The 60948-nt window shown below is 38.1% G+C and overlaps 2 protein-coding genes and 4 long non-coding RNA genes across 12 annotated transcripts; 3 read left to right on the forward strand and 3 right to left on the reverse strand.

The window, feature by feature from the left end:
* The first annotated feature begins 16848 nt into the window (after window positions 1-16848).
* Window positions 16849-19308, forward strand: LOC133717959 (uncharacterized). The gene is made up of 4 exons (XR_009850045.1): window positions 16849-17071; window positions 17148-18489; window positions 18745-18776; window positions 19062-19308. It is a non-coding gene; the product is annotated as an uncharacterized LOC133717959 (long non-coding RNA).
* Window positions 19309-20827: 1519 nt separating this feature from the next.
* LOC133714379 (lysine-specific demethylase JMJ29-like) lies at window positions 20828-30142 on the reverse strand. 2 transcript variants are annotated; one of them, XM_062140480.1, is made up of 13 exons: window positions 29633-30142; window positions 29390-29505; window positions 28840-28939; window positions 28607-28751; window positions 28020-28083; window positions 27198-27927; window positions 26121-26450; window positions 24912-25343; window positions 23871-23943; window positions 23679-23764; window positions 22973-23092; window positions 22469-22557; window positions 20828-22016 (listed from the first exon to the last, which is right to left on the reverse strand). In XM_062140480.1, the coding sequence occupies exons 1-13, from the start codon at window positions 29822-29824 to the stop codon at window positions 21035-21037; spliced, it is 3459 nt and encodes a 1152-aa protein (XP_061996464.1). In that variant the 5' UTR covers window positions 29825-30142; the 3' UTR covers window positions 20828-21034. The 2 variants fall into 2 exon arrangements, with proteins under 2 accessions (XP_061996464.1, XP_061996465.1); XM_062140481.1 differs by having other exon boundaries at window positions 22469-22530; window positions 29633-30140.
* Window positions 30143-32705: 2563 nt separating this feature from the next.
* LOC133718036 (lysine-specific demethylase JMJ25-like) lies at window positions 32706-40644 on the reverse strand. Of its 5 annotated transcripts, XM_062144833.1 has the most exons (14): window positions 40276-40644; window positions 40112-40200; window positions 39315-39408; window positions 39064-39208; window positions 38451-38514; window positions 37644-38358; window positions 36732-37037; window positions 35567-35708; window positions 35274-35428; window positions 34265-34337; window positions 34062-34147; window positions 33846-33965; window positions 33387-33448; window positions 32706-33205 (listed from the first exon to the last, which is right to left on the reverse strand). In XM_062144833.1, exons 1-14 carry the CDS (start codon window positions 40528-40530, stop codon window positions 32884-32886), a joined length of 2628 nt encoding a protein of 875 aa, XP_062000817.1. In that variant the 5' UTR covers window positions 40531-40644; the 3' UTR covers window positions 32706-32883. The 5 variants fall into 5 exon arrangements, with proteins under 5 accessions (XP_062000817.1, XP_062000816.1, XP_062000815.1 ...); XM_062144832.1 differs by having other exon boundaries at window positions 35274-35708; window positions 40112-40197; XM_062144831.1 differs by having other exon boundaries at window positions 35274-35708.
* A 3139-nt stretch (window positions 40645-43783) lies between these two features.
* LOC133718039 (uncharacterized) lies at window positions 43784-45475 on the reverse strand. The gene is made up of 2 exons (XR_009850070.1): window positions 45189-45475; window positions 43784-44110 (listed from the first exon to the last, which is right to left on the reverse strand). It is a non-coding gene; the product is annotated as an uncharacterized LOC133718039 (long non-coding RNA).
* Window positions 45476-46160: 685 nt separating this feature from the next.
* Window positions 46161-48546, forward strand: LOC133718038 (uncharacterized). The gene is made up of 4 exons (XR_009850069.1): window positions 46161-46426; window positions 46514-46565; window positions 47032-47092; window positions 48193-48546. It is a non-coding gene; the product is annotated as an uncharacterized LOC133718038 (long non-coding RNA).
* A 4299-nt stretch (window positions 48547-52845) lies between these two features.
* LOC133717622 (uncharacterized) lies at window positions 52846-56503 on the forward strand. Of its 2 annotated transcripts, XR_009849837.1 has the most exons (5): window positions 52846-53049; window positions 53137-53188; window positions 53655-53715; window positions 54815-55757; window positions 56154-56503. It is a non-coding gene; the product is annotated as an uncharacterized LOC133717622 (long non-coding RNA). The 2 variants fall into 2 exon arrangements; XR_009849836.1 differs by lacking the exon at window positions 56154-56503 and having other exon boundaries at window positions 54815-56140.
* Window positions 56504-60948: the final 4445 nt, after the last annotated feature.

The following is a 60948-nucleotide window of genomic DNA, read 5'->3' on the forward strand; positions in this document are numbered from 1 at the left end:
CCACTCTTTTTTTTTTTTTTGAGAGAAAGGTGCAAATTCCATTAATAAACAAACATATTACAACGCATTGAAACCATCGTGGAACTACCGGTTACGGGACAGTCAAAACAAATGACATCCATAAGCCAAAAAGGCCCAACCCCTAACCAAATTTTACGCCCGCAGGCAACATTGGATAACATCCAAACCTGACTGGCTACACCAAGGAACAACCAAATCCAGCTGAAACGATACAACCCCGCCACCAACAAAAAGATGAACCGATTAACCCGTTCGAACACCGTGATCCAAAACTGCCAGACCCCGTGTAAAGGTGAATCACCATCAAGTTGACCTCCAGAAAGCACCGCCAACCCCAACCAAATCTGACTGGCAACCTCAAGGAACATCCAAACCCAACTATAACGATACAATCCTGCCACCAACAAAAAGATAAACCGATTCACCCGTTCGGACACCGTGATCCAAAACTGCCAGACCCCGTGTAAGGGTGAATCGCCATCATGTTGACAACCAGAAAGCACCGCCAAACCCAACCCTAAAGTTCCGACCACTCAAACCCGAGAGAGAGAGAGAGAGAAGGTCAGTAGGGTACGTACTGACAATAACGCATGAACCACAGGAATTAGTGTCCAAATTGAACTAGGAGTTTCATTCTACCCAAAGTTCCCTCAAATGATGATTCTAGTGTAAAGAGGGTAGTTTGATTCCTTTATTTACTTTTGCCTTGTTTCAGAAGTATCTTGCTCAATGGCAATGGCATTGAATTGGGGAATTGGACTTGAGCAAGTAAGCTGGAGGACAACTCTTTTTCTGGTCTTGCCTTTTGTAGCGTGTGGAATACCAAATCAGTTGTGTGTTGAGGAAGTCATGAATATAATTGCAACGTCTAGAGAATTCAACTATTTATGTTGCGACCGGTCCATCCGGATCTAATGATTTAAGCTAGAGATTTGTATATAATGAGTTTAATGTATACTCCTTGGTTGATTTTTTAGTGCGGTTATTTCTACCATATCAAATCCTCAGTTCACCCTATATATTCTTTAGACCCGTAAAGTTCTAATTTTACCCTCAAACACTAGAAAAACTGGAAAAAAATTAATCTAAAAATAAAAAGTAGAATAATTAAATAAAGAATTAGAATAAAATACCACAATTCCACCCAGAAGCACCCAAACCTCGATTTCCTTTGCGATCTCTTAACTCAAGAAAAGAAAAAGAAATAGTCAAAATCCCCTCCGAAAAGGAAGAAAAAAATGACCAAAAGGAAAATAAAAAATAAAGTACTAAGGGTCTGATGGACCCAAAACACCCCGGCCCACAACAAAGTTGCAGCCCAAAACATGTGAAACCCTAACTCATTGAGCCTAAAGCATGCCCAAAGAGCAGGATAAGAGTTTCAATCATCCTCTGCCCAGTTAGAGACCCAGGCGGCCCAACCAGACCAGCCTCCATCTCCGGCACCAGAAGCGGCATCGCCGGCACCGCTATCAAGACAGAAGCTGGTTCAAAGAACGATGCGATAAAGCCTACCCCGCCACCACCACAAAACCACGCCCAGGTCTAAACCGATCCTAGGCCAACTCAAGCCGTAGAACCCAAGTGGCGGTGAATGCCGCTCATCTCCGATCAACACCACCACACACTACGCCATCGTAGAACGGAAAGTTCCAAGACCCGTCCATGTCGCCGCCGTTAAGTGCCCCAATAGCACCAGAACTAGTTAACATAGGACCACCGTGATACCGACAAGGATATTGTCTCTTCCTCCACTAGTGGGAAAAACAGAGAGGAGATGAAAGCCCACCCGCCCCCATACACAAACGCAAGCATCAACATAAGCGCTTGGAGAGAAGAATGAACCGAATAAGACGTTTCATAGAGGTCGATCAATCCACAGGTAGTTACCGATGAAGATGACAAAGGTTTAAGGAGGCCGGCAGCTTGACTACAAACCCTAGCAGAGTTAATTAGGTCAGATGCGGAGAAGAGAAGAAAATTGTTTCAGTTTGATTTAATCATAATTGTTACAACGAACCAACGAACCATACTCGTTAAATTTTTCTTACTTCTGTTTTTGGATTCAAAAGTTTTATGTGCACATCTTTATTTATTTAATACACACTCCTTAATTTTTATTTTTACCAGTTTTCCCTATTTATTTTCTCAAAGAATGAAGGATAACTCTTCCTCCTTTTCTCTCTCCAGCTACAAGTCTGCAATCCTTTTATATTCCCACCAACAACAACAACAGTTTCCCCTTTCTTATTCTCTCTTTCTCAGGTAAATCGATGGTAGGAGGAAGACTAGCAACTTGATATAGTACTAGGAAGACTACTAAATATCATATATTCATTATATATAAAAAATTAAACAAAAATAAAGAAGATCAGGTGATTTTAATGAAATGAAATATATCATCGTGCTTTGACATCAACAAATCTATTATTGCAGTCGATGAACCCATCTAAAAAAAAAAAAAAAAATTAGGCTGAAACTTTTTGAGTGTAAATTGCAGGTTATTGCTAATTATGCCTAGTACTTAACTTAAAATTGCAGGTTGCTCGATTTATTTTCAATTTTCACTTGGAGTAGAGGTACTGTATGATTTTTTTTCTTTTTTCTTTTGGTATGTTAGAAAGAGGGAGAAAATAGGAAGGGTGCTGCTATTCGCACACCCATTTTCTCTATTCACACACTCCCTCTATTATCTATTACTTTAATTTAATTTAATTTTTTATAAAGTACCCTAACTACCCTCCCTTGCAATTTTGTTTCTTTTTCTTTTTTTTCTTTTTTCTGTTTGGCAAGTCAATCATTCCCAAATCCTAAACCCTTATTTTCCCGCAGACACAAAGAACTTCAAGACTCTTTACAATTTTCTCTTTTCTTTTCCATCAAAAACTTCTCTAGCATAGTCATTATATCTCTCTAACGTGATGCTTTGAAGTTTAATTATGGTAGAACAAGCAACTTTAGACCCATCTTTGGAGAAAATTTTACATCTGATTTGCGATAGAGACTAGAAGAAAAATATGAGTTTAGTGACCATTCGAGCTCCTATCCATCATTCCTGGTAATATTCTACTAAAATTATTTGGTGTATTTCAATCCATCGCTCTCCACTAAAAAGATCAATTTCTCAGCGATTTGGTAGAGTAGGAGCTTTAAATTTGTGTGTTATGTTTGTCTTAGTTTGATTTTGGTATGGCTTGCTTGCTAATCATGGTTTTGACTTGAATTGATTGATAATTTTGAAATTGTTGACTCTTTGATTTCATTTTGACTTTAGTCATATCATCACTCTGCAGAATGTTTTGTCACTCGGAATGGTATCTTGAATCAACGTTGCTTAATCAGATGTGAGAGGTTTTGGATCTCCTTTAGTTTAGGTGATATGCTTATACCTTTCTTCAGTTTTGTATAGCAATCATGACATATATAAATCCTCAAAATCAGTTACATCGTGATTTTTCATCTGAGGCCTGAACTTTGCCACACTAATTGTAGAATTTTTGATAGATTGCACTTTGTCCTGCCCATCATTTTTTTTTCTAAATCAGCAATGACATTCACGAGAAAAAATTAGTTTACTGTGTAATGATGTTTAATTCATGATTGACTTGCCAAATAGAAAAAAAGAAACATAATTACAAGAAAGGGTAGTTAGGGCAATTTGTAAAAAAAAATTGTATTAAAGTAATGGAAAAATAAAGGGGGTGTGTGAATAGCACCACCCAAATAGGAATTATAAATTTTACAAAGAAGTTAGGTGTACATTTAGAAAAATGAGATGTGTAGATAAAATCTCTCATCCAAAAATATTACACAATTTATTTATCTTATTTTTCCGTGTTTAACACATTATTGAACAAAAATTGATATAAATTAAAATATTAGAATTTAAAATTAATTAAAAATATTTTTCCAAAATTTTCTTCGAATTATTAGATGAACTTGTCCTAATAATACACGTTCGTATTTTTACCATACTACACACATCCCGTATAGTAAGATCCTCAGAGAATATAATCGTCGGGCTAAAGTTGTTAGATTTGGTGCATATCCCTAGACTTATAAATGGACCGGATTTGGATCGGATCGACCTAAATCCAAGTCCATTTACTTAAAAAAAATTTTGATCCAAACCTGCTCCGTTAACCCCGCGGATCATTGATAGTTCGATCCAAATCCGTATCCGCTGGATTAACGGGTACCTGATCCGCTAATCCGACCCATTTATAATTTTAAATATTTTAAAATTTTAAATAGTAATATTAAATTTATATCATGATACCTCATAAGATATTAATAAAATATTAAAACAACATGAAGAGTATCACCAAAAGTAGAGTTACATTATCAAAATTCTTAATGCTTCTTGAAATCTTGGGTGATGGACGGTCCCTTAGATTTCTGCAAAAAATTTGCATTAGAAATTCTTAACATTTTATATTATATATATTTTTTAAAATAATAATATATTAATAAAAAATAATATTTTATTATTACGAAAATGGGCCGGATCATTAATGGATCGGATCGACCTAAAATTCGTATTTGATCCGTTAAATAAACGGGTTAACGGATTCGGATCATTAACGGATCAACAGATCAAATTTTTTTATCCAAACCCGTCCAATAGCCATGGATCTGGAGCGGGTCCGGATTAAAATCCAGTTCATTTACAGGTCTACATATCCCTCCAATTGGTGGAGTTATTTTGCATGGTGTTTATGGTTTGTGCATTCAAGGTAACAACTTATGCATGGGAAATTGGTGCATAGTCAAGTGGATGCATTGGGTATAAATGCATGGTCAAATTGATGCATTGGGAATAAATGCATGGTTAAATTCATGTATTGACCTTTTAGTCTTCCTAAGGAGCTAATGTGGGACATGGGTGGTTGATTCATGAATGAGCATTGATGAAGTGACTCTAGAGGCTTCTATCAATGGTATAAATATAAGAAGCTTGTGTGGAGGCAAGCAAGAGGACGAGGTGCAACTTCAAGGGTCTTCAAGATGTAGAAGATAGGGGGAGTTGTGTTCAAGGGCGTGTATAGCTCTTGGGGTAGAGTGATATTTTAGGGTTGAGAGAGGGTGTACAAGGGGTATCATTTTGGATACAAGGGCTTGGGTTAGGCATAAACTTGAGCGGTGTAATCTTATACTTATGTAATTATTCTTGTACTTATGTAATTCTCTCATAGTGAAGGTGAAACTCTCTGAGGACGTAGGCATGGATTTTGGCCGAACCTCAATAAAACTTGTTGTATTCTTGGCTTGGTTGTTTATTCTTTCCATCTCTACTACTAGTACTTGCATGGCAGGGGATTAATTCTCTAACAAAAGTGACATCACTAAAAACCTTCCCAAGAGTACCACGCTGAAACAACATTAAACGTAGAAATAAAGCCTTGTTACGTTCTCTATGAACATGCAGAGGTAGTGCTTCCTTCAAAATTTTATGTGCAGCTTGTCACATTTTCTATGAACATGTTTCCATTAAATAGACTCAAAGGGAACTATGCAGCAAATTGATCTTGTCAGCCGTTGCTCCATCTTCACTTACATAAGCTTCCTTTTTTAGACTCCAACAAAGCCAGCTTGCCCAAGACATGTTAAATATCTGCTAACTGAGCTCTGGCTCTGTCATTAGATTTAAACAAAAGTTCCAATGATGATTTGAAGCTTTGAAAACACTCATCTTCCATGACTTCATCAATAGAAATTGTGGAAATCCTTCGGATTTTAGTGCTAGCTCATGCTTCCTCATGCGAATTGGAGATTGAAGCTTCATTGGTGCTGACCAAGGTACAAAGCAATGGAGATGTTGCAGGAGATAACTTTCCAGAAAGCCTAAAGCCTGGATAGAGCGCCTAAACTTTAATAACGAAGTACAAGAACCAACTGTTAGCAGTACAACATGTAAAATGATAAAGAAATACACAAGTTAGAACAAATACTAATGCCTACAGCCACTGAGGATTCTGATTGCTTCACCTTAATGATTTGGAACTCATCCTCACTATCTGATCCTTTGTTGAGTGTTCCAGCTTCTTCCTCACTCCATGCATGACCAATGCTACATCAAAAGGTAGTGTTGAAGCCTGCTCTTCGATAGATTGTACATCCTCTTTGATAGCTTGCACCTTATCTTATTATCTAATTATTTCTTGCTATCCTTCCGTTTCTTTCACTCTCGATACTTGCCTAATGCTACATTCTTCAATAGGGTGCTGTGCTATCGACTGGTCAACTATTTGGACCTCCATTTCTTCTCCCTTTCCTTCTTTCTGTCTTTCTCCAACGTTCACTCTCTCGACATGCTCAATTATTTCATGTTCACAACTTCTCAATTCAAAGTTCTTCAATCAAAAGCTACAATAATAAAACATAAAATTCTGTCAACCTTCATTTAAATGAATTACATATCAAGTGAACAAGAAAAAGTCCAGGAAATGTGCACAGAGTGATAACCTGACAATATGATCTATAGGTAAGCATGCTTTTCAAGGAGCTCATCAGCATTATCAATTCTTTCAACATATTCACCAAGGAAAATATCATCATGCTCACTAACAGGTTTGATTGCTTACTTTGAATCAAGGTCTTTAGAACCCACAGAAGGCTTGCAACCTAATTTTTTTAGTCATTTTGCCACTACTTTTCTTGTATAGCAATGGAAAGAAAGCTTCTACACTGACATTAGTAGCATCAAAAATTTTACAACAAGTAGCAAGTCCCCTACCTTTGTCACGAAAGCACATAAGAGCAGCAATGCTCCTTTCTACATTGCACAACCCATCTGACTTAGGCATTTTATCAAAGAGGTGGAGAAGATGGTATTCTAACCTCTCATCATTCACCTTGACCTCATGAGTAGACCATGCATGGTTTAGCTTGGTGAATGGAGGTTCCCTGTGTAGGAGAGAAACCCAACTCTTGTTTCAAGTTAACACTGACAAACTCAGGTCCTTCACTCGCAAAATTAAGGTTGACATCAATGTTAACATTGACAACAAGGTTAACAAAATCCTCAGTGGCATTTTCATAAATAAGCTTCTCACTCTGAGTTTTAAACACAAGGAATGAATTGAATCTAAGTTTTCTTGACCTTTCATAGCTTTAGAAACTATAGGATGTACTAGACATACATCACTATCGTTCTCTTGGGAGCCCAATCTACTATTGTAGTCAATGCCTGCGTTTCTACCATTGTGTAACTTGAATTCAAGTGTTCGTCCTGCTTCATCAACTAAGACAGTTGGACCGCTGATTCTGAATGAACACCATGAATTTGAGACTTTGCCTCTTGTTCATCCCCCACACCCACTTGTGTAGTAAAAATTTTGGTCTCTAACCTGTGACCCATATCAAGTTCAAGAGAAATTGAAGAAGGTTCTTCATTAGTCACCACTGGATTTGATAATTAGGGACATTTTCCCCAATGTTCGTTAGTAGGAACCAATACAGGTGGGAAAACAGATTGCTTTATCGGAATGAAATGAGGTTGGATAGGTGGGTAGTTGTGATAGATTTCACTTTGATTACGGTGAATTGGAATTAGAAAGGTGATTGGGCTATGGTGGTGAGAAGCCCAGTACTTGAGTAATTATGAAGTGAATGTGGAGCGGCACTCCATTGAGCGTGATTTGCAGGAAGATGTGGAAATTGGTGAGAAAAAAAGTACCAATTGATGATTGTTTAGGAAGGTTTGTTAGAATATGATCATGTGATTAAGTGGCTTCACAATGAGTATGCTATGTGTGAGGAGATATACCATAACACTGGTACATCAAGACACACTTGAACAAGGAAATTCACGTATCCTGAAAGGGTACATGAATACTGACAATTATGATGAAAGGGTATAACGATTGATCAGTTACCCCTCTTCACTCAAGAGGTACAATGGCTGAGGTCTATAAATAGAACCTCAGCCCTTTGCATTGTTACTTCAATTCAGTCATTTGATTTCCCTTGTTGTGTCTAGATTAAAGACACCATACAATTGTGATCAACAATCTGACGACGCAAATCACAACGATCATTTCCTATATTTTCCTACAGTGGCATCAGAGCAGTTCTGGTGATGCAAGGGAAATCCAATCGCAATTCTTACACATACAGTCCACAAAGACAACATTCAAACAATAACGGTTAGTTCAAAAGAGAATCACACCTGAGAGGAAGCGTAAGTTTCAGACCTTGCAAGATTCATTCTTGTCGTCTGAATACTGAGTACAAAAATAGTTTGGGATCGCGCTACAACGGCAACAACGGACCCAAATGTTTCAAACTTCCAGGCCCGCCGTCGTGTAATCGCCCGTACCAGGAACCCTGTTTCAACAAGAACCATCACAAACAGGCGTCCTTTCAACAGAAAGAGGCGTCGTTCAAAAGAAAAGAAAAAGCATTCAATCTGGGTCCGAAAGACAACCATTCGAAGCATTTGGGTTCGGATTCAACTTACTTCAAATCGTTTCGTCTGGACTCGACGCCGGTTTTTGACGAGAATCTTCGTATTCACCAGACCCAAAGGCCGACGGATCTATCATTGAATCAATACATCTCGCCTCATCAATTCTATAGAACTCCAATCTACAAGAATGACGAGTCGAATTGGTCTCCCATTCGCCCATCAGAACCAGATTCATTGGCACCAAGAGACATACCAGAAGTGAAAATTCAAGGCAATTTCACTTCTTTCTTCTATTATCAACCTGACTGGAATTTGGGTGAAAATTTGGTTGAGGATCAAAACTTTGGTGAATATTCGGTTTGGGGTGATACGCCAGGCAGAACGTGGATTGAAGAGCAGAAGTTCAATTATACTGGGTGTGATTGACCTGGTGTTCAATCAGTAAGTAATATATAATTAAACATATATATTATATATTAAATATATAGATTGTACGACGCACAGTAACTAGTAGTAAGTAATATATAATAGATATATTTTATCATAAAACGTAAAGTGAAGTACAGTTGTAATCCAATTGTACTACTTTATTATTATTGTTTGTTGCATATTATTGTGGTTTGCTCTCTGCACTTGTTATTATTATTGTGAGTCATGGCCAGTAAATGCAAAGCAGAAAATATAAAGATAGAGAGGCTCAATAATATCAATCATCGCATATGGAAAAGAAGAATCACCTATCTACTTACCCATGAGAAAACGTTATATACGTTAAAAACTAAGAGGTCTCCTGTTGCATCTCGGAATTATATTAAATGGGAAGAAGATAATGCATTAGCTATTGCTACGCTTCTCAATCATATGGAAGATGATTTGATTCCTCTCTATGAAGGATATGAGACCGCCAAAGAACATAAATGTGTTGGATGAAAAATACGGGCCTAAATCTCAAACATACATTCAATTGTTGCTTGAGAAATATAACAACACTCGTATGAACGAAAATGATGATATGGTGGATCATATTACCAAAATGGAGGTATTAGCAAAGGACTTGTCTAATGCTGGTCATCCTATTCCTGATCAAATGCAAGTTTCTACACTTCTCAACAGTCTTCCAAAATCATGGGATCATGTGGTGACTTCTTTGACCTATGGTCAAAAAGAGTTGTCCATGAATAATTTGCCTGCTATGTTAGCAGTTGAAGAAGTGAGAATGAACAAGAGGAAAAAGGAAAATAATAGAGGCAACCTCCTAATAGCCGTGGACTCACAAAAGCATAAACCGCAATATAACAATAATAATAAAAGAAAAAACCATAGTCTCCACAAGACCAGCAACAAGAAGAATTTCAAGTTCAAAAGAAAAAAATATGGGTGTTACTTCTGTGGGGAAATTGGTCACATTAGATCAAAATGCCCCAGACGTCAAAGGACCAATGACAAGCCTAAGGAATTAATTTTGACAGTCTCTGAAGCACTCATAGCAGAATGTGAAGAACAATGGTGTGTCGACTCCGGAGCTACAAGACATGTTTGCAAGGACAAATCCTTTTTCATCAACATCAACGAAAAGGCACAAGGAGATCATCGTCTATACATGGGAAACAATACATACATAGATGTTCTTGGAGAAGGAGATTGCAAGCTTCCGTGTAATGGCACAAATGTGATTCTCAAAAATGTCTTGTATGCACCCACCATTAGAAGAAATCTTATTTCTGTTGCTATGCTTGAAAAGAAGGGTTTTGAAGTGAGATTCAAAAATGGTGTAGTCACTATTGGTAAGGAAGGTCGAATAGTACTCAAGGGTACTAGAATCGATGATATGTACACAATTATTATTATTAGTAATAAAAATATTTCTTCCGAGTATATTTTTGTCTCTACTTCAAATACAACTTTATTATGGCATTTGAGATTAGGACACATAAATAAAAATAAATTGCTCAGAATGAGCAAAATTGGAATGTTACCTCAAGTAAATTTGAATGATTTTGAAATATGTGAATCATGTATCAAAGGAAAAATGTCTAGAAAATCATTTTCTAAACATTGGCAATCCTCTGATTTACTTGATGTTATACATTCGGATTTATGTGGACCTATGAGAACTAAAACTCATAGAGGAATGGAATACTTTGTTACATTCATCGATGATTATTCTCGTTATGGGTATGTCTACTTCTTGAAACAAAAATCGGATGCCTTGGAAAAATTCAAGGAATTTAAGAAAGAAGTAGAAACTCAATTAGGAAGACCCATAAAGTCTCTTAATAGTGATAGAGGTGGTGAATATGAAGCCTTTGATGAATTCTGCAAAGAACATGGCATAAGACACAATTATACCATGCCGTATACACTGCAACAAAATGGCATTGTAGAAAGAAGAAATAGAACCCTAATGGAGATGACAAGATCAATGATGTCCCATGCAGACTTGCCTCTTCATTTTTGGGGAGAAGCGCTATCCACTGCTTCATACATACTGAATAGAGTACATACAAAGGCTAAACCATTAACACCATACGAATTATGGCATGGAAGAAAACCAGACTTGTCAAACTTAAAAGTTTGGGGTTGCAAGGCACATGTTTTGATTCCAAAACCACTTCGAGATAAGTTAAATTCTAAGACTTTGGAATGTAAATTCATTGGATATCCGGAAAATAGTATAGGTTATCGTTTTTATCACCAGGATAAAGGGTTGATAGAAAGCAGAGATGCTGCTTTTATAGAAACTACTGATGTGATTACACCAATTCAAGCATCTGACCTAGCAATAAATCCGGATGACTTTGATCATGACCAACTTGGTGATCATGCCATTGTTCATGATCAAGTGGGAGATATAGATATTGGTGATCATGACAATGGCATGGATATAGATATGATAGATATAAATAATGATGATCAAAATAATATTGATGTTATGTCATTTGATCTTGATAGCAATGCACAAAACAGTGGGAGACGAAAAAGAAAAAGGGAACCATCTAAAAGATTGAAGGATCATTATGTTTTCAATCTTGAAGAGTTAGATGAATTAGTGGGAGACCCAAGAACATTTAAAGAAGCAATGGATGGATCTGATTCACAACAATGGCAAGAAGCCATGAATGAGGAAATAGATTCCATCAAGAAAAATGAAGTTTGAGAACTAGTTGATCTACCTATTGGAAGGAAGCCCATTGGTTGTAAATGGGTACTTCGGAAAAAGTTTAAAGCTGATGGTACTCTAGATAGATACAAAGCCCGTTTAGTGGCCAAAGGTTATACGCAAAAACCTGGCATAGACTTTGTCGATACATATTCTCCGGTTGCAAAGTTTCAATCTATTAGAATACTCATGGCAATTATTGCAAGAATGGATTTAGAACTCCACCAACTAGATGTCAAAACAGCTTTTCTTAATGGAGATTTAAAGGAAGACATCTATATGGTTCAACCGGAAGGATTTCATGTAAATGGACATGAAAACAAAATCTATAAATTAAAGAAATCATTGTATGGACTTAAATAGTCATCTAGACAATGGTATTTAAAGTTCCACCAAGCTATCCTTGAGATAGGTTATCAAATGAACAGACTAGATCACTGTGTATATACTTGGAAGTGCCAAGACAAGTTTTGTCTCTTGTCCCTGTATGTAGATGATATCTTGCTTGCTGGAAATTGCATGGATATGATTACTAAAACAAAATCATATTTAGGTTCCAAGTTTGAGATGAAAGATATGGGAGAAGCTTCCTATGTCTTGGGAATAAAAATCACTAGAGATAGAAATTCCAAACTACTCTACTTGGATCAAGAGAACTATCTGGATAAGATCTTTAAAAGATTCGATATGATAGAATGCAACTCAGTTAGTACACCCATTAGTAAGGGAACGATTCTTACAAAGGAGATGTGTCCTACACAAGAAGAAGAAATAAATTATATGAAAAATGTTCCATATGCTCAAGCTGTGGGTAGCTTGATGTATGCAATGATGAGTACTAGACCAGACATTTGTCATGCTGTAGGATTAGTTAGCAGGTATCAATCTAATCCTGGAAAAGAACATTGGCAAGCCGTTAAAAGAATTATGAGATATCTGAAAGGCACTCAAGATATGAAACTTTGTTTCAGAATAAGTGATTTAAATTTGATTTGTTACAGTGATGCAGATTTTGCTGGAAACTTGAATGACAGAAAGTCTACAAGCGGTAACATCATTTTATTTGGTGGAGCGGCTGTTTCTTGGTTAAGTAAGAAACAGAAATGTGTTGCAAAATCAACTATGGAGGCAGAATATATTTCTTGTAGCACATTGGTAAGTACTGCAGTATGGGCCAAACATTTCATAGATTATATGAATATAGGTATACCTAAAAAGGCTGTTGATGTGTTTTATGATAATAAGTCCGCCATCTACCTGATTAAAAGTGGAGCAAATAGTTCCAAAGGAAAACACATTGACGTAAAATATCATTATATACAAGATATAGTTGAAAGAGGTGAAGTAAAGGTCGACTACGTACCCTCTGAATAGATGGTGGCTGATCCTATGACCAAAGGGTTAACTCTGGAAAAATTCAGAGAGCATGTTTGTAAAATGGGTTTAAAGTCATCTAGATGTGATTAAGCATGCTGGTAAGCATCATTGTAGTGTTTTAGGGACGCCTAAAATGACAATTGATACGGCTCTATCTGATTAAAATTGGTCGAAAATAAGATAGAGGGCACTAACCAAGAAACGAAATTATAACAAATCTTCTTGTCTGTAAAATCCACTTTGAGGCAACATGAATGAATTTGTATAATATTCGGGTTAGTGCGGATTTTAAAGTCACCATTGATATTAGGTGTGGATGGTTAAAATTCCTATTATATGAGAATGGTGCCAACTTATTAAATGAGATAAGTTGTGGTCAGATGGAAAATGATTCAGAAGTGTGCACACGTGGTAAATGAAATCATTATCTGACGTTTGGAAAGTCCCGGGTAATCAAATATATGATACTCAGAATGGATATCCAAAGTAAATTAGGATGGATAGTTTAAGGTGATTGCGATGAAACAAGCAACACTTAGTAAAAACATCCAGAACCTAGAAGCCTTTAGAAACTTGAATCATCATGATCAAGTGGGAGATGTTAGAATATGATCATGTGATTAAGTGGCTTCACAATGAGTATGCTATGTGTGAGGAGATATACCATAACACCTGGTACATCAAGACACACTTGAACAAGGAAATTCACGTATCCTGAAAGGGTACATGAATACTGACAATTATGATGAAAGGGTATAACGATTGATCAGTTACCCCTCTTCACTCAAGAGATACAACGGCTGAGGTCTATAAATAGAACCTCAGCCCTTTGCATTGTTACTTCAATTCAGTCATTTGATTTCCCTTGTTGTGTCTAGATTAAAGACACCATACCATTGTGATCAACAGTCTGACGACGCAAATCACAACGATCCTTTCCTATATTTTCCTACAAGGTTGTGGTGGTGGTGGGTAGCTTGGTTGAGATGAAAATTGGGTAAACTTCGGCATGGTAAGAGTTGTGTAGGTAGAGCTACCGTGATGATGATAAGAAGGAGCGCTGTAATACCCGCTAGAGATCCCACCGGCATAACTTGCCAGAGTTACCAGAAGCAGGCCCAGTTACAGGCTCTAATACCAATTGTTACGATCTCACGGATCATACTTGTAAAACGACATCGTAAAAGAAGGAAACGAGAGAAAACTAAGGAAAATAAGGAAATGATCATGATCCAATTACAAGTGCCTATTGGCTATTTAAGCTGAGAAAACACTAGAAGTCTCTCGATAATGATCTCATGTAAAGCCCAATTAGGCCCATACAACAATTATAGTCCACTAGGTATAAGAGGATAAGCCCATAAGATATAAAAAGATCCTAACATATAGCGTGAACGAAGAATTTGGTAGGGTGACAATAGTCGTACCCTATTTTAATTAGATAGAATTCATTTAGTATAAAGATACCGGTTCGGCCTCTTCCTTGCCAATTTCATCAAATGTGATGTCTAATGAAAACTATATGTACATGATAATGACCACGTGAATTTATGTTGGTTGCGAAAATGAGACTGAAAGATATTAAACATTCTGTGTATGACGATCATGATCATGTATGCTATAGTTAGAAGAAGTTTACAAGGGAGCCTATATTTTAGGCGACGTGACTATGTCGATGCTCATAATGATGATCATGAAGCTCGATTTGTCTGGGAACTAAAATGAGGGGGTACTCACAAGGTTGGTTGATCTTGAATTTTAGCGAACTGTAGTTTGCAGCTTCGTTGGTTAATACTTAACCAAACATTTTGACATCATTTGATGGAAGTTTACCGAACGTGCTTATATTATTTGGTAGATTTTGCCAAACAAGTAGAATGGCTTTGTTGTTATATACTCGTTTGGTAAGCTTTTACCGTAATTCAGTGGACTATGTTGGTAGAGGTTTACTAAATATCTTATTAACTAAGGGGAATTTGATTCTACACCCAAATTCACACACCCCTTTTAGAATAAACCCATCCATAATAGTGTTTTAATATACACCCAAACCAATTAATTAGGTTTATTCAAAATAAAAAAACCTATTAAATAGGATAAATATTAAAACCCAATGTTGTTAAGAATTACTAAAGCTGCCACTATCAAATTCCATTCACCATTAATATTAAAATCCAGTCTTGCTGCTGATGAAATTACTCAACCCTTGATTCCAACAATTGAAAACTCTCCTCTAGGTTGGAGGTTATGTAATCTCCACATTCAAAAGTGTAGAGATTCAAAAGCCTAATCTCTACATTCAAAGACGGTATCAATATCTCCACAATCATGCGATTATGTTTTTGATTCCAAATTGTGATTGTGATATAAATGGATCGCACAATCAGAGGTTGGTGGGTTGCCTTTGTTCAACTGCATATCCCTTTAATCCGATTGGCACGGTTGATGAGCATTATGTTTGCTACCTATTCAATAGGTGTGTGTCTTCCTGACGAAGAGGTATTTGTTTTGTGATTTTTCAGGGTTTATGCTATTGAATAGGTATAATAGACTTTTACAAGTTCTTGATTGCATGTTTCTTTTTCCTCTTATTGTTTCTCAATAGATTTTACAAGTTCTTGATGGCTAAAGAATACTCCCACCTAGAGTTTAGGTGCGATCTTCTCCACAATCATGCTATTATGTTTTTGATTTCAAATTGTGATTGTGATATAAATGGATCGCACAATCAGAGGTTTGGGTTGCCTTTGTTCAACTGCATATCCCTTTAATCCAATTGGCACGGTTGATGAGCATTGTGTTTGCTACCTATTCAATAGGTGTGTGTCTTCCTGACGAAGAGGTATTTGTTTTGTGATTTTTCAGGGTTTATGCTATTGAATAGGTATAATATAGACTCTACAAGTTCTTGATTGCATGTTTCTTTTTCTTCTTATTGTTTCTCAATAGATTCTACAAGCTAGTTCTTGATGGCTAAAGAATACTCCCACATAGAGTTTAAGTGCTATCTAATAATAGGAATATCTCCACAAAAAAAATGTTTAATCACGTTGAGAAATCTACGAAATCTAATAGGAATATCTACAAAAACATATCTACTAAAAATTAGCAAATATATAGATCAAATCTGAAAGGAAGAGATATACAATAATTAAGGCAATTAATCTTTTTAAATAAGGAATATCTACACAAACATATCTCCTAAAATATGGCATCAGTTATATACTATAATTAAGGCGATTAATCACATTGAGATATCTAATAATAGAAATATCTACACAAACATATCTACTAAAAAATGGCAAATATATAGATCAAAACAGAAAGGAAGAGATATACAATAATTAAGGCAATTAATCGTTTTTAAATAAGGGAAAATAAATTGATTGTATTAAATTCTAATTTGTGTTTATAACTGATGCCATATTTAATTAAATTCCAAAAAAAAAAAAAACACATATATTTGAGGAATATTTTCCTTATTCAATCAGAAGGGTAAAATAGTCAAACTAAAAAAACGTGAAAAAACTTAATTATAGACTTAAAACCTATAAGGAAGGTTTAATTATGTGAATGGGTGTAGATTAAAAGAAAATATAGGAATGAGTTTTTCTTAATAGAAGATTCATTTTTTGGGTTTTTTTCTAATTTTCTCTATCAGTAGAGTCCTGCCATACACATGAGATGATGAATATTTTTTACAACAAAAACTTTACTTTTCAACAAATTATAAAAAATTAATAAATTTGGTGATAAAATAATGTAGGGTGAACAAAGAATTTGGCACAATGGCAATACTCGCACCCATAACATAATATGGGGGGTTTCGTACTAATCGGCCTACTTGCGAGTGCCATATTTACTATATACTAAGCGTCCTACACTGTTTCTAAGCACTGTTCATCACTGTTCACATCGAAATGACGGTTTTGCCCTCATTCTAAATTGTTTTACGGCTCTGCCATCGTTCTGCCAGACGCTACCGTCGGTTTCTTCTTTCTTCTACAGCAGTATAACCGTATAACCACGATTGCTCTCTCAATTTGGATCTCCGCCGTGAATCCGACTCTCAGCTCCCCCATATCAATATCGTCGACGAACAGGTAATTCGCGCCTTCAATTGCTCCAAAATCTTCCATCAATTTTCAGTTTTGACACATCTCCATCTGAACTTTTCAGAAAGTGATAGAGATAGATTGAGAGAGAGAGAGAGACGGAGGTTTTCTGTGTCTTTTGGGTCTTCTCACTCTTCTGCGAGAGAGGGAGAGAGAGGAAGTGAAGGCTAATTCCAGGGAGAGGAAGAACAGGAAACAGGAAGAGGAAGAAGAATTTGATACACCAAGTTCATGCTGGGAATATGTGAGAATTGAATTTCAGAATTTGCTTTTTTTTTTTTCTCTGTTTGATGAAAGCTCTGTGGGTTTTGAAGAAGAAAGAAGAACAAGAATATAGGAGCTTGAAATTCTTCACTGATTGGTAAGGTTGGTAATTCAATTCCATTTGTTTCCCATAATTGGAAGAGCTGAAGTTATCTGATTGGTAATATATGAAATTAACAGTTGAAGAAGGTAGATAACTCAGAGAAAAGGAAGAGGGGGACGGGAACAATCGGTTTTTTTTTTTTTTTTTCAGAATCACAGCTCTATCTGTTTGTGGCTATTTGTATTTTTTTTTTCGTCGAGTTTTTGGGGTTGCTGTGTTTGCATGGTTTTTGGGATCATTGATTTTCTGATCTAAATGTCTGTGTTCTAGGTGTTGGTGGCTGTGATCTTAATTTCAGAGCCAATTTGGACTCTAGAGCTTGGAATATCATCTGGGTTTTATCTGTTTTGAGTGTTTGAGTGTTTAATTTTGAGATGGGGTGTAATGATCTTCACAGTCTCTGCAAGCCAGATCACCGGGACAGTTAGCAATGAATTTCTTGACTTCTCTGTTGTGTGCAATGTTGGGAGCATATTTTCATTATTTGTTGACTGATTTTGTTCCTCCCATGTTTTTTTTTTTATATTATCATTCTGTTCAATCTTCTTTTTCTTTAGAACATACTCAACATACTAAACAAATACCCAAGCTAACAGATGATGCGCCCTGCTCTTGGGGTCTTCTTATGTTTCCTGTGATATCAATAATTCAGATGCTAAAGTGTTTAATCCCAGATACTTAAAGACCCAAAAAAGAATTGATGATACTTCTAATGTGTACAGAACATTTACATTACTTTGTAGTCAACTTTGGCCTTCACTTATTAACATCTAAATTTGTTTTGTTGATGCAGCTTTGGCATCATCTGTATTTGAAGTTTGATCATGTGTAGCTCATAATTGTTGTATCGAATCGTATATCCCAGTTTCAACTGTACCAATGATAGCACAGTGAAACAAATGTTCAATTGATAGGTCATGCATCGATCTTGGGGCAATCGATGTGGAAAATATTATGTGTTTCTTCCTACTACTAAAATATGCTTTTGGATACATGTTCAGGTGCATCAATACGTGATGGAAGAGAAATCCTTTTAAAGGTAATTTTGAAAGACATACCATGCTAAGAACTTAACTTTTATAATATTCAGTTATAATATTACCTTTGGTATTTTTTTTAATATTTTTTTTTATAATATTCAGTTATATGTATCAGTAACTTTAACTTTTCCATACCAGTTATACTCATACATTATAGTATTTAAGTTACTCATATATATACTTATTTGGATTAGATTAGGCTAAGGTTTGATTAGTAAAGCTGATTGTATGTTATGCTCTTGGTTTTGGTGCAGGAAGCTTGCTGATCAGTATACTGTCATTGCAGGTCAGCTGTATTTTTGTTACTGTTTTCAGTTTGTTATTGTGGAGCTCTAATGTTCTTAAATGAATACTATGTAAATGAAGTGGCTGTAGAACATTTGAATTTCGATTCATTGTCCCATTTATTTCTGTGGTTATCTATGGCATCACATATGTTGCACGGTCTGTTTGATTTTGCATTCCATCTTATGAGTTTTTTTTTTAATGTTCAATTTCTTCTGATTCATTCTACTTCCTGTTTTTTTTTTTTTTTTAATATCTAATTTTTTTTAATTCATTCTTCTTCCAGATTTGTAGGAGACTATTTTGAGCTACAAATTAAGTGCAATCACAACAGTGAAGTGGTCTGCTCATTATTTTCTTTTAGTAGTAATGAAAGTATGATATGTAAGTATAAATATTGACGTGATACAATGAAATTCAAGAGACTCAACTATAACGTACAAATTTGAGACAAAAGAAAACCCGCAGCATCGTGCGGGAGAATAATCTAGTTTATTACTAGGAAACATCATTTATCCTAGGCCTTGACTTAAGCAACGCTGATCAATTTATTAATAATCATATTTCTAATGGACATTGTGATCACGAAGCATCAGCTTGGTCTATCCACACTGGATAACACAAGACTCCTCCAATGCCTAATGCCTTCAACAATCTGTAGCTTCGCTTTCTTCCAAGATCTTCAACAATCAACTTTTTTGTTAGTAATGAATTTGTGCTACACGGATTCTTCATCCTGAGCTTCAGAAAAGCTTCTATTATAGACTTTTCATTCTTCTACCATATCCAACTTCCAATTATTTGCTTTGTTAACCTCAGTGGTGGTTTGAGAAGTTGAGGATAGCCGGACCCCACAAAAGCAAGCTTCCCCAAGATATTTTGACAGTGAAATAAACAAACTAGCAAAGTGAAGGACCACGGACAAAAATCATATTTTTAAATTGTTAGTGACCAAAATATCGAATGGTTATAGTTCACTAACTAATCGTGAAATTATGACTTTGCGTAAAAATGCGTTTGTATTATCAGCTTGACAGGGTGAAGAACACATATATGAGAAAAGCATTATAAATCTCCCTCCCTGCTTATTGAGTGTCTGCAACTCCGCAAGCTGGAGCTAGAATCAAATTAATTTTAACCAGCAAGCTTTACAGATAAATAAGGATGATCCAGCAAGCTTTACAGATAAATAAGGATGTCCCCCCTTGTATTCGGCAGTTTCATCAATCAAGGCTTGAAGGTAGCCGTACAAGCCCTTTATTTTCAAAAAAAAAAAAAAGGGTTATTATCACAAATGGTACCTGAACTATACCTCAATCTTATCGATAGTACCTGAACTTCAATTTTGATCACAACCAGTACCCGAACTTTTCGATTTCATTTTAAATGGTACCTAGAGCCACATTCGGTCACTATTCCGACTAAAAACGGCATGGGAGGCGATCATAGTGATGATTTTTGATGATTTCAAGGGTTGCGATCATATATAGTGATGATTTTTTGGTAATAGACTTGCCTTGAACTTGTTTTTTTGTTTTTTATTTTTTTAGATTTGGGCTTTTTGGCCAGAATAGTGACCGAAGGTGGCCTTAGGTACCATTTAAAATGAAATCGAAAAGTTCGGGTACTGGTTGTGATCAAAATTGAAGTTCAGGTACCATCAATAAAATAGAGGATAAGTTCATGTACCATTTGTGATAATAAGGATGATCCTGCGTCACCTAGTGCTGTGTGACTAGAATCCATCTTTTACCATGCTTTGAGGATAAATTCCTCACCTTACTGTTATGACTCAAATTTATAAACTCTTGTGTCTAATCCCGAAGGCTTAGTAAGAAGTATGGAAAGAGTCGGTAAAGATTAAGATAGCATGTATGGTGACACAAGATGTAGAGTGCCCGACGGAGGAGAGGGTAAGTAGAGATAGCATGCATGTGACACAAGACGTAGTGTAGTTCACTTCCCCTAAAGGGAGACTATGTCCACTTGGCATGCTCCATGAAATACGTACTGGTCAATCCTATGTGACATACTAAATATTCTATGAATATGCAATAGAAGCAAAGAAAATTTACTGATCAAGTAACAAAGTCTCAAACTGAAATTTCTCAATGTCAAGCCTACAGAGAATTTCATGATCAACCACCACCATTCAGTAAACACTTAAAGACATAAGTTTTTGCTTTATGCATCAGATAACCAAAAGTATACCAGGCAGCCAGGCATACATCATCCTAGATGAGTAACAAATCCTAGAATCTAAAGATCTACAACTGGAGGATCATGTAGTTGCTGAGCAGATGGTGTAATGTGAGGTTTTGTATCGTTAGGTGAATAACCAAGATGCAAAGATAAAGTCAAGAACTCCGAGCATAAAAGCTGGAATTGAGAACTGATTCTTCCATCTCTCCCTCCCATCGGCATCCTCCCCTGTTCAAAATGTCGAAGGAGCTCCACGAGCTCATCCAGATGCTGCACCGCTTTATCAACATCAACAGTGGGCTGGACAGGTTCAAGTTGTGATAACTTTGAAGGCTTCTCACCAAGATTTCGGACCTCTTCCTGTTCTCCCTTTCCTTCATGCTGTCGTTCTCCCACTTTTTCCTCTCTCAGTGCATGTCCAATGCTACCAATGTGAAGAGTTGCTTGTACAGATTGTGATGATTGCCAATGCTGCTCCTCAAGAATTTGGACTTCTTCATCTTCTCCACAAGTTTGTGGTCGCCATCCAGCTTTTTCCTCTCTAGATGCATGTTCAATGCTAACAACATGAAGGGCTGCTTGTACAGTTTGTGATGATTGCCAAGGCCGCTTCTCAAGAATTTGGACGTCTTCAACTTCTCCATGTGTTTCTTGCAGTACCCCTCCCTCTGTTTCCTTTCTCATTGTATGCTTCCTATCAACATAAGCAGTGGGCTGTACATGCTGTGCTGACTGTGAAGGCTGCCCCTTAAGAATTTGGACCTCTTCATCTACTCTACTTGCTTCTTGTGGTTGCCCTCCATCTTTTTCCTCTCTCCGTGTACTTCCAAATCTACCAACATCAATAGTGGGCTGTATAGGTTGTGATAATTGTGAAGCCTGCTCCTCAAGAATTTGAACCTCTTTCAATTCTGCCCTTCCTTCTAGTGGTCGTCCCCTAGCTGCTTTCTCTCTCGATTTGTTTGCAATGTTACCCTTACATATATTAACAGGGGGCTGTGAAGGCTTCTCTCCCCTGAAATTTTTAGTGCTACATAACCTGAAAAACAAAAATTCAATTACAAAAGTCCAATGAACCAAGTTGGGAATTAACCTTCTATTTTCAGATTCATGCATCTACAACAGACCAATACCACATCCTTGCATTGATCTCAACAATATGGGACTTCCGTTAGATGTGTAGCTCATGCTTTTGCTTCAACAGTTTAAAGCCAAATTTTTCCTCATTACAAATAGTTGGCCCGGTTTGGACCCCAAAAAATACACACGCAAAAAAGAAAAAAAATAAAAAAAAGATGAACTGACTAACAGACTAGCAAAAAGAAAATACTTTGCCAAGTGATAGGTTTTAGGAATTTCATTTATACAAATTTGTCACTTTTATAACATAAGATATTATTCCATGTATCCATTTTGTCAATCATATTCCAATTCTACTTGTTGCAAATCTATTTGACCAAGCGACATATATACTTGTACTAATTCACTAACCTCACATTCTGATCCAAAATCTCCACAGCCTCATGTACAGCATGAACAATCATTTTCTTCACCTGTTTCCAGAGGAGCAGGATTAAGCCCTACATAACAATATATATATATACTGAAAAGTGTACGGTTAACAGAAGTTTTTTTTTTTTTTTTCCATATCATATTATACTAGTACAGAAACAGAGTACACGAAAAAGGAAATATAACCTGAAGCTCAGATACCCTCTAAAGAAAAAGAAAATCTCAAATTACCAACACAAATTGATCCACTTAGAAAAATACAAAAAATTACAATAAACAATGAAGCTTCCTTAGGCACAGTGATTAAGCAATCAGAATGACCCAGAAGAAAATATAAAGTGACTCACAGCTCAAACTAGAACTGGAGATATATACAATCTGGTCTGATTAACTAATGATATCTGTCCATAAGAACCTCAACCCAAAACATGTGATTATAATCACATTTGTAGCCAAAGAGAAAAAGATACGCCTATGACATACCTCCAATTTGTCCTCTTTAGCTATATGCTTTCGTGGAAGTGTGCGGAACTCATCTGTCAGACGTAAGCACTCACCAACATTTTCAGGGGAGACAAATTCAACAGAAACTTTAATGCACGACTGGACAAAAGAAAAATTGTACTGTTAAGATTTAGGTACGAATGCATTAAAATGAATCAATCAATACAACCATTTTCATAATTTTACATTCACCATCAAGCATTTTCATGTTGAGATGATAGGTTGCCTGTTTAAAGAAGGAAATAATGAATAAAATCCCCTATGGAGAATCTACCAGTGAAAAATAGCACCCAGCAAATGTTTAAGATGCTAACAACTTTGCTCTTTTATTATTACAAGGTCGACAAAGTTGTCACACTCAAAACTGAAATACTCTTTTCCTTGCGCATGCCACTTTACCAATCAATTTCTTTTCTAAACCAGACATGGGCAGTTGGGCACTATACAATCCATCATCACTAAATTGTAGAAAACTTGCAATAAAATGGACACATTGATATACCAAAGATTGTTTCATAAGAAACAACCAATCAAGAATCCGACATCCAAAAAGATGAAACATATTTGCAGCTTGTAATGACAAAACTGAAGTTTCTAACTTGGTGAAGTATTTATTTTAGAGAAAATGATAGAACAGCTACAAATCTATGCAGAGATGAAATTTTCTTTCTCCAATACAAGTTACCTTCAAGTTTCTAACTTGGTGTGGACATCCTGCAGGAATAAAGACAGCATCTCCAAGTTTCTGGATAAATGTCCATGGTTCAATTCCTATCAGCCAGCATAACAACATGGTATAAGTAATTCAAAACTCAGTTCCAGATGCATTATAAATTTGACTATACTCTATAGTTCCTCTATATATAAATGAACCAACCATATTCTTCCTTCAGCTTCCTCTTGTGCTCTAATGTCAGATAAAAAGTCTGATCATGTATGGGATGAGTAACCTACAGAGAAGAAATATATAAAATGAAAACGAAATGTGTTCAAAGTTTCAAATATAAAAAAATATCAACTACTTTCCTTCTATAGACACTATCAAATAGGATAAAATCTTGCAACTGGAAAGTAAAAAGTTCATAGTCTGAAAAATGTTTTATTCTCTCCCAAATAACAAACTCAAACACATTTTCCAAGTTAGTCAATCGACCATAATCAACCTACTGCATTCAGAACCGAAGGTTATATAAGCAAGCATCTGAAATAGCCTATGATTGGTCCAACAAACTATAAGCTTATATGAAGATGGCTGAGTTTATACATCAACCATACTCTAAGCTGATCATACAACATTCTGGCATTAATCGACCTCAAATAGTTTATTTCTTTTCCCCAATATCTGTATAGAGAAAATGAAAAGACTTCAGTTAATCACTTCCTTAAAGGAGACGAACAAGTGTAACTTCAGATAACCAAAAGACTGTGGAAATATAAATAATTTCCTACAGATATGATTTATTTTTTAAAGGCATTCAATCCAGTGAAGGAAATTAATAAAATGAATCAGAGGTCCATTGTCTGTCAATGTGTCAACAGGGCGTGACATTATTATTAATCATGACAAGTCATCTTCAAGTAGGTTGTTTGAACTTTGACAGGAAGCACAGACAGTTAACAAGTCATGCTAAATGGGTAGGCTAGACTTAGGTAGATGCACCGCTGTACCTAAGCCAAAGACAAACATTCTAAACTAGACAAGTACTTCCTGAACTATATAACAAGGTGACCATGATAAATCCCCCATGTACCAGATTGTAAAGGAATGTTGAGTTATAGTTGTTGAGGAGTGTATGAAACCGTACTCTTCTATGACTAAACATGTATAATTGCGCAAATGCGGGCTGAATGCCGACTATCTCCCACTGTTACTCCTAGATGCAGTACGAAAAACCCCTAAAAATTAATAAGCAATCACCTGCTGCAATGGACAACAGTAGGTGTGCCTGAATTCCTTGTAGTGTTTCCATAGATATTCCTGCAGCTTAGGAACATCCTGTCGTCGAAAAATGTCCCATAAAGCACCTCCCTCTGCATTCTTTGCAGACATGGATTCCTTCGAAAAATTTCCACCATTCCAACTATCAGTTTGAACAGCCGCTTTAGTCTTTTCTTGAAAAGTTGCAACCCTGTTTTGATTCTTAACTTGAGTACAACATTGTTTACCCTTTGCAGTCCTGACACAAGACCCACTGCCAGACTCCTTATGATCAACATTGTCATCCACAGTCTCATAATTTTCAAACATTTCCCTTCGGTCTTGTTCAATGTGCTCTTTTTTCAACTCTTCTATAGTACAAAGTTGCTCAGCAGTAATCATCACTTCAGCAGTATGTGTCAAAACATTCACCTGTGCAGAAGAGGAGAAAAAAGAAGCTGGAACTAAGTTTTCTACAGTGATTCTGATAAAAAAAAAAAAGTAAACTAAATGAAGGAAATTCCAATTTAAGTGGTTAATATGTCTCAAAAAAAAAAAATTACTGACTAGAATATAATGCTATGCAGCTCTCTTAGTTAGCAGTATCTCAATCAGACAAGTGCCTGACAGATTTCTGATACAGACTGTGCAGTGAACAGGGAGACGCGAAGATATGGTAAAGTTTATCTATTAAAATATACCCCAGTAACCTTATGATACTGACAGATTTCTGATACAGACTGTGCAGTTAACCTTATGAGACGCGGAGATAGGGTAAAGTTAATGTCTCATGGTGTTGGAGTTTTGTAGAACTGTTCCGTCTATAACAAAAAGAAGACACAGAGTTGAAAAGATAGAAAGATGCATTTACCAATATGTAAAGCATATGAAGTACAAGTCAAGATATCAAAAATTGGTAGACCAAAATATAAAAGTTGGCATAGTACCAAGGGAAGCCAAGCCAATGCATCACTAAATCAAATCACTCTTCCCTTCAGTTTAAATTACTTATCAGCCCATCAGAGGAAAATGATCAGACACGAAACTGCACCTGACTGAGATGCCATTAAGCATCGCTTGTTTCTAAGTACAACATACATCAAACAAGAGATCATATGGGCAATAAACACAGCTATGTGCAGCCCCTCTGAACCCCCACCCAGCCAAATAAAAGAAAAGTCAGTAGATATGCAAAACAGAAAAACATACCACATCACATGAATCACAGTGAAGCTTAGTTACTGAATCTCCACGTCCAAGCTCCTGGGACACACCATAAGCAATATCCATTTTTGGCCCCATGTCTGGCTTTACACACTCCATAGGCAATTTTACAGCAAGGTTCAGGAGGCCACTGCGAGGATGGGTATATTCCTTAAATGGCAAGCAACAAATAAACTCAGCACAATGACGAGGAAGGCGCTTCTCCAAATAATCATCAAGGGACCGATCGTTGAGTTTCAGAATACGAGGCCACATTTTCCCATCAAACTGGCCCTCCAAATATCCAGTAAAAAATTGGTGGATACCGATATCTAGCTGCATTTCATTCAAGATTCAAAGCGCAAATCAAAGGCAAGCCATCAAGAACAAATTCAAATGCTAATTTCTGCATAATGAGTAATTAATGATCAGGACTCAGGATGACATAAAATGGGAACGGTATGAAGAATGATGCCTAAACAACCAGGTTGAGGAATCAAAATTTTATCAAACACCTGTCCAGTTTCAGGAATTTGAGACAAATGATCTCCCCTGTGACCCTGTGATGTCACAAATAGGGGAGTCTACAAAAAGTATCATAGAGGAGATCATTTTTTTCAAACTCCGAAAAACTGGGATCAATTCTGTAAGAACAAAGTTATATTTTTGAGGAAAAAATGGGATTATTTTCAGAGTTGGAGAGAAAATAGCATTAATTTTTTATTTTTTTAAATAAGGAAGAGTAGCTTTTTTTTGTTGATAAAAAAAATTGATACGATATAGTTGACAAGAGTCCACAGCAGAAGAAAACAACGGGAAAAAAAAACCATCAAAAGAAATTAAACTAAGAGACCAGCCTAACCAAGCTATAGTCTCCACACTACAGCTGCCATCTGATCTAAATAATAGAAGAAATAGTGGTCTTTGAATATCTTGCTTTAAAATATAATATTGAAATTCAAATGGGTACCCGATCAATTATTCAGCATCACACCAGCTATATTATTCATAACAAACACTGATCAATTCATTCAATTGAATAACTACAAAGTTTGAACAGTACTTTAAGTCGGAACAACTAACCTCGCACCAATCCAAGCAATCGATGGCCTTAAATTCCACATGTCTATCATGCCCGGTATTTCTCATCTGACGACAAGCACGCCACATGACAAATGGTTCCCAGCTCAAACCTGTTGCAGTTTCAAGCACATTCCCCACAATCACAGGCTCACCCCGGATCCAATGACAGCGAAAATGCTTAAAGTCTTCATGTTGGATATTTCTAGCCCTTGGACTGTACAAGTAGTTGTCCTCCGAATCCTCTCGAGAAGCTGCTTTCGTCAATTCATTGCTTCTTGAGTCAGCACCACCAGCAGAGTTGAACCATGAAAACTTCTGTGCAGAAGGTCCAGCTGCATACATCAGTTTTTCAGTTTCTGCAATTTCTTCTGCTTTTTCTACCAACTCCCTGATGTGGTTTTCAGATAATATGCATCTCAGTTCTAGAACACTACAACCACAGCCGTCCATGTCTTTTGAGGGGCAAAAAATACTTTGATCTTTGCTTACTTTCCACTTAGATGTTGACCTTACAGGACACTTGAGTTTAGTTTCAGAAGGCCCTTTGATTAAGTTGCCCTTTCCACCATGTAAATAGTCTAGACCTCGATTGATATACTCCCCAATCACTTCTTCTGCACTTTCTTGCAGGTTTCCATCTCGAATCTCCCGGCAGCAGATAAGACAAAGGTCATATGAACATATAGGACAGCTTCTGTGGAAATCAATAATAGATGTATTGCAGTTGTCGCTGAAAAAGAAAACAAAAAGGGTTGATAGTCAATGCTCAAGAAGTACAGGGAACAAATTTACAAAACAATAAATTTCTGATAAAGGCTCTACCAGTATACACGATCATCAGGAGAGCTGTCCGACCTTTGGATCTTTAGCTCCGAAAGAGATTTCCCTGTCCCATTCGGACATCACAAAGGAAAATTAATCTAACACAAGAAGTTGCATGGATATTGTGTGCTAGGTCTTAGATGAAGAAGATGATAAACTCATGCTAGTCAGTTTGATGAATTTTTTTGATACACAAATTTTTTTTAAAGAAAAAACAGAGGGACTGAGCAGTCCATCAGACACATGAAACAACATATATCCCTTCCACCAAAACTGAGTACACAGAGTACAATGCTCCTCCAATCAAGAATAATTAGGCTAAAAGGAATGTCCTTAAAATGATAGATCAAAGATCCCAAAAAGAACCAAGCAATTGCTCCTACTCCCTTTTTAACAGTTCAAAATTTTAGAACACTGGTGAACCGATAAACAAACTAAATCTTTCACCTCATTTTTGAGCTTGTGAGCCATTGATATGACCAAACTTACCCTGGACCCAACTAGTTTTCCCCAAACTGAGTGCTTAAAAGGGTCAACCCTCTACATCTAATTAGTTCTAACAACTTCATGTCAAAGATAGAATATACCTTGTCTTCTAGCCTCCATCACCATCTCTATAACTTGTTCATCATTAAGTCTTTTCAAGAATGGAAGCAATGCTTCAAGCAAATACTTAGAGTGCTCCAGTTCTTCATTTTTGCTAACGTGCAATGCAAGCTTGCTATTCAAATTCTATAGTAAAAACCATAAACTAGATCAAACGTCACTCAAACAGAGAGCAAAATCCAGGAGATGATAGCGCAGATAAGGACAAGCTCACATGATTAGTTTCATCTAAACGCAAGCACGCTTTGCAATTGCAATTTCCAAGGCATACAGGACAAGTGTCAGCAATAGCCTCCTCTGACATCTGCGGATACCTACACAACACAAAAATTCACAGTAAGTAGACAACCATCCAAAGAAAAAGCTCATATAATTGGACGTTTACAAATACACTGAAAAAGCAACCTCTTGTAATGCATTAAATCCTAACAAGACTCAGGCACCATCCATCAACAGTTGATTTCACAACCTTTTAAACAAACATTGAGCAATTTACCGAATAAAAGAAATGGCTTTCACACAGCCCATCATCTTTACTGAGAGCTAGAAGAACAGAATGAATTAGCGCGTGGCCTAGAAACCTATATATTTACACAAACTTGTTCAACTATTAATTCCACAGACATATATTTTGTATTGTACCAAGATAACCTCTATTCAACAAAAATGGCTAGTCCAACAAAACTAACTCAAACAAATGTGCAACATACTACACAAGTCACTAATCCGTAAAAAATCGAAGAACTGATAAAATAAATCCTTACCAATTCTGAATGCAAGATACACAAAATCGCTTCCGCTTACAACTTGTGCAGTTGACAACTCTGGCCCTGTCATTCCTCTGACACTGATGGCACATTGAAGACTTCCAATTGACCCACTGTTAAACCCAAAATCAGAAATTACTCCAATTAGTAAACCCAACAGTGAAAACAAGCATATAACAGAGAATTAGAAAGTACAAAAATCTAATACCAAAAAAAAAAAAAAAGGTACAAAAATCATACATTTGAGCCCTGAGTACATTTCTTCTTAGAACATGACCCTCCAGCTTCACCTTCTCTCTTCCTCTTCCTCAAGCTCGGAGAATCCCAACTCCCTTCACCTCCCTCCCGTTTGGTCCTATAATTTTGATTTCCCAAAATGCCCTCACCCCCAATCTCTGCGGTTTTCCTCGACCGCTTTCTACCTCTCCCCATCACAATTCGTAAGTAATCGGATTTGGGTTTTGGTGAGAAACGTTTGGATGCAAAGAAAGGTGAAGTCTTTAGGTGTTTGGTTTACAGTCGGCTACCGTCGCCACCTCTGCATGGCGGTGAGGGGTTGTTCGGTTCCCAGCTCCTCCGGTGCAGATAAACCCTACAGTAGTGGCGACTCTAGAAAGTTCTGGACTCCAATTCCTTCCATTTCCTTGGATTTTGCTTGTATTCTACTCCAAGTTTCTCATCCCTTTCTCTTGGTGAGAGAGAGAATTAGAGCTTTGGAGATTCTTTAACATTCTGAAGAGAAATACAACTAAATAAAAAGTAATGAATGTTTATTTATACACTCTTTATTTGAATTTTTTTATGTCAATATAATTTTGCTGCAGTCTGCGATTAGAGTTGTGAATTGTTTTTACCTGCATTAATCGAAGACGGGTCATCTACGGTCTATTAATGCATCCACCTTAAGTAGATTTGTTTGATTTAGAAGGAGACTGACTGTTCTTCAACCAAAAAAAAGAGGCTGACTGTATGCATTAGTAGACTAGTTTGAGACTACTCTACTTCTATATCAAACTAATCTACCTCTATACCGAATTCTCGTCATCTAGGGTTCAACACTCCACCGCCACCGCTTAGTCCGAGAGTAATAAGGTTTGTATTGGTTTCTAGTTAGATTGTTTCTATTTCGCTCCAACCAAAAAGATAAAAATTCATAAATGTTAGAGAATGATTAAAAGCGGCCCTAGTTTTAACTCCAACTTCTTCTATTCACTATTCATAGTAGATAATTCTATTGTTATATATATCTTATGAATTTGATTTTCTACTATTCGATCTTGGTTCTCAATTGCACAAAAAAGTCATTGATTGGAATACAGTCTATTCATCTATTGTGCTCTTCTAGCTTTATTTAATTTTTTTTTTTAGGGAAAATGTTATACGAGAAATAGTTCAAACTTAAATCCCGAATTATTAAATATACTACAAGGTCTCGAGTGTCATGGATTTATATGGCAACCCTGCTCCCATCTCTCGACCGACGACTGCTCCGTACTATTCTTAGACAACGGAAGTATTTCCTTCAAGTTACCGTTATCTTTTCATGGGTTTTTGTCCATTTACCCCATTTTTAGGGATTTTTTTCCCACTTACCCCATTAAGTTTTTTTAATTCTCTCTTACCCAATACACTCTAAGGGAGTCTTCCCTAATACCCCATTAAGATTTTTTTTTTGTTTTTAATTTTTTTTTAATACCATTTTACCCCTCACCCCTTTGTTACTTAGAGAGAGAGAAAAAATGGAAGAGAGAGAAACCATAGGAGACTTCGCCGGAGCCCGTCACCGGTCGCCGGAATCCGGTCACCGGGCGCCGGAATCCGACCAACTTTTGCCGGAATCCGGCCAACTTTCGCCGGAATCCGGTCACCGGTCGCCGGATTCCGGTCATCGGCTGCCGCCCACCGGAATTTGCTGAAAATCTCACCGGAAAGTTTTTTTGCCCCCAATAGACATCTATTGCCCCCTAATAGAGGGGCAATAGACGTCTATTGCCCCTCAATAGACGTCTATTGGCCCCCAATAGACGACTATCAGCCATGTATTGCCCCCCAATAGACGACTATCAACCATGTATTGCCCCCCAGTAGACGTCTATTGCCCCCCAATAGACGACTATCAGCCCTGTATTGCCCCCCAATAGACGACTATCAGCCATGTATTGCCCCTCAATAGACGTCTATCAGCCATGTATTGTCCCCCAATAGACGTCTATTGCCCTCCAATAGCAATTTCGGTCGCTGGAATCGGAACTAATTTCCTTAAATTTAAACTAATAAAATGTTGATTAAAGAAAAAAAACGAGGAGATGATATCAATTGAAAATATCTATTGCCCCCCAATAGACGTCTATTGCCCCCCAATAGACCTTTAATAGACGTGTATTGCCCCAATAGACTTCTATTGCCCCCGATAAAACTTCTTCTTTTTTTTCTTTCCTTCCTTCTGCCTCCGTTTTACCCCAAAAAAAAAAAAAGTTGATTTGGGCACCCAGAAAAAGCTCTGGGCACCCACATCTTCTTCTTCTCAATGGAACCTCAACGGAGCCGGCCATGTGTTTGCTGTGGATGTGGTCCTCATCAATCCAAGTCAAAGATAATCCGATGGCTTTCTCCTCGCTGGCTGAGCAGTCGAGGTCGTAATCGGACTTGGAGGCCTAGTTGTTGAGGTCGACGGCGCCAACAACTGAGCAGTGGAGGTCGGTGAGAGAATCGAAGATGCAGTTGTTGACGGCGACTGCAGTCGAGGTCGACGGCGGTGTGAGAGAGGGAGAGAAATCGGACTTGGAGGCTGAGTTGTTCAGGTCGACGACGACGGCAACTGAGCAGTCGAGGTCGGTGAGAGAATCGGAGATGCAGTTGTTGACGGCGACTGCAGTCGAGGTCGACGGCGGTGAGAGAGAGAGAGAGAGTTGGTGACGACGCCATGGTGGGCGGCCCGACTCTGGTAGTAGGTGGAGTTGGCGTCGGGGCTTTGCAGGCCGGGGAGGGCGGGGGAAGAGAGAGAGAGAGAGAGAGAGAGAGAGAGAGAGAGAGAGAGAGAGAGAGAGAGAGAGAGAGAGAGAGAGAGAGTATTGGCGTCCAAAGAGAGAGAGGAGACAGAATGGCAGTGGGTAATTTTTTAATTGGTTTGAGGGCAAAATGGTCATTTGAGCTTAAATTGTGTATCTGGGAACAAAAATCTGTTGCTGGGGTAAGTGGAGTAACTTTTGCTTATTTTGGTGTTTTGGGTCAAGGACCCTTTTTTCATATCAACTCAAGGGCATGCTCGTCCATTCAATAGCAATTCTACTGAATCAAACCAAGAATGCTACGATCGTTATAAAGAGACGAGTTTCCTAGTGAAACTAGGCAACCAAAAATGATCACTCCAAAATTTACACTAATGATTGGTTACACAACAGCAAACCAATTGTCGCTACACATTGAAGGTTAAAGATATACCTCATCCAAGAAACCATTAAAAAATATAAAGATCTTTTGGACCATAGATTTTAGTGTTGCTGATAGGATGGTGGAATGGCAGACTCTTTCACCTGAGTTGCATAACCAAGATGTGAAGATAAATTCATGAACTCTGAACATAAGAACTGGTATTCCGGATTCATTGTTCTATCTCTCTCTTCCAAGTGTTCAAAATCCGAAAAGCGCTCCACGAGGTCATCTAGCCGCTGCATTGCTGTAACAAGATCAAGAGGGAACTGTGCTGGATGTGATGACATTGATGGCTGCTCCTCATCAGCTTGAACTTCCCCATCCTCCCTGCTCTGTACTTGCTGTCTTTGTCCAACTTCCTCTCTCTTTGCTTGTCTAACCCTGAAAAAAAAAAAAAAAAACATCAAACAAACCAATCCAATTAAACAAGTTAAAACTTAACACTGTTCAGAATTATCCATAGGTAGATCACTATCATATACTTGCTAAAGCAGAGAAACAGAGGCACAAACTTCATAAAGCCCTTACAAATCTGTGTATAATAAATTAATAATAGACTAACCTCACACTCTGATCCAAAATATCCACAGCTTCCCGCATAGCATGCACAATCATTTTTTTCACCTGGTTCAAGAGGAGCGGAATAATTAGTTTTACAACTTCATGTTTCAACAACAATTTCCTAGCATACTTCCCAACAGTGAAATAGTAATTTAAATTACTATTTTTAAAACCTAGCGGTAACAATTTCACTGATGGAGAAGTAGTTTAAATTACTATTTTTTCAGATTTTAGTCTTAACACCTAGTTTCTCTCTATAACATACTTCAAAAAAAAAAAAAAAACTGAGAAACGGAGAAACCCTTTGGAGAAGTAGGACACAACTTGAAAAAATTAGCATGAATGTAATGGTGGTTGGTCAGATTAACTTCATACGTGTCCCCGAGAACCTTTCCTTGATGGGGACATGCGTAGATAGACATAATGACAGCCTATGATAAGGATATATGAAATGACATACCTCCAATTTATCCTCTTTAGCCCCGTGATCTTTTGGAAGTGTGCGGCATTCTTCAGTCAAACGAAGGCAGTCGCCAACACTTTCAGGTGAGACAAATTGAACTGCAACTTTAATGCATGACTTGAACAAAAGAAAACAAGAATGAAATTGCATCTTTAATCAACTGCCCACTCATATGTAAACAAGAATGAAATTGCTTGATGGGAAAAAAGTTACCTTCAAGTTTCTGACTTGATATGGACAGCCTGCAGGAACAAAGATAGCATCCCCAAGTTTCTGGATACATGTCCATGGTTCGATTCCTATTAAGAAGTATGTCCAAAATATAATCCTATAAGATGCAATCAAACAGTGAAATAGTAATTTAAACCTAGCTAGATTTTATAAGTTAATCCAATTATACATGCTACATAACTAACCACATTCCTCCTTCAGCTTCCTTTTGTGCTCCCGAGTCAGGTAAAAGTTCTGGTCGTGAATGGGATGAATAATCTATACCACCAAGAAAAACAACAAAAAATGAAAACGAGCATATTACAAATAATATCATACCAACAATTTTCCACATTTTCGGCCAAGCAAATAGATCATGCAGGCTGAAAATGTTGAGCACACAATCGATTCCATCCCACTCCATCCACAAGTTTTCCTTGTCAGTAGGTGTAACATAGTCAAATTAAGGTCTAATAGAAGTCTCATCCAAAGAATAGCTGCTTACAATTAGAGGGATCTGAAATAGTCATTCATTATTTCAGACTAGTAAGCACTTATCAAGATGATGTGAACTTTTATTTGATTTTTTTAAATGCTATCCATATATGAAAGCTAATCACATACAACGTTTGTGCAGTAATTCAAAGCAGATGGATTCTCCCTAAAAGGTTAATATTGGTACTGTGAAATTGCAGTTTGATCCCAGACCTCCAAAATGCTGCAATGTCCCAATATTTTGACAATATCATAATGTCTGTCCTCTATTTTATTTACCATCATTTCTGATTCATTTGCCCACATGGTATGTGTGGGTTTCATTTTACATTCACGCAAACACCAACTGAGACATTTGAATTAGTTGTGGACAGTGAAAAAAATTAGTGCAGCTCCTAAGCTCCGCCCTTTTGGGGTGAAACTTACTAGGAAGAGGGAACAATAATTTTCTTTATTTCTTTAATATGAATGAAAAATGATACCTTATCCTTGTATGTCCCTTCAAATTTCTAATATTCCATATCTCGTTAATCAAAATTTCTAATGAAAACATATCTAAACTGTGTGTCAATTTTTTGAGCAATTTAACAAGCTATGCTCAAAATATATTCATGCTCTACAGTTTAGCTTAAAGGGGTTAAGAGATTTGGGCTTGTTTATCTAATGGTACTTCTTTTATCCAGTCTCCCTTTTTCTCCCCAACAAACACCAAGTAATTACCTGTTGGGACGGACAGCAGTATGTGTGCCTGAACTCGTTGAAGTGCTTCCTGAGATATTCCTGTAGTTTTGGAACATCCTGTCTCTGAAAAATGTCCCATAAAGCACCACCGTCTACATTATTTTCAGATCCGGAATAGTTTGAAAGATTTCCACCTTTCAAACAAGAATTACCAGTATCACCGTCAGATTGAACAGTTGGTAGTGTTAGTTTTTGGAAAGCAGCATCCCTGTTTTGATTGCCACCTTGAATATAAAACTGTTTAAGACACAACCCAACGCTAGGCATTTTACCATCAACATTGCCATCCGCAGAGTGACAGTTTCCTAAATTTTCTCTTCTATCTTGCTCAATCTGCACTTTTTTCAGCCTTTCTACTGTAAGAAGTTGTTGAGAATTAGGGGTCACTTCAGCAGTATGTGTCAAAACATTCACCTGGAACGATTATTCAGGAAACAATATGTTGAAATTTGTAAGCAGAGAAATGGAAAAGTTGAGTTTGCAAAAAGCAATAACTATAATTTTCAAAGATGATCCTGACCAGAAAAACATTGCAAGAGATATTTAGTGATATTATTACACAGATTCAAGTGATTAAAATATGTCTAGAAAACTGCTGACAGAATATTTTGCTATATTTTACCTCCACAGATACTCCACAATTAGTTATGCAGCATCTAAATCAGATTTGTATAACTAAAAGCAATAACCATAAGACTGACAAAATTCCCTAGGTTTTTTGCGATGGGTGATGGACACCCAAAGAACAGAGACACCAAGAGAGGTATGACATATGCTTGACACATTGTGAAGTGTGAACACATTCTGCATTTGTATCTAACCAGAAACAATACTTCTCTTTCAAGTAATACGGTGAGATACATTTACTTGTAAGACATTTGACTGCCAACACGACAAAGAGTTTCAAATTGTCACAACCACTTAAAGAAATCTAACTCAATCTACAACTAACTCACATCATTCTCGGCTCTCCAGTTTCTAAATTGCAAAATTTATTGTCAGCCCATTGGAGGTGAATGGGAACACCAAACTGACCATTAGACAAGGCTTTGATACAGGCACAACAAAATTCCAACTAGGACCACACCAGCACAAACTGCAAACCAGCCATGCTAGATTTCTTCAAGTTTATAGTTTCTACTGGACCCCAAAATTATGGGCCAGTAAATTTGTTTGCAAGATATATTCAGCTAAAGACTCTTAACCTAGAGAAAGGTTTGATGGGCACTAAGTGGCACAACTACAGCAGCGTAATATTCCAGCCTTCCATATTCACCAGGATCATAGGTCTTTAATCTAAGAAAATACCAGTATATTAGATGACAAAGCTACATGAAGCCCTCCACACCATCCCTCTCCCACGCCTTCTCCCTAAATTGAGGTTCAATGACCGACAAAAAAGGTAAATTTATAGAAATGCAAAGCGTCTATACATACCACATCAGATATATTGCAATGAAGCTTAGTCACAGAATCTTCATGTCCAAGCTCCTGCCCAACGCCATAAGCAGGCTTCCCACACTCCTCAGGGAATTTAGCAGCAAGATTAAGAAACCCACTGTGAGGATGAGTATATTCCTTAAATGGCAAGCCATAGATAAACTCAGCACCATGATGAGGAAGGTGCTCCTCAATCAAACTAGCTGGAGCACAATCTCTCAGTTTTAGCCTTTGAGGCCCCATTTTCCAATCAAACCACCCCTTTGCATATCCAGTAAAAAATTCATGGATACTGATATCTTGCTGCATTTCATCATAAGAATCATTGCAGTATCAATAGCAAAGCATCAAAATGATATTGCATATCAGTGCATGCATAAAAAATACTATATTTGGAGCAAAATTGGAAACTGCAGAACAATGCCCTAAACACTTCATCAAGAATGAATAACAATGCCCAGAATAATTTATTACTGAAGAAGAACAATGCCAACTATAAAACGAACATAACTACCCTTATTTAGCATCAATCTGAAAGGAAGTTTTTGATCCCATCATTAGAAAGAAGGTTTTTTGTTTGTAATGACAAGGTACAGCAACACATGCTGAAAGAAGATAAAACCCATCATTCACACATGCAATGCAAAAAGGCAGACCACTCCCCCTTTCTTTAACCACAGTAAGTTTATAACTTAGACCACATCTGCACAAGAATGTAATAAACTATTTTCATCACCATAATATCCACCTGAATTGATGACAACTCCAGTACCAATATATCTTCTCAACTTCTCTAGCTATAAATTTCCAAGGTGAAACAAATATAAAACATCAGAAACAACTAGTATTACGCAATTTAAAACATAATATAGATAATGCTGATCAACTAAAAGCCAGAGAACCACTGACCTTGCACCAATCTAGGCAATCAATGGCCTTGATTGTTAAAGATTTACCGTGCATAGTCTGTTGCATCTGACGACAAGCAGGCCACATACCTGATGTAGTTTCAGTTACATTGCTAACAATCACAGGCTCACCCCTGAGCCAATGCCATTGGAAATGCTTAAGATCCTCATGTTGGATATTTCCAGCTCTTGGGCAGTACAAATAGTTGTCATCAAAATCCTCTCGAGAATCTCCTTTCCTTAACTTTTTGGTGTTGCTGATTGAATCAAAAACATCCAAAGAATTGAAACATGAACACCACTGTGCAGAAGTTTCTGCCGCATGCATAAGGTTGTAAATTTCAGCCATCTCTTCTGCTTTCTGTACCAACTCACCGACCTTATTCTCAAAAGACATGCATCTCAATTCCAGATGACCATGACCACAGCCATCCCTGTCCTCTGGAGGGCAAAGGATGCTACCATCTTCATTGGATTTCCATTCAGATTTTAACCTTACATGACACTTGGGGCTAGGTTCAAACAGTAGTTCCGCTATGTTCCCCTTTCCACCATGCAAATGTTCTAGGTCCTGATTGATACACACCATAGTCACTTCCTTCCCACCTCCGTCCAGGTGTCGATCTCGACTCTCCCGGCAACACGTTAGGCAGAGATCATATGAGCATAAATTGCAGCTTCTATACAAATCAACAATTGAAGCTTTGCAGTTGTTACTGGGAAAGAAAACAAAAGACTTAAATTAGAATTAGAAGTATCGTATATGAAACAAACTTAAAATAGAATATGTGACTGGTAAAGGCTCTACCAATTCACACGTTCATCATAAGAGCAGTTTGACCTTTGGATCTTTCGCTCCGAAACAGATAGCCCTGTCACAATGGATCCAAAAACCAAATTAAAACAATGCAACAGTTCCATTGCAATTGGACCAGTCTGATAGGTTCACAATAAGTAACACTCTCATCCCCATCTCACAGCAAAAGAAATGGTAAGGTTTGAAAAACAATTAATTTAGAAAAGGAACAACTTTGAAACGAACTATTGTGTTATCAAAGTTAGAAATAAAACAATAGCCAACTCAATTGCCATGAGTCATCATTGAGATTAAGGTCAGCCCACCATAACTTAACCTGGTCTGTCAAGTCAATCTAAGTTATACAAAAGGGTCAGGCCAACATGATGGCCTGAATCTAAGCCATGGTTTTGGTTCTAGTCAACCTTGGGAGCCAGCCCTGTTTCCTGATCCTTGTTCAACCTATTGGTCAGGCCAGCGCATGCACTGCCTCATACAGACAGGGCTTAAAGCGTAGCAACATTTTATAGGCCTCATAATAAAAACGCCAGCCTGTTTTGGTAAGAAAAACAAGAGTTGCACATCCAAATAGTTCCAGCACCTGTCTGAGGAAAACAGAGTATACCTTGTCTCCTAGCCTCCATCTCCATCTCAATCACTTGCTCATTATTAAGTCGTTTTAATAGTGGAAGCAATGCTTGAAGCAAATACTTAGAGTGCTCAAGTTTTTCCTCTTTGCTAATATTCAACTCCGGCTGTTTCTTCAAATTCTACATTAAAAACAACAAAAGTCATTCCATACCTCACTTGAGTGAGGACCGTATCCAATGATTAACCAAAAGTACAGGAAATATGTGCACAGAAGGAAAAACTCACTCTAGAAGCTGCACACAAACATGCTTTGCAACTGCAATTACCACAGCATCCAGGACAAGCCTCAGCAATGGCATCCTCTAACATCTGAGGATACCTGAATTCAGAAAACTTGATAGTAAAATAGTAATAAACAATGTAAGCAAACAGTACATTCATCAAACTACACACAAAAGCAAACCTATCTTAATGTTTGATCCAATCCTGACTGGTCTATCCACAAAAAGTTGATTTTGAAACCTTCACTAACATATATTGGGCCATTTTTGGGGCAAAATAAAATAGTTTTATGGTATTCCACTTATGTTGCTTGGTTTGATACTTGGTTAAATGAATTAAACTCATTCTTGCTAATCAGAAGAACAGAACTAATCAATGCCTGGGCCAATCAATTTGAGAAGTTTCCAAAACTCTTCTCCAAATACTTAACCACTTGCATCCAGCTATGCCGCACAAAGTAGATTCCACATATGTCCACTTATTTTACCTCTAATGAGTTTCAATATCATGCAACAGACATAAACACTTGCGTTTGTAATTCTGACTTCTTTAATGCACAAACAAAAGGATGTAATTCATAGTGCTCTCCATGGTTTCAAAATCACATACATCACATCTAGTGGACCATACAACTAAACTAACAGAATCCAATCCTACTACATCTTATGGTTTCAAAATCAATGCAAGCTCATTCCAATTACGGCGGCAACTAATCCAACTAAACTAACAAACCAATCCAACATTCTTTTACAAGTAAGCAATCACAAACAAATAAGCCAAATTCATTAAACAATCCATACCATTTTCTTTTGCAACTTCCACAGCAACCAACTCTGCCCTCATCATTCCCCTGACAGTGAAGGCACTCTAAACAATCCTCAATCCACTGCTAAATCAAAACCCACAAATCACACACACACTGCAATACTTTAAAAAAAAAAAAAAAGATACAAACTTTAAGTACCTTTGCAGCGTTGCGTGGTCTCACGCGCCTAAACCGCTTCCGACCCCAGTTGGCGGCACATGATAGAATTCCTTTCTCACAATCCCTTGGGCCATTCACGGCTGCCAATCCCTTCCCTGTAGCTCTCTTCCTGGTACTACGCTTCTTCTGCACAATCTCAGCCATGTGACTCTGGTTTTCTAAAAAGCCCTCGTCTTTCTCTGGAAATGTAGGTTCTGGGTCATCATAAGCTTGCTTTACGCCGTCTCTCTTCATCAAAACTCGTCGTCGGCGGCGGCGGCTATGAGAGGTTTGGTCTGAGCAGGGTTTGATACTTCCAAGGGAAGAAGGAGACACTTGTCTTCCTGGTCGGGATCACTAGAGTCTAGAGTCACGTGCCATGACACTACTGCCCGTTTAAATTTGTAAATATGAATAAATATCTGAAGGGCGCCAAAAATCTAGGGGTGAGCGTCCGGACTCGAAAGACTGAGGGCCCGACCCGAACCGAGTAAAAAAGCCCGATTCGGTTCGGGTTTAGAATTGAAATTTTCGGTTCGGTCTAAAGCCCGACCCGAATTCATGTAATCGGTTCGGTCTCGGGTTTCATATTTTCAGGGCCCGAAAGCCCGAACCGACCCGACTACTGTAGCAGTTGCCACATGTCAGTCCATGATTGGGTGTTATAATAATAAGTTAAATATTAAAAAAAAAAAAAAAACAACCCTAAAGGCTACACTCCTCGTCTCCTCCAGTCGACTAACTCGACCTCAGGCTCCCTCTATCTGTCCATCTTAGTCTAAGCCCCAAATTTCATCCTAAACCCAGATCCGATAGGCGGCCTTCACTGAAATCTGAAATCTCCCTTTCACTCTCTCAGTCCCTCCCTCACCCTTCTCTGAGTTGTCGATCTCTCTCTCTCAGTCTCTCCTCCCTCACCCTTCAATTTCTGCTTAAATCGAAACAAAAGTCAAAAACACGATCCGTGCGCGTTTGGCTGCTCAATTTTTCGTCACAGTCGCTGTTACAGCTCGCTAATCTCTACGCGATTTCGCCGTCGCCGACTTGGCGCAACTCTGAGCCGCTCCGAGATCCGATAGGCCTTTGCTTCGTCTTCAACAATCCGATCAACTCTTTCGATCAGGTAAGCATATAATGCACAGAAGCTGTTTGATTTATTGTCTCTGAGAGTCTGAAACTGACATGTCGTTTTTGCAGCTCAAGATCGTGTATATGCCTAGTACAAGCGGCAACTTCAGTCTGCGAGACTTCCACGGTTCCACCACGCCGTGAACGGCTTGCCGGAAAGTGCATTCCAGCCTCAGTAATTGTTTTTCTGTTTTTAAAACCCTGTTCTTGCTTGATATGCTTGTCTACTTTTTGGTGGAGTTATGGGTAGTGGGAAAGTGCGTGAGTCTTATATGCTTGTCTTGTCTACATTCTTGACAGTTCGTTAGTTTCGTGCATATATTGACATTTGTTCTCGGCAGGGTGTTTTGAAAGTGAATCAGTTTATTGAGGTTCGTCCTATATATTATTGTGAGAGATGAGAGTGGAAACATCAAGTGCACACCTATATATTCGAGAATAGTCTCGCTGTATGCTGAGCAGTGAGCAGAACGAGTTGCAATTCGCGGTTCCAGGTGGTCTCATAGGGGTTGGAACAACTATGGATCCCACCTTGACACGTGCGGATAGATTAGTTGGGCAAGTTCTTGGTGAAGTAGGCTCACGTCCTGAAGTATTTGTTGAACTTCAGGTAAGGGCAGTAGGTGTAAAACTCTTTATGTGGCTTTTTTGAACTGAAACTTGTAGACTTTTTGATGATTCTGAAGTTCAAAGCTAGGTTCTGTCCAACACTCTTAGTCTCGATGCGTTTTTCATTCTTTCGTAATATATTTGATATTGTGGTAACTTCTATTTAGGCATCTAGCACATACTTCTATTCAGCAATGCAGAATGCTTGTGTAGTTGTGTGTACGTATATACTATGTTTGTGATGACGTACAGAAGTGAAGTTTTGGTATTTTCAAATGAAAATTTAATGCTGGATATGATAACGATGGATATTTATGATATTATAAATACTCGAAGTGCAGGTTATGGCCAGCTGGCTTGATAGTAGAACCAGTCCGGCAAAATTAAGGTCAATGTCCATCAATCAGAGTCAAATTGTAGAGATGCTATTTGTTAAATAAAAGCCCGAAAAAGCCCGAAACCCGAACCGGCCCGAATCGGTTCGGTTCTTGTCGGTTTTCAGTTTACAAAAAGCCCGAACCGACAGTTTCGGGTTCGGTCTCGGTCTCACTGATTTTCGGGCCCGACCCGACCCGAGCCCAGCCCTACAAAAATCTAATGTGAAGATTTTTTTTTTTTTTTTCCCATTTATTTCAGTGTAAAATTTTTTGAAAAATTCACGGCCGATATACCGATATATCGATCAAGATCTCCAGTGGTAGATATGTCTATTTTCTCTAGCAAATACATTACCTTACCCGTAAAACTGCGCTACATCCTAAAAAGAGTGTTGATATATCTGTTATGGTTCAAACCTGTGACTTCGGAGGCGGAGCCACTTTGGTTAATATTTTATTGAACTTGATGATCTATTTGAGTGCTGATATATCTGTTATAGTTCGAACATGAGTTTTTAATTTTTATTTTATTTTTTCCATTTTTTTTAATTTTTTTTATGAAGTTTTGGGTCAACTTGTAAAAGCCTTGGAAACTTAGGGGGGGTGTATTCAATCCTGATTTTAAATGATTCTGTCAGATTTTTTATAATCTGTGGATTCTCATGGATTCCACAGAATCCACGGATTGTTTTAATTCCATATGGATTTAAAGATTAGCAAGATTTGTTTGGATTTTAATAAGTGTATGGATTGTCCTAATAACAATAATAGTAAAGACCAAAATAAAATAATACAAGGTTGTGGAGGAAGGGATGAGAAAATCACAAGACTGTTACAAGGTTGCATTGCAGGAGTAGGATGGGATATTGAACAAGCTTTGCATTAACGAAGATTGTGCCTTCGTAGTTATAAAATTATGTAGAAAATGAATAGTGTATCATATAAAACTGTGTCTATCTGTGTAGGTGAAAATATGTGTGCCATACAAAGCTTTTTTCTCCACTGTCATTTGGTGTTGTATTGGTTTTTGTTAGATAAGGGCCGTGAACTTTGTACAACATACAAAATAGACCTGAGAAAACTAAGAGCCACAAGACATGACGGTGCATTGATCCACCTCCCAGAAAAGATTTTTGTAAATAGTTAGAATCCTTTTGCTCCCACAGTTCTCATGGGTGTAAATTGTGAAAGAAACTTCAAGCACGGTAAAACACCATATATCAAAATGGTATTGCATATAGCTCTGTAAGAGATCACTGTCTCCAACTTCAGTTTGAACACATGGTTAGGAAAACATACATCCACTCTTCATGTATTCATGTTAATTAACAACTAGTCACTTTCTTGTTGCTACCAGGTACGTACACTAGCAGAAAGATGAGCGAACAAGGACAAAAGGATAAAGCCAACTCCACTTTTATGAATCACAATGTACCATCATAAGAGAGCTTACGAACATTATATATGGTCTACAACATGATTGGTAATTACAGGAAGTTTGCACTGCATACTGATTGACTTATCAAGTTGATAATGATAAGTGTGATTAGTGTACTTGACCTATGACCAAAAGCTTCTGAAATTCAGCACCCAGTGTGATCAGTGTAGTTGAAATCTGAATGTGTAAATCCCCATATATACTTGCTTATGGAAATATTAAGCAGATCACCAACATGCCTCATCCGATCCACAAAGTTTTGCAACTGATTCAAATCTGGAACCTGAACCAGAGTTTGGGGAAAATCTTGAGCCATATCAAGGGCAATTTGAAGTTCAAGAAAACACGGTCTCTGTTGAGGAAGAGATGGCATATCTTTCCCATCTTGTCTAGTGCTGGTAAGAACCTCTTTTCTAAAAGATTCAAACCATTCTCTGTAATTAAGAAAGGCCTTGAACTTCATATATATATATATATATATATATATATATATATATATATATATATATATATATATATATATATATATATATATATTTGTGTTTGTTTCTGTCTCACTTGTCAGCAAAATAATTGGAGGCAAAACAAGGAGGGGTTAGTGTATGTGTTTGTAGTGAAATGAGACTGTTTTGAAATCTTAAAATGGTTCCTTTTAGCATTATTTGGGAGATACTGCTAACATGTCTTATTGACTACAGAAATCATTATATGTTCAATTACCCTCAAAGATGGTATACCTTTGCAACTTAGTTGGGAATCTTTGAATACGAGAACCATTCACTGTCAATGCCGCTATTTCCTCAGAAATCAACATGACTATAATAATACGATAAACATTTCTGCAGATTCCATTAAGCATAGTCCTCTTGAACTTCAATGAATTTATGTATCCGGTATTATTCATATCCGTCATTATGTCCAAGAAGACCCCTACCGTTTCTCTCCAACAAATTTCCTCCTTCTATGTTGTTTTCCTGGGTTTTAGGTTTTCTGTAGCCAAGCATACTTCTTTACTTTCTATATTCAACCATTTATATAATGTACTAGGATTTATCTTCTTAAAAAAAAAAAAGATCAATGTATTGATGCGAGCCGAAACCAGATTCATACGCTAAAACCATACTTAAACCAATTCCATAAATCTAATGATGCATTGTATTAAACTATGTGTAATTTGATGAATAATCTATCAACAATATAGCATATGCTTCCATAACCATGACCAGGAAAATTTAAAGGTCACTTGAATCGAACAATTCAGCTAAATAAACAAGGTACTACAGCTTTTAAATTGGGGAAATCCATAGCTTCAAATTTCGACAAAAGTAAAAAGGGGGCGATTTAGGGTTTCTGAATCTAACCTTTGGTGAGTTGTGCTCCGTGGAGATTTGAAACTGAGAAACCACCTCTGCCATTGGACTCCGAGACTGGCCTCGAGTGGCACCAATCCTTAGCTTATTTTTGTTTCTTTGTATTCCAAACCCTAAGAGAACAGCAGCAAAGACCTTGGTTAGTAGAGAATAAAGAAAGGAAAGTTTGAGGTCAGTTCGACCTTCGATGTGAGAGGCCGTCTTCTTTTCATCTTCAGAATGAGAGAAAACAAAGGTCGTCAAAATCTCATATCCAGAGAGCGGATTTCTGATAGAGTTTGGTATTTATACCAAGCACTCTAGAATCCTACACAATCAATTATCTAATAGAATCCTTGAAAATCGATGAGCTTTTGAATACCACCAGATTTGAAATGACTTTTTAAAATCTTAATTGAATACCACAAGATTTTAAAGGACTTTTTAAAATCTTAATTGAATACCACAAGATTTTAATGAACTTTTAAAATACAAAACAATCCAATAGACTCCTAATTGAATACACCACCCTAACTGTCTTCTGTGTGATTTCCCTCTAGAAACTGTTGGACATGTGATGGCAGATTGCCCGGTGGCAAGGGAGTTGTTGGGCCGGTGTCGCTGCAGCAGACTTGCCTGGTTACTCCAATATTTGTCTTTAAAGAGTGGATGCTTGTAACATCCCGTATCTTAATTTACCGGTTTACTAATCATAAGGACGGTAAACGACATTTACTATCACTTTTACTGTCGTTTCAGTACTTTTAGGGGGCCATAAAATATGACTTTTTATTCGGGTCAAAATTTGAGAAAATGTTCTTCATGGAAGTTGTAGAGGACGTTAAACCGAGCGCGTGCATATGTGGTATGTAAAAATCGGAGTTCGTATACGAAAGTTATGGCTAAAATACTAAAGTTACTGTTCATAGTAAGTTTCTATAAATAGCTGAGTTACTGTGGTAAGTTTCCATTTTCGGAAACTTACCGAGCCTCTTCCCGATTCTCTCTTCCTCTCCGACCTCTTCACCTTCTTCCGGCCATAACTCCTCCATCCGGCGACGGATTTTGACGTGTAAGATGTCGTTGGAAAGCTCTCTTCCTTCTCTTCATTTCTGGGTTCGTTTCGTAGCTTAATATGAACTGTGGAAGGTGCAGCAACGAGAAGAAGAGGACGGTCACTGTAGCAGTTTTGAGTCAACGCCGATATTTTCCGATTCCGGCAGTCTCCGGCCACCAAATTGGCGTCGAAGGTTCGGTTTTTGACATAGATCATTTCCCCTAACGTCTTTCATTTCAATTTGTAGTGTAGAGGTCGAATTAACAATTTCAATTTCTAGGGTTCTTGGAATTTCTGGAAAATTTTCACCGGCCAAATTGGAGCTCTTCCAGGTAAAATTGGAACTTGTTGTAGTTGAGAAAGAGGTTGGGTTTGTTGAGTAGATGGTGCTGCCAAATTTTGGTGGCCATCGGAGGTGGTTGCCGCCGGCGCGTGGGGCCCACGCGCTTCCACTGTTGGTGGCGCGTGGAGGCGTGTAGGGCAGTGTTTTAATTTCAGTTTTTAGCCCATTAAATTGTAGAATTGTTGTAGAGCTTGTATGTGAAGTTTGGTGAATTTTGGAGGGGTTTGGAATTATTTGTGAATTTCCGAAGTTTGAAGTTTTGTGATTGAATTGTGGGAAATCCGGCCGTTGGATTTCCTTCGTTTTCGTTGTGGGATATATAAATTGAGGAATTGGTGTTGTGGAAGAGATTTGGGTTGAATTTGAGAAGTAATGGAGATAGGGATTTTCGGGTTTCGTTTAGGTTCGTAATTATTTTATCGGATTGTCGTTTACGGAAATATAATTGTGTACAGGGCAATGCCGCGAGCTACGGTTAAATGAAGGAATTCGTTTGCGTGGTCGCCCAATAGTACTGTGAGTGGACTTTTGTTTTTAAGTAAATGATGCATGCATTTATTTTGAAATTATTGGTTTATTTAATTATCGTTTTATTTATCGAACATGATATTTTGTCTTGGATTATAATTTGACATTGATTTTTCATGAGTTTCGGATATGAACTTATTATGCTCGGATTTGGATTTATGAGTTGTTTTTGAGAATATGAATTGATTTTCAGAAATTGATTATAATTATTATTTGAAATTCTGATATTGTGATTTTCAATGAATTCTTTTCCGAGGTGATTTCCGAAATTTCATATTTATTTTTCATTCACCGATTTGAGATCTCCGAAAGATTTTCGAAATGAGATTTCGATGGAATTATTTCTTGTTTGTTTATCGACTTTCGGTTTTGGCATTGGGAATGCCTCGATGATGATTTTGGAATTGGTTTTGTTTCGAATCATGATGATACTCTTGGCGTGTGGGACACGTCGTTGGAAATGCATTTGCGAGAGATGGGGAAGCCTTATGTATTTTTGGATTTACTGGATTTTCGGTTATGTTTCCCTGTGCCATACTGAGGGGTGATTTTATCATGCTAGCATTGATTTTCCGCCTTTGTGGCGCGGTGATGGGATCACCGTAGCCCTTCCGCCTTTGTGGCGCAGGTTACTGTCTCTGTGACAGTAATTCTGTAGCCCAGTATCCTATCGCTACACTTAGTGGCGTAAGGGTATATTACGGGAGTTATGGGAGTTCTTTAGCCTGGGAGGCTATCACCCAAGCCTGAGTGGCTTATTCGTATGGCTATCATCTTCCCCTACTCATTATATTATTGCTGGGCTAGCGGGGTCTAGTCCGATTCCCTTAACCAGCGGGGCTGGTCTTATTTTCTTGAGTATCAGAGTTCTTTCCTATTTGCTTGGTTGTGGCTAGCGGGGCTAGTCGGTTTTCTTGAGCTGAACTAAAGTTGTGTTTCTTTAAATTGTTGCATGCATCGGGATTTTTAAAGAAATAAATGTGGGAAAGTATGAAATACATTTGGTTTTAATTTGTTTATTTTTGTCCACTCACGCTAACGTGTTTTTCAATACTTTTCCCCTGGGCCCTTCGGTTTCAAATGCCCAGTTTGCAGGCGAAATTAGTTGAGGTCGGGCGTACATGGAGTCGAGGCATAGCCAACAGCAATGCTTCCGCGTACTCATTCTATTTCTGTTTTCTTTGTTACCTAGTGGATTAGTATTGCTCTGATAACCTATGGGATTAATATTGTTTTTGGGTTGAGACTGATATTTGTGAAATTGGAGTTGTGATTTGGGGAGCAGATGGCTCCAGAAGATTAAGGATGGATGATTTAGAAGTGTAAATGTTTTCCTACAGGTTTTGGGTAGCCTACTTTTAGGGGAAGTTCCGCCAAATTTTTGGTAGAATCTCTTCTAAAGTGGGCCCCGCAGGGCCACTTCGATTTCAGGGTGAAATCTGGGGCGGGTCCTGTCAGTTGGTATCAGAGCATTAGGTTGTTTGGTTCTGTAGACTCGTTTCTATTCTGTTACCTTATATGCTTGGTGTTGCCCAGTACCTCTCGAGTGATGGCCCGACTGCAGCGGTTCCCCATCGTGTACTCTTCGGTACTGTGGTATTCATTAAGTGTGTAAGGTACAAAGCTAGTTGGTTTTCTTCTGGTGCTATGCCTCTTGTGCGCCGACCTCTTAGGGATTCCGCTGCGTATTGGTCTCCTTACATATGCACCTTTCCCTGGTATTGGTAGAGTAAGGCTACTCTACAGATTCGAGTTGTGCTATGAAATGTGATTCGAGGAAATGTTATGGTTATCCCTTCCTCGATGCCGACAAGTTGTTGGGGCATGGTTAAGGTGCGAGACCGGAGTTTTATTTTGTACTTTATTGGTAGAGATGAACGACCATTGTTTTGGGCTGTCTCTGAGTATTATAACTGTTTTAGAATCCGGTTTTGGAGAATTGAAATTAGTAATAATGATGGTTCTAACATTGAATTGAGTTTTGGAGAATGTGTTACTTGATACGATCGGCTCTGTGAGCGGCAGGAGGAATATTACTGGAATTCGATGGAGATTCTTTGTGAATCTCATTGTTGGAAATCATTTATAGAGAATCCACATTGGAATGTATCTCAACTGGACACCTTATGTCGGCATCATTACGCATCACTCTTCGGTAGACAACAGAGAAAATTGAAGAGATGTCCTGGGTTGTTATGTCTAGAGGCTGTGTTTTCAAGTGGCTATGGTCACTGATGTTGGTAAGGGGGAAGAGATAACAGTAAATGAGAATTTTAAATAGAATGAAATTTTTTAAAAAAATTGTCGATTTGGGTCGTTGACCTAACCAGGGTGTATGAGCATAGTTTTGCTCGGAATAAAAGAAATTGACTTTAGATACCACAACTTATAGTTTTGTCTACCTGAGTCTTGGATGGTATCGAGTAGGGAGATGAACATGAGTGGGTTTTTATAGTTATGTGTTTGAAGTTCTAGAAATTGGTAGAATGCTTAAGGTTTTATAATAGAGTTACTGTTTTGGTCGGTAAATAATTGGGAGAGTTGGAATCAACTCTTCGTATGTGATATTATGCAAATGGGTGTCCTTGGTTATCCGCTTTTGAGTGAAACAGTTACACATAAGTTTGGGGAATAGCGGTAATGACCTTGTTGGGTGTCCATAGAAGTTCGAACGGAATTACTATGTGATATGGAATTTGATTCGAGTTTTGAATTATGGAGCCTTGAAGGTTGAATTGTGTTAGGCTCTTGGTGGAAGTTTTGCCTGACGGATGGGTTGTGATATGATATTAGCGGTTGGTGGAATAACTTTAAGGAAATAAGTTTTCAGTTAGTTCCGGAAATATTTTAAGTCAAGGTTTGACCAGGACTCTTGTTATTTTGGGTGGAAGGTATTGTAGCATACTTTAAGTGATGTACTTTAGTGTTGATTACTTTGAGGAAATTGGATCATTATTGTGGTGGGACCACATTCGGATCCAGATATCGCTTGGTGTGCTACAAGATGTTGGACGGGTGTCCTATGATATATATAAAGGATTGTTCAGGAAAGATCTTGTGAATTGTGTTAGCTACCTTGGGGGATTGATTATTGCTTGAATCGAATATACGTAATGGATTCCTTGGGAGGAACTGAGCGAACTTTGCCACCGTGGTGACCTTTAATTGGAAATGTATAGGAAGTTGTTGGTATGAATGAAATCCGGTCACCACTTATCTAAAGGTAAGACGATTTAAACAGGAAGTAGGAGTTGAGTTGGAATAAATTGATTGGGCTTATGTTCTATCAAGGGTTCAATGGATATTTAAGTACTAATTGTTGAGCTACTATGATTGAGTTATGTTATTGGATTAATTCTTGATGAGAAGATTTAGAAAGTTTTTGGTACAATTTTGGTTAGCACAGGAAAGTCATAGGAATTCTTGTTGTAGCTGAAATTTTATAAGTTAAGCGTCGCTCGAGGAGTGGATTCGTGGTTATCTTATCCTCTTTTCGGTAAGGACCGTCGTCCTTTATCAGCATTGGCCTTAAGTTAAATAAGGAGAGTTGACTATATTCTAGTCCTTGCAAGTTCAACGTTGTTTGACATGACTGATTTTTGGTGATTCTTGTAACATCAGATAATGAACTTCTTTGATATCTCATTTTCTTGTCTTGAGAATTAGATTTTCGTTTCTGTGGTACGCAAAGTGTTATTTGTTTAATTAATTGACTTTGAGCTTTTCCATTTGGCCTATTATTCGACTTTCTCTCCAGGTTGTTTTGAGCAAAAGAGTTTTTGCAAATTTTTGCTTAGTAGTGGATAAGACTTTTTGGTAATGCTTGAGGGTATATTTATACTTTAGAACTGTTGAGTCAACAAGGGATGCTGTGAATTTTGTGGGGATTGTTGCCTCTGACCAGATTCCGGCTTGAGGATTTTTCTTTTCAAATGTTGAATTTCTTTCCTGCTGGTCAGATTTTGGATCAGATTTGGAACAATTTCTAGTGTTGTTTGATGCATCATAGTCCATTAGAGGTATGTGTCCATTAGAGGATTTGACACATACAGAATTTAGAACTTTTCTATAATGTCATACCTGTAGTAGAATTGTTATGAGGTGATGTCGGACAGATGGTTGGAAATGTTCTACTTGGGACTGGTGGAGCAGTTATGAGAGAGAGTTTTTCTAATTATCTAAGGAAGTTATTTTATTTGAGTTTGATCAGAATTCCAATCAAGTATTTAATAATACGGATAGTGGTGTTTTCGGTTGTGAGAATTACATTGGTATATGGATTAAGAATATCAATTGGGGCAACAGAGATCAACGAGAACGACATGGATTCAACCAGATTTTAGATCTATGACTATTAAAGAAGTGTAGCTTCGGCTAAGAACAACTTGAGTGTGATGCATCTTCTTCCAGATATGATTCGTTGAGCTGGAGTAGAGTTAGTAGTTATAATTCTTGCTTGCACTGGATTTTTGAGGATGTGGTACATGACATGGTAGTTAAGCGAGTACTAACTTGTAAGAATTATTAGCAGTTTTGATCGGAGGCATTTGTAAATAGTAAATTTCTTGTGACACATTTGATTTAGAAAAGTTTTTCCACATTATCGTATTTATAAAAGTTTTTGAGTGAGGTGTTATATGTGTGGCCAGTAAGGTAGCTATCAAATGAGTTTTCTTAGTCGGCTCGGAACGTCATCTCAAGGCTGGACTAATGATTTTAGTCAGATATCAGAGTAGCGCAGTGGAAGTGTAGTGGCCCCATAATCTATTTGATTAAGAACTTATAGGTTCGTTTGAGGTCGACCTTTATATGTTTGACAACTATGGGACCTTTACGTGAACGACATTCGATTAGGAACTTAAGCACAAACAAGGAAGTGCTGTCTTGTGGTAGCTAAGGAAGTGATGTCTTTTGGAATTGTTGATTAGTAGTGACCATCTTGTGGCATGGTTATCACAATGTTGTTGGTAAATGGGTTGGATTTTCACTAAGCGACTTTTGTGAGAAGGTTATGAATGCTATAATTTTAACAGGGTGATTTGTGACGTTAATACCATGTGTTATCTGAGCTAACCATTGAAATGAATTTTCTTTTACACCGGAATTCATGTACTTGCGAGTTTATGGTGCTACATGGTTTAACAAGACAAGTGAATCGACTTTGGACGTTGATAATTTTGGATTATAGGCATGTCTTCATTGCTTTTGTAGTGGGGATCATAAGAGTTTCTGTGGTTGTTGATTTGAGGTTGCGAAAAGGAAAGCTTAATCTAAGTTTGAGTTGGTAAGTTTTGAGATTGTGGTATTTTGAATCAATTGGTGTGTTCTTTCTTTCTAACCAGCATGAAATTTCGAGGGCGAAATTTTTATAAGGAGGGGAGAATGTAACATCCCGTATCTTAATTTACCGGTTTACTAATCATAAGGACGGTAAACGACATTTACTATCACTTTTACTGTCGTTTCAGTACTTTTAGGGGGCCATAAAATATGACTTTTTGTTCGGGTCAAAATTTGAGAAAATGTTCTTCATGGAAGTTGTAGAGGACGTTAAACCGAGCGCGTGCATATGTGGTATGTAAAAATCGGAGTTCGTATACGAAAGTTATGGCCAAAATACTAAAGTTACTGTTCATAGTAAGTTTCTATAAATAGCTGAGTTACTGTGGTAAGTTTCCATTTTCGGAAACTTACCGAGCCTCTTCCTCTCCGACCTCTTCACCTTCTTCCGGCCATAACTCCCCCATCCGGCGACGGATTTTGACGTGTAAGATGTCGTTGGAAAGCTCTCTTCCTTCTCTTCATTTCTGGGTTCGTTTCGTAGCTTAATATGAACTGTGGAAGGTGCAGCAACGAGAAGAAGAGGACGGTCACTGTAGCAGTTTTAAGTCAACGCCGATATTTTCCGATTCCGGCAGTCTCCGGCCACCAAATTGGCGTCGAAGGTTCGGTTTTTGACATAGATCATTTCCCCTAACGTCTTTCATTTCAATTTGTTGTGTAGAGGTCGAATTAACAATTTCAATTTCTAGGGTTCTTGGAATTTCTGGAAAATTTTCACCGGCCAAATTGGAGCTCTTCCAGGTAAAATTGGAACTTGTTGTAGTTGAGAAAGAGGTTGGGTTTGTTGAGTAGATGGTGCTGCCAAATTTTGGTGGCCATCGGAGGTGGTTGCCGCCGGCGCGTGGGGCCCACGCGCTTCCACTGTTGGTGGCGCGTGGAGGCGTGTAGGGCAGTGTTTTAATTTCAGTTTTTAGCCCATTAAATTGTAGAATTGTTGTAGAGCTTGTATGTGAAGTTTGGTGAATTTTGGAGGGGTTTGGAATTATTTGTGAATTTCCGAAGTTTGAAGTTTTGTGATTGAATTGTGGGAAATCCGGCCGTTGGATTTCCTTCGTTTTCGTTGTGGGATATATAAATTGAGGAATTGGTGTTGTGGAAGAGATTTGGGTTGAATTTGAGAAGTAATGGAGATAGGGATTTTCGGGTTTCGTTTAGGTTCGTAATTATTTTATCGGATTGTCGTTTACGGAAATATAATTGTGTACAGGGCAATGCCGCGAGCTACGGTTAAATGAAGGAATTCGTTTGCGTGGTCGCCCAATAGTACTGTGAGTGGACTTTTGTTTTTAAGTAAATGATGCATGCATTTATTTTGAAATTATTGGTTTATTTAATTATCGTTTTATTTATCGAACATGATATTTTGTCTTGGATTATAATTTGACATTGATTTTTCATGAGTTTCGGATATGAACTTATTATGCTCGGATTTGGATTTATGAGTTGTTTTTGAGAATATGAATTGATTTTCAGAAATTGATTATAATTATTATTTGAAATTCTGATATTGTGATTTTCAATGAATTCTTTTCCGAGGTGATTTCCGAAATTTCATATTTATTTTTCATTCACCGATTTGAGATCTCCGAAAGATTTTCGAAATGAGATTTCGATGGAATTATTTCTTGTTTGTTTATCGACTTTCGGTTTTGGCATTGGGAATGCCTCGATGATGATTTTGGAATTGGTTTTGTTTCGAATCATGATGATACTCTTGGCGTGTGGGACACGTCGTTGGAAATGCATTTGCGAGAGATGGGGAAGCCTTATGTATTTTTGGATTTACTGGATTTTCGGTTATGTTTCCCTGTGCCATACTGAGGGGTGATTTTATCATGCTAGCATTGATTTTCCGCCTTTGTGGCGCGGTGATGGGATCACCGTAGCCCTTCCGCCTTTGTGGCGCAGGTTACTGTCTCTGTGACAGTAATTCTGTAGCCCAGTATCCTATCGCTACACTTAGTGGCGTAAGGGTATATTACGGGAGTTATGGGAGTTCTTTAGCCTGGGAGGCTATCACCCAAGCCTGAGTGGCTTATTCGTATGGCTATCATCTTCCCCTACTCATTATATTATTGCTGGGCTAGCGGGGTCTAGTCCGATTCCCTTAACCAGCGGGGCTGGTCTTATTTTCTTGAGTATCAGAGTTCTTTCCTATTTGCTTGGTTGTGGCTAGCGGGGCTAGTCGGTTTTCTTGAGCTGAACTAAAGTTGTGTTTTTTAAATTGTTGCATGCATCGGGATTTTTAAAGAAATAAATGTGGGAAAGTATGAAATACATTTGGTTTTAATTTGTTTATTTTTGTCCACTCACGCTAACGTGTTTTTCAATACTTTTCCCCTGGGCCCTTCGGTTTCAAATGCCCAGTTTGCAGGCGAAATTAGTTGAGGTCGGGCGTACATGGAGTCGAGGCATAGCCAACAGCATTGCTTCCGCGTACTCATTCTATTTCTGTTTTCTTTGTTACCTAGTGGATTAGTATTTCTCTGATAACCTATGGGATTAATATTGTTTTTGGGTTGAGACTGATATTTGTGAAATTGGAGTTGTGATTTGGGGAGCAGATGGCTCCAGAAGATTAAGGATGGATGATTTAGAAGTGTAAATGTTTTCCTACAGGTTTTGGGTAGCCTACTTTTAGGGGAAGTTCCGCCAAATTTTTGGTAGAATCTCTTCTAAAGTGGGCCCCGCAGGGCCACTTCGATTTCAGGGTGAAATCTGGGGCGGGTCCTGTCAATGCTAGTGTGCTTCTAGAGTTACCTTACCACAATTTGAGAAACTTCTGATGTTCTTGTGGTGGCAAAATAGGAATGCAGCATTATGGGAAGAAAAGTCTAGATTCCCAGTAGACATAGCTATCTCTACAGTAGGCTGCGTTGTGCTCCGAAAGTTTATGAGGTGAATTGGCATCCACCCATTATTGGTTGGTTCAAAGTTAACACGAATGGTGCTTGGAAGCGAGGGGAGGATCGTTCAAGTTATGGTGGTGTTTTTCGTGATTTCCATGGGGAGGTTGTCGGTGCTTTTTCATCATCCCTTGACATTCCTAGTTCCATTGCTGCGGAGGTTATGGCAGTGATCAAGGCAATCGAGCTTGCATGGGTTCGTGATTGGAAGCATATTTGGGTTGAAGTTGACTCGTCCCTAATTCTGAATTTTCTCCGCTCTCCTCAACTGGTACCTTGGCAATTACAGGTGACATGAAAAAATTGTGTGCATCGCATTTCAATGATGCAATTTCATTGTTCACATATTTTTCGTGAAGGAAACTAGGCGGCTGATGCATTGGCCAATTTTGGCGCTTCATCAGGTACGGGCTTTACTTGGTTTGATTCATCTCCAAGCTTCGTTAATCAATTTTGTTTAAGAGATAAGTTGGGTCTCCCTAGTTTTCGTTTTAGATGATTTCTTTTGTTTTGGAAGGCAGGATGTTGTCTATCATTCCTCATCTGTTGTACTTCACATCTGGGAGGTGTAGGATATGTCCTCTCCTCTTACTTGTATTTCCCTTTTTTTTTTTTAATAAATCTTTTTCCTTGCATTTGCGAGGTTTGATTAAAAAAAAAAAAAAGGCTGGTTTGAAGAGTACAAGCTGGTACATGCATCTATAGTTCCTGGTGTTCGTGTTGTATAAAGATGGACTTGTCTGGTTGGGAATACTTTTAAATGTAATATTGATGGCAGTTTTAATTATGGAACTATGAAGGGTGGAGTGGGCTGTGTATTGAGAGATCATGTTGGAACGCTCCAGGCTGCCCTTTCTCGACCTATAGACACGGCGGCATTAGCCTTTCAGGTTGAGCTTTTGGCGCTCAAGGCAACTCTTCAGTTTGTGGTTTCATTGCACCATGAACAGGTCTAGCAAGCTAGTTTGAGACAGAATGTCTGCAGCTCGTCCAGTCCATACATAGCCAGGAGGAAGATGCTTCTATCTGTGGTAATATTGTTGAAGATGTTAGAGCAATTTTTGCAAACTATCCTTTCCATTCTTTATCTCATGTCAACCGTCGGGCAAATAGTGTAGCTCACACTCTTGCTCAAACGGCTTTAGTTTCACAGTTGTCACATTTGTGGCTTTTGTATGCTCTTGAGTTTATTGGGGATGCCCTCTTAAGCGATCTTCATCACTAGTTCAATGGAACTACTTATTCAAAAAAAAAAAAAAAAAAGCTTGTGAAAGCCCCTCCTAAGATTGAATCCAAGTGGTGGAGTCAGTAACTTCTGCGTTGTTGGTTATTCCAAATAATCAACACGCCACAACTCAAATCATAGTTTGATATTTTCATTCTTTTGTACCTTGAGTTAGAGGGCCTGCCCATTTAAGCTTGGAGATCAGGTCTAAATCAGACCAAATTCAAAAATAACCGCATAATCTAGTGTGGTACAGTCGTACAGAGGAGTATAGAGGTTACCCTTCCAAGCTGCTTATTTTGATCAGACAAAAAGTCACCTACATGTCCAAACATATCATAATAGAGACGAAGCACTGCTGCATTTCAGGTCGCCCCAAACACTTGGATGCTGCATATGAGGCAATGCCAAACCAACGTCATTGAGCAATGTACGAGGACATCAGGTCCAAATTAAAGAGCAACGCCTAGTGGAGGCAACCAGATGTCACACCTTGCCAACCAACAAAGTGGCTGGGTTGAGTTTAATTAACCAACGGTCGGTCAGTCGGTCTATCTGTGTTGTTTCAAACTAGTGTCACACCAAGAAGTGAGGAGTAAAAGTATGCATGCAAATATATGAGAAAAAAAACCACAGCTGAAATAAACCTTCGAATCACCACAAGTATCTGTTGTGCGTACCATATAACAGATGCTAAAATCCTCCAACTCTTGTTTTATTTCTTCTGACATACGTAACACCAAATCCTTACCAGTTACCACAGAAAACAGAAGACTACGATTTACTCTTGGATATATATATATATATATATATATGGCCCTTCTACTAAGGGATTCCTTTTTTTAGTTTTTCTAGGGATAGGGCATTAAACCAACTTTTCTATCACATTTCGGCATCTCAACCGTTCAGCTTTTAGGTCCTAATTTGTAGATCATTTCTGCAAATTTTCAGCCAAATCGGTGATCGTTAAGGTATCAGACTTGATTAAATCAATGGACGAACCAAATCTGTCAAACTTGAACTGTTCATACTTATAATCTTAAATCGCCAAGTTGGAGAAGAAGTTAAGGCCAAGTTGGAGGAAACTAATTAATGCTAAGTATAAAGCTGCAGCTAACAAGCATCGAAGAGTTAAAGTGTTCCAAGAGGGCGATGACATGATGGTGTTTCTGAGGAATGAGAGGTTTCCTATTGGTACTTACAACAAGCTGAAGCAAAGAAAATATGGTCCTTTTAAGGTGCTGAAGAAGATCAACGACAATGCTTATGTTGTTGCACTTCCTGATTCAATGGGCATTTCTAACACCTTTAACGTTGCTGATCTCCATGAGTTTTGTGGAGATGAGGTTCTTTATCCTGAAGATAACTCGGGGTCGAGTTCTTCAGAGGTGGAGGAGACTGGTGTAGAACGGTTGGCGAAAAGGATCAAAGAACAGCTCGATCAATCAAAAGGAAAACCCAGTTTGCTGCAAATTTGGCATTCGATGTCCGAATCGTGATTGCTCTACCTTTTCAGAAAGGGAACAACGCCAGGAACAAAACTCATTGCTTTGCCATGACGTGTGGGATTTTTCAGGCTTTCGGGATCCTTTCGGGCCTCAAAACTGCGTTTTACTATTTTTCAGAATTTTCAGTTTCTAGTTTGTTTTGGATTGGTTTTGTTTTAACCGTGGGCTTTAGGGATTCATTGTTAGTCGCCCTAGGGTTTCTTTTCTCATATATAAGCAACCTTAAACGGCTGATGAACCTATCTTTTATCATATTATCAATCAAATTGAGAGTTTTTTCATTTTATCTCTTGTGGACTCCAGAATTCTTATTTTAGGTTTATTGCTTGTAAACTTAGGGTTCCTTCAGACTGCGTCACCATGTAAGTCGTCAGTTGCATATCTCCTACTAATTTGCTTCAATGGATACAGGTTCTATAGAGCACTTGTGAATCAACATACTCCTGGAATAGTACACATGCTCTGTGAATAAGTTAAGTCAGCCTTGAGATTTTTTCTTTTTTCTTTTTATGCAGCATCTCAACAAGGAAAATTTCTCCTGATTCTAGGACACTTTGGGATGCCAGAGAATGATCATTTCCTCTTACATCACTCGGAAAAACAGTACTCCAGTGTGGTCGTCTAATCTGGGAGGGTGGGGTTTGTTAGAAAATGGAGATGGATGATGCTTCGAATGAATGAGAACTTGTTAGGTTGAGGCGTGTAGTCACTGCCCTTAAGAGTAGATCTGCCCCTCGAAGACTAAGTCTAGGTGTATCAGGTTAAGGTGCCCTAACCTCCATGATACAACAACCTTGATCCTCGTATGTGTACACACACAATACTTGAATTGGTAGAACATATATACAGCTTTGAGACTTTCCTTTGATGGAACAGAGAAAAGAGACTCACAGAGACATGATATAGAGATAGCTATGTTGGGTTTTTGCACGTATAGATGATCCCATCAAGGAGGATATATATATATGGTATGTTAGCGTGAGTCATGGCGTAACGTTAGGAATGCAATATATTGTAATTATTTCGTAGTTAGTACTTACCTATTCTATGTGTGGTAGCTAGAGAATAGAGACGTAAGTCAATTATACTCCTGTAATCCCTTTTATATACCTCCAATGTGAGATGAATATATATCAGACAATTCATTCTCTCAATTTCGTTATCTTAATTTGACTTTGTCTCTTTTTTGTCTTTTTAGTCTTCTCTCAATCCGAGGAAGACAGTTGATTTAGAACCCAGTTATTTGGGGGTTAGTCTCGGTACGACGTCGTTCTCCACTTTGGCAGACGTCATCCTTTTTTCTCGATCGGCTTCGTCTTCAGTCAAAGACCGCCGTCGCTCTCCTCTTGCCCGGATCGACTACCTTCATCGCCGTCCACATCTTCGCGCACAATCATCTTCGTCGTTGGCCTCCATCTTCGCGCACGATCATCCTCGTGTTTGCTTCTGCTTCAGCCAGTTAAATTTCTCACCAGCTCCGCCGCGTTTTGCTTTGCGTAGCTCCCCAGGTCGGGCCATCCTCAACCTACCGTGGCACGGTATCACCAGTCCCGACGCCGATCAGAGTCTGATCGGAATCCATGCATCCTGACCCAAACCAGAAACTGTTTTTCCTGGCTCTGAGTTTGATTTCCACTAAGCACCGTCCAGGTTCTAAACCAAATTCCTCTTGATTCCGCTGCGTATTATTGATATATTGTTTTTGCATATTATGGGAGAAACAGGAGAAAATCAGAGTTCTAGTTCTAGAACCAATGAGGTCCAGAAGGTTGAGGTCTCTGTCAAAAGCTCAGAAGGTGGTTCTTTCGGGGGTACCAAACTCACCGGTACTAATTTCCGAACATGGAAGAAGATTATGTCTGTTTATCTCCGTGGGATACACAAGATGGGACATGTGACTGGAACCATCAAGGCTCCTAGTGAAGATGATGTGGAGGCCTATGCTAAGTGGGAAGATGATGACGGGTTTGTAATGTCAATTCTATTTAGAGCCATGACTGATGATGTGCTACAGACGGTGGAGGAATGTGAAACCGCTGAGGCAATATGGAAGACGTTGGGAGATCTCTTTACAAATGAGCCTAATTTTATATAGATTCATGAATTGATGTGCAAAGCTGCAGGAATGCAACAAAATGGGCAACCAGTGTAAGTGTTTTTTTACCAAGCTGAAGAACATATGGGCTGAAATTGATCAGAAGCGTCCTTGCAAGATCAAGAATCAGGAGGATATTGCATGGTACCAGAAAGAGAAGGAACTTGAGCGGGTTCACGCATTCTTGAGAGGACTTGATGCGAAACATAATAGTGCCAAAGGGGAGTTGCTCAGAATGACATACCCTCCTAGCTTGATCACATCCTTAATTTACATATATTCGCAAGGATGAATCTCAACAGGAAAGTCCCAAACATGCACAAGTTGAAGTTTCTAGCCTAGCCATTCAAGCACCAACAACTTTACTCCAGCAGCAGCGTTTAGTCCCACTTCATCAGCAAGGACCTTTACTAGGCTTTGTCAATCACCCTCATCCTCAGTGTTCTTATTGCAATGATGTTGGGCATGTTCGAGAGACTTGTTGGAAACTAAACCTGCACCTTAAACTTAAAAAGCAAGGTTATCATCCTACGGAAGGCAGCTGCGGTTCAGTTGGTCCAAGAACCAGACTTCTATGGCTTGACTAGACATGATCATTATACGGCAGGTGGGGCTACTCCTACGGCCTCTATAGCTGGTCATGATAAGATTGGTATGGCTTTAAAGGTTTCTAACTTTGTTGGTTCTGATACATGGATTATTGATTCTGGTGCCTCTGACCATATGACTTATGATAAATCGTATTTTACTGAATTGTCTTCCACACC

The sequence above is a fragment of the Rosa rugosa genome, chromosome 6 (assembly GCF_958449725.1).
Source record: "Rosa rugosa chromosome 6, drRosRugo1.1, whole genome shotgun sequence".
Classification (NCBI taxonomy): Eukaryota; Viridiplantae; Streptophyta; class Magnoliopsida; order Rosales; family Rosaceae; genus Rosa; species Rosa rugosa.

What these genes read in the sequence shown, in the direction of transcription:
- LOC133714379 (XM_062140480.1), bottom strand. Translation starts at nt 29,824, where the DNA reads ATGGGGAGAGGTAGAAAGCGGTCGAGGAAAACCGCAGAGATTGGGGGT. An exon ending in GTATCTTGCATTCAGAATTG is followed by an intron (nt 28,940 to 29,389) that starts GTAAGGATTTAT and finishes TGTGTTGTGTAG; the next exon opens with GTATCCGCAGATGTCAGAGG. An exon ending in ATTTTGGATCAGAATGTGAG is followed by an intron (nt 22,017 to 22,468) that starts GTTAGTGAATTA and finishes TTTGTTTTTCAG; the next exon opens with GTTATGTAGCACTAAAAATT.
- LOC133718036 (XM_062144831.1), bottom strand. Translation starts at nt 40,530, where the DNA reads ATGAAGAGAGACGGCGTAAAGCAAGCTTATGATGACCCAGAACCTACA. An exon ending in GACCACGCAACGCTGCAAAG is followed by an intron (nt 40,201 to 40,275) that starts GTACTTAAAGTT and finishes GTTTTGATTTAG; the next exon opens with CAGTGGATTGAGGATTGTTT. An exon ending in GTTTGTGTGCAGCTTCTAGA is followed by an intron (nt 39,209 to 39,314) that starts GTGAGTTTTTCC and finishes TTTTTAATGTAG; the next exon opens with AATTTGAAGAAACAGCCGGA.